This window comes from Zingiber officinale, chromosome 2A, assembly GCF_018446385.1.
Source record: "Zingiber officinale cultivar Zhangliang chromosome 2A, Zo_v1.1, whole genome shotgun sequence".
NCBI classification, from domain to species: Eukaryota; Viridiplantae; Streptophyta; class Magnoliopsida; order Zingiberales; family Zingiberaceae; genus Zingiber; species Zingiber officinale.
Genome location: NC_055988.1, coordinates 32,854,388 through 32,926,476, shown reverse-complemented (window position 1 = coordinate 32,926,476; position 72,089 = coordinate 32,854,388).

Sequence of the window (72,089 nt, the reverse complement as noted above, 5' to 3'; positions counted from 1 at the left end):
CAAGGGATGCAAGAAACAAAGCTTCCTTTCTCTCCTTCTTCTCCAAGCAATATCCGGCCACCTTCCAAGCTCCAAAAGATGAAGAGTTTTGGCCAAGGAGAAGAAAGAAAAAGGAGAAGGGAGAACTAGAAGGGCCGGCCACACCACCAAGCAAAAGAGGAGGAGAATAGAATAGAGTTCTTAGCCATGAATGCACCCCTACCCCCTCTTTTATAATCCTTGGTCTTGACAAATAAGGAAAATTTAAATAAAAAACTTCCTTATTACTTTGCCATGAAAAGGAACATTTAATTAATTAAAACGTATTTCCTTTTCTCAAAACAATATGGTCGGCCACCTCATAATCCCAAACAAGGAAAGTTTTAACAAGAATTAAAACTTCCTAATTTATTTCCGGAAATTTTAAAATAACATTTTCTCTAATAATTTATCCCTTCATGGTTGATTATAAAAGGAAATATATAAATTAAAATTTCTCTATTAAAACATGTGGATGATTTTCAAAAAGGAAAGTTATCTTTAAAATTAAAATCTCCTACCAATCTACAAATAAGGAAAGATAACAAATCTTTTCTTAATCTTTTGTAGAAAGTTATAAAAGGAAATATTTAATTTTAAACTCTCTTTTTAAATCATGAACATGGTTACAAAAAAGAAAAGTTTTATCAAAATTAAAATCTTCCTTTCAATCTACAAATAAGGAAAGATATCAAATCTTTTCTCAATCTTTTGTAGAAAGCTATAAAAGGAAAGATTTAAATTTTAAACTCTCTTTTAAAACCATGGAATCCACATAAGAAAATTTTAAAAATAAAAATCCTTTTAATTTTCTTAGGGCTGGCCACACCATGCTTGGGCTCCAAGCATTGGTCGGCCGTATACTTGGCTTATCCTATTGGTCTTGGCCGGCCCCTAGCTTGGGTTTGAAGCTAGCTTGGCCGACCCCATTAGGATGGGTATAAAGGTGGGTATAATACTTTATAAATAAGAGGTTACGATAGGGACCGAGAGGAGAAATTGGTTTTGGTCTCCCGATGAAATTAAGCTTCCCGTGTTCATTCCGAACACCCAACTTAATTTCATCAACAATAATTCATACCACTAAAGAATTATTATTGAACTACCGCATCAATCCCAAATTACGTTTTGGGCTCCTTTTTATTATGAGTGTGTTAATCTCCCTGTGTTTAAGATGTCAAATGTCCACTAATTAAATGAGTTACTAACAACTCGCTTTAATTAATTTCTTAGTCCAAGAGTAGTACCACTCAACCTTATCGTCGTGTCGGACTAAGTCTACTTGCAGGGTTTAACATGACAATCCTTATGAGCTCCTCTTGGGGACATTATCAACCTAGATTACTAGGACACAGTTTCCTTCTATAATCAACAACACACACTATAAGTAATATCATTTCCCAACTTATCGGGCCTATTGATTATCGAGATAAATCTCGCCCTTTGATAAGTCAAAGAAATAAATACTAAATATATATGCTTGTTATTATATTAGGATTAAGAGAACACACTTCCATAATAACTAAGGTCTTGTTCTTTTATTAAGTCAGTATAAAAAGAACTTATCTTAAAAGTCCTACTCAATACACTTAGAGTGTACTAGTGTAATTTATTAGTCAAGATAAACTAATACCTAATTACACTATGACTATTCCAACGGTTTGTTCCTTTTCATCTTAGTTATGAGCTACTATTTATAATTAATAAAGAACCGATAACATAATCTTTTGTGTGTGACGCCACACACTATGTTATCTACAATATAAATTAATTGAATAACTTTATTTAGAATATAAATGTAGATATTGACCAATATGATTCTTATTTCAAAGTAAATGTTTATACAAAAGCTAGGCTTTTAGTATACATTCCAACAGTTCCAAGATCTCAAAGCTTGCTTCAGTCCAAAAATGGACCGATTGAGCTTACATACAAGATGTTAGTTGCCCTTCGCAATGAATCTCTCTGGTTACTTCATATAGATGTTTTCTTCAAGACTTCCGTTAAGGAAAGCTATCTTGACATCCATTTACCAAACCTCATAATTCATATGAGCAGCAATAGATAAAATAATCTGGAGAGACTTGAGCTTAGCTACCGGAGAAAAAGTTTCCTCATAATCGATTCCCTCTTTCTGAGTATACCCCTTCGCAACAAGCCTCGCATTAAAGGTTTCCACCTTCTCGTCTGTCCCTCTTTTCCTTTTGTAGACCCATTTACATCCAATGGCTTTTACACCATTTGATGGTTCTACAAACTCCCAGACTTGATTAGAATACATAGATTCTATTTCAGAGTTCATTGTACTTTGCCAAGATGCTGTATCTTTATCTTGGAGTGCTTCATCATATGTCCAGGGATCAGGTTTATGTTCACCAGGGATCAAGTCCGAAGACTCTCCCAAAAACATGAATCTATCAGGCTGTCGAACAATACTCCCACTACGACGAGGCACTACCTGTAATTGTGTATCATTTATGACACGTGTTACAGTTTCTTGTGGTATCTCATCTTGTATCATTGGTACTAATTAGACGTGTCCTCTCTTATTTCCTCAAGAATAATTTTACTCATGGGCTTGTGGTTCATTACATAATCATCTTCTAAAAATCGGCCATTGGTGCTAACAATGACCTTCTGATCTTTGGACTATAAAACAAACCACCTTTCGTTCCTTTAGGATAACCCACAAACAAGCAAACTTCTGTACGTGATTCCAACTTATCAGTATCTCCCTTTAGCACATGTGTTGGACTACTCTAAATCTAAATGTATCTTAGTCTACGCTTACACCTATTTCACAATTCTATGGGAGTAGAGGGTACTGACTTAGAAGGTACCAAGTTCAGAATGTACACCGCCGTTTCCAGAGCATATCCCCAAAATGAATTTGGTAATTCTGAATAACTCATCATTGATCTAATCACTTCCATAAGAGTCATATTCCTTCTTTCTACCACACCATTCTGTTGGGGTGTACCAAGTGCAGACAATTGGGATTGGATCTCGACCTTTGATAAGTAACTCCTAAACTCTCCTAAGAGGTACTCTCCACCACGATCAGATCGTAGTGTCTTGTTACTTTTACTATAACGTTTCTCCACATCAGCCTTGTACTCTTTGAACTTATCAAAGCACTCAGACTTGCAGCGCATCAATTAAATGCACCCATATCTCAAATAGTAATCTATAAAAGAGACAAAGTATACAAAACCACCTCTTGCCTGGATAGTCATAGGCCCACACAAATCAGAATGAACCAATTCCAACACTTCTTTGGCTCTATACCCCTTTGCCTTAAAGGCCTCTTGGTCATTTTTCCTTCCAAGCAAGATTCGCAGGTTGGAAAGTTTTCCACCACTAATGAACCCAAAGGTTCATCGGCTATTAACCTTTGAATCCTACTCAAGTTAATATGACCTAGCCTTAGATGCCAAAGATATGTTTGGTTCATTTTCGAAGGCTGCTTTCTCTTATTAGAATTAGAAGATGTGTTATTAATTTCCATTTATTATATCGTGGGAGTTATGGAATTAAGAGTGTACAAATTGTCAACCAACGTACTAGAACATATAACCACTCTATTTTTCTTGACAACCACTTTGTCATCAAAAGAAACAAAATATCCATCTATAAATAATTTAGAAACTGAAATCAAGTTCTTTCTAAAACATGGTACGTAAAGACAATTTCTCAAAATCAAAGTTTTATTCCTATCAAAAGATAAATAAACATCTCCCACTGCAACAGCCGCCACTCTCATAGTATTGCCCATGTAGAAGGTGATTTCCCCTTCATGTAGTCGTCAGGTTTCTTGGAACCCCTACAATGAATTGTAGACATGATTAGTGGCTCCCGTATCTATACACCAGGTACCGGTAGATAACACCACTAAACATTTTTCAACAACTAATAAATAAGATACATCTTTATTGTTCTCCTGCCAGCGAGGACAATCCATCTTATTCAAACAAGCCATCATCTTGAGGATATGATCCCTTAAGGGTGTCCCCTCAGTCATGGTGGTCGTCATTAAGTTTTTCATGGCTTCCTGCCTAGCAGCCTGATTCTGGTGTCCAAAGAGTTCCTTGAGATTGAGCATCATGTCATAGGCAGTGGGTAAGGCCTGATGCTGATGTTGCAGCACATTTAACATAGAAGCCAAAATGTAACACCGTGCAATCTCATCTATCTTGACCCATTTCCTATGTATCTTTATCTTCTCTTCACTAGAATCCTTATCAGGCACGTTAGGACAGACCTCAAGAAGTACAAATTTGTATTCTTCAGCAGTTAAGACAATGTCCAAGTTTCGTTTCCAATCAAATATATTTTGGACCAATAAGTTTATTTTATTTTTTAAATAACAACAAGAGGATTGAAAGCCATTTTAAAATTTTGAGAATCACAAAATAAAATATTTGGTCAAAACTTTAGAATTTAAAATAATATTGATTCCTCAAACAATATAATTTAAATTCACGAACACCTCAAAACACCATGAATTTCGTATGTCATGATAGTGCGGACGTATACTAATTCAAACATTTGTAAGAGGAGCTTTTACCTATTAATTTTATTATTTTGTCAACCTAACTTTATGATAAATAAAATAAATAGTTGTTTCATTTTTGGTCACACAAATAATAGCAGTGACTCCGATGGAGAGGATACTATTAAATGTGCCTAAGTATACATCATTACTTAATACTTAGTCCATTAATTAGGATTGTGCCCCTTCAGATGGAGAAGATCACACAAACCTAAATAATTTACTATAATTATCCATAGAGGAAGTTTGATCTAGTGATCCGTAAACAAACTCATTCGATGTGGAGGAAGGCACTCAAAGCCAACGCACATGTTTGAATGCATCACTTACAAACCAGTAATGGAGACCGAGGAATTTATTTAAATAATCCCTCTCCTACTTAGTTATTTAAATTGATGATTTTAATCATGCACGCACATCATAGCACACACATCACAACACATAAAAACAACATATAAGGTAATAAACATTAAAATAAAATTTCCAACTATTATGTCCTCATCCAACGCTGTCCTCCAAGATGCCACCAACCCTAGCCGCCACCAACCCTAGCCAGGCGAGGAGGAGAAAACCTAGCCGCTGACCCTAGGATTTATGTCGTCACATCTATCTTGCTTCCTTCTTCGCCGCGCCTCCGGTCCTCAAGGTAGCACCACGCATAGCAAGCCGCAACAATAAGAAATAAAGAAATTATATTTATTGATCCTATATTCGATGACGGAATGTACATGTAATATAGATCGAACAAAATGTAAAATAAACTAATATAGCTCCAGTTGTATTTAATAATTATAATCATACACACACAAAATACCCTCGACATGCCCAAGGGTTCAAATCACATACAAACATAATAGGCCATAATAGTTGGAACTAGGATGCCTGCAACCACAGAGTTAATCTATTTTGAATATCCTACTATTATCCTACCTAAATTATATATGAACAATACATAATTTAACCGAAAACCAATCACACAGAACCAGAAAACATGCTTTGATACCACTTGAAGGCACTGAAATTCCATTCTGTTTAAGTTTCCTTGTAGAAAAAATTATACAAGAATAGAACGTTTCCTAGCAACCCGTATGTTCGATCAAACATGTGTTTGATCAATCAAGCAAGTTCTTGAATGATCAAAGCACACTTTGATCGAAGCATAAGATGGCTGACCTCTTGTATTGGTATTCAAAATTGATACGAAGAAAACAAAACTAGTTACGCAGCGGAATTAAAGAACTAGTTGTACCTTTCTTCGTAGCTAAAGACCTCTTGATCTTCTGTCGTATTCCTCTCCTCCTCTTGGACGTCGTGTGGGTGACGATTTACCAAGACAAAACCACCCTCCTTCCCTTCTCATTTTCCAAACCGCCGGCTAAAAAAGGAGGCTCTTAGGATGGGGCACCTTCTAATCTTCTTCTTCCTCTTCTTCCTCTTTTCAACTTCTTCCTCTTCTCCAAGCCACCGGCCACCAAGTGATTTAGCAAGGAGGGGCGGCAACCCTAGTAGGCGGGGTGTCGGCCCTCAAGGATGAGGGGAGGGGCGCCGACCCTAGTAGGAGGGGCGCTGACCCTCAAGGATAAGGGCAGGGGTGCCGACCCTAGCTTGGGAAGATGTGGGTGGCGCCAGCCACCAAGGAGGAAGAGGGGAGATGAGGAGCGCCGACCATAAAGGGAAGGATGTGTGTCGCCAACCCTTGGTGGAGAAGGGGCTTGAGGAAGATTAGGAAGATTAGAAAGTTAGGTTTTAGGGCCACCACCTACTCCTTTTTTATAGGGTTGCCATTGGTTACAATAAAAGAAAAATTAATAGAATTTTATTTAGAATAAATCTCCTTTTTATCTTTTTCTAAAACTTATTCTGTTAAGAAAAAATCTCCCTTTATTTAACCAAGTTAAATCAAACCAATGTAAGTTAAACCAAATCAAGTTAAGTTAAACCAAACCAAGTTAAATTAAACCAAACCAAGTTAAGATGAACCAAACTAAGTAAAACCAAACCGGATGGGTGGATGCGAGGCTTTATATAGAGACTACAACAGGGACCTAGAGGAGAAATTGGTTTAGGCCTCCTGATGGGCTTAGGTTTCCCGTGTTCGCCCTGAATACCCAACACAAGTCTATCAATAATAACTCATACCACTAAAGGGTTATTATTGAACTACCGCACCAATCCTATATTACAATATCGGCTCCTTCTTATCATGAGTGCGTTAAACTCCCTGTGTTTAAGATATTATATGTCCATTAATTAAATAAGTTAGTAATAACTCATTTAATTAACATCTGACTCCAAGAGTAGTACCACTCAACTTTATTATCATGTTGGGCTAAGTCCACCTGCAGTGTTTACATGATAATCCTTATCAGCTCCTCAAGGGGGCATCATCAACCTAAATAAATAGGACATAATTTTCTTCTATAATTAACAACACACCATATAAATAATACTATCTTCCAACCCATCAGGCCTGTTGATTTAACGAATAAATCCCACCCATTGATAAGTTAAAGAAATAAATAATAAGTATACGTGCTTGTTATTATATAAGGATTAAGAGGACGCACATCCGTAATAACAGAGGTTCTGTTCTTTTATATGGACAATATAAATTGAACAACCTCAAACGGCCATACTCAATACACACAAAGTGTACTAGTGTAATTTTATAGTCAAAACAGACTAATACCAAATTACACTACAACCGTTCCAATGGTTTATCCCAATCCATCTTGGTTGTGAGCTACTATTTATAATTTATAAGGAACCGGTAACATGATCTTCTGTGTGGCACCACACACCATGTTATCTACAATATAAATTAAATGGACAACTGCATTGAAATATATATAAATATAAAATGCAAACATTTGACCAAGGTGATTCTCATTTCAAAATATTTCAAAACAGATGTTTATACAAAAGCTAAGCTTATAGTATACATCCCAATAGTTTGGAGACTAACACGACATTGGCTAGCTAGCTTGGGAATTGAACTTCCCTAATATGGTCGACCTCCAACAACTTCTCTATCTCCACTCAGATGATCAAATTTTGCTTTATGCTGAAGTCCCTCTTTCTTTGCTTCACCAGCCGAGAGTCCAGTCGGACATGAAGCTCATGCTGAGCCACACTCGGGGAGATACTGAGAAGCTCATGTGTCGACCAGGCGAACACATCGCAATTTTGTCAAAGGTAGGCGACCAACTCTGCCTTCTTCTCCTCCTCTAGGTCGACGACAATAAAGGTGGTTGCTTTCGCTCGGCTAGGGTGGATTTGAACCTCCTCCTTTTCTTCATACACTAATGTAGGAGGCTTTTTAGTGATTGTGTTCACCTCCAAGCATGGATTCTTCCGAGCGCTTCTTGCTTTGGACTTGACCATCTCAACGTAGCATCGCGAAGTGGTCAGTTGATCGCCTTTAACCTCGCTCACCCGGTCGTTTACCATGAACTTAATCTTTTAGCAGTAGGTAGACGCCACCATCCAGAATTCATTGAGGGTCGATCGGCCCAAGATGATATTGTAGGCGGATGATGCGTCCACCATAATGAGGTTTCTGGTCCTTATTCTCCTCATTGGCTCTTCTCCAATCGAGATGGCCAGTTGGGCCTGTCCGAGTGGTAGCACTTCATTGCCTGTGAAACCGTAGAGAGGGGTCGTCATGGGCAGCAACTCATTCCAATCAATTTGTAATTGATCGAACACCTTCTTGAAGATAATGTTCACCAAATTTTCTGTATCAACAAAAGTTCGGTGAATAGTATAATTAGCGATTGCCTCCCAGATGATCAAAGCGTCATCGTGAGGGATCTCCACTCCCTCCAAGTCGTTGGGGTCGAAGATGATCTCGAGCTTTTCAGCCTTCTCCCTGCTTCATCCCACCGCGTGGATCTCCAACCGCCGAGCATACGACTTCCTGGCTCTAATAGAGTCACCGTCGGTCGACCCTCCGGCGATCATACCTATTTTTCCTCTGGATGTGTTGCTTCTGTTTTCTTCTTCCTGAGCAGAAGGTCTATTTCTCTCCCCCAAGACTCGGGAGGGATCAGTGTCATCCATCTGCTGATGTTGATGGTGCCACTCAGGCGCCCTTCTTTCGTCCTCCCGTCACCTAGTAGATCGATATCTGTCGCCAATCGGGAGAAGGAGATCGGCGGTGGTATTCTCTTAGAGCTAGTCGGCTAATGATTGGTGTTAGACCGCGGTAATCACGCATGTTGTGGGCCGCCGACTGGTGGAAAGAACAGAACATCAAAATCCACAACTTTCCTTTTGCCGCCTTCTGCCGACCTGAAGCCACATGCTGCATGGCATGTGTCCTGATCTCCAGGTACAGCCGTGCTTCTTAGACCCTCAGCCCTTTGGGCGGCTGATAGCTGCTTGTTGGTGGGACTTAGTCGGCGCCGAGGGTTCAGTCGGTGCCTCTTTTCTTCTCGTCACTTGGGCTTCTTCTACATTTATATATTCGTTAGTCTTCTTGAGCATGTGGTCAAAGTCCCTGGGCGGCTTCCTGATGAGCGATCAGAAGAAATCTCCCCCGACGAGCCCCTAAGTGAAGGCATTCATCATCGTCTTGGATGGGACTGAGGGGATGTCCATGGCTACTTGGTTGAAACACTGTATATAGGCTCGGAGCGCTTCTTTCAATCCTTTCTTCAGGGAGAAGAGGGTGACGCTCATCTTTTGATAACGTCGGCTGCTAGAGAAATGATGTAAGAATGTCACTCGGAAGTCCATGAAGCTGCATATAGATCCGCCCGGTAATCTTCTGAACCAGCGCTACACCGATCCAGAGAGGATAGTGAGAAAGACTTGGCACTTCACTCCATCTATATACTGGTGCATCGTGGCTTCATTATCGAACCTATCTTGATGATCATCTAGATCAGTCGATCCATTGTATGTCTCGATCGCCAGCCGGGTATAATGTCTGAGCAGAGGGTCTTGTAAGATCTCCTTGGAGGACTACTGATTGATCTATTTGGGCAACACATTGCTTCGAGGCTCCTTTCCTTTTCGTGTATCCCGAACGAGAGCATCATCCGAAGACGATCTCCATTCTTGATTCACCTGGGCTATTTCTAATGGGGTTTGGAACAAGGCGTGATGAAAGGGGATCGACGCAGGTGGTGCTTCCCCCTATGTGCTGGTTAGCCTTCTATTCTGCCCCCATGCGGAGATTTCCTCTACTCGGTCTTCTTGCCCCGCTCGTCTCCCCACCGCCGATGTAGCAGGCTATGGCGTTTGCCGATCGGCTAATGCCTATTGTTACTATTGCTCGATCATCTTTGCTGCTCGGGCTTTCATGATCATGTTGAGCTCTTCCTGGTGAGCGTCATGGTGGTGAGTCGTCCAGCGTCTTCCATCTTCTCGGCTCAGATGCAGGTGACATTCCCATAGACGGCGCCAAATATGATTCTGTCCGAATGTCGATGAGATGGAAAGCTGGAGATGTGGCACTCCCACTGACCGCCTGTAGACTCCGCTCAGACCTGTAACACAAACTATGTCAGTGCCGAACCAGGGAAGGAGTCCCCGGTGTTGGCCCTCTGCCGACGCTCAAGTTAGTCACCGGTGATGAAGTATAAGGCAGAGCAAATATGAACAGTAGAGAGCATAATGTCTCGCATATTGTGTACCTCCATTTATTCTTGGATCCCCCTTTATATAAAGCTCCTGTAGCGCGTGTGCACGCTCCCCAAAGTTTTCCTTAAAAAACTTGTCAGTAAAGTATCCCTGACACAATACCGCAACAGTCCGAGCATATCTCTGAAGTGATAGTGGAAGCTTCCGCCGTACGATCTTCTGGCTGTCCATGCCCGATGTTAGCAGCAGTAACTCCCAAAAAGATGTTGATAGATAGCAGAGAGAGTATGTAGCTGGGCCGAGTGGGCTGACCGCTCGGTTGGGAATCCACTGTCCTTATATTTAGTCCACTCGATCGGGACTTCGTTGCATGCATCTGCTCGACCGGAACTCCTTTATGCTCTTACTACTTCTGCTCGTCCAAAACAACAGTGTGCCAGTATCACACCCGCTCGACCGTGGCTCCATTGTGGTAATGTCGAATCTTGCTGCTCGTCCGAGCGGAATAGCCGCTCGGATCGACTTCTACACATCGTCTCCATTGAGTGTCGGTCGTTTGACTCACCGTGTCGAAGGTGATGGGGGATCAGGACCTTCTCCCTCCGATCGGGGAATGGTCGCCCGATCGGTCGATGATATATGAGCGTTGTCCACCTTGACTTTGACCTCCACCATGACAGCTATCTTTCGCGGGGTGGGCCCCCTCATTATCACCGCATTATCTGTAATTATGTGTGATGCAAGTGAGAAAATTTTTCTTCTTTGCAAAGGTGCTCATAGGTATGTCTAACTTTTATACAAGGGATTTTTTTATGACTGGAGATGAAATTTGGGTAAATTATGTCTTTAGTCAGATCTGAAATCACATCATATAGATGGTATATATGAATTAAATTATTACTAATATTTGATTTTTTAAAAAAAATATTTTTATTGAGCATCATCATAGTTTGGCTTCTAAAAGGTCTTAAAATTTAATAAGAAAGAATCGATAAAAATCTCAAAGTGTGGGCCTAATATAAATTATATCAGGTCCAACGTAGGCTTGTATGGAATCATATCAAGCCCAATATACGAGGATTTTTATTGATTTTTTTTATTATATTTTAACACTTTTTAGAAGTCAAAATAAATAATAGATAACATATTTGAATTCTTTACAACATCAAAAATCCACATGAACTAAAATGGGCATAATCAGAGCTCTTTAGGTCCATTAGTGGGTTTGACCAAAATCTACTACTGGACCTAAAGATATCCAATGGCATCAATTTTAGTTTCGGTGAATTTTTTATATTGTAATGAGTTCAAATATACTATACATTATTTATTTTGACTTCTAAAGATCTTAAAATATAATAAGAAATAATCAGTAAAAAAAACTTCTACGTTGGACCTTATATGATTCATATCAGGTTCATGCATGGCGATTTAGGTTGTTATATTCTTAAGGGGATTAATGGAATTTTGATATTAAGGGGTTATTTCTGTCACGCCCCGGGGGAGTCCCTGTCCGAAGAAATTTCGACAGCATCTCCCCTGTACAGCTAACAATCTGAAACATCTACAATGCCCTTAGGGCCACATATACATCGTCCAACACGACCGGAACAATAATAATAATAAAACATAACACACATCCAAACATCCACGCAGTTTAATAGTGAACAACTAAAGCAATGATAAGAAGACTCAAAAACAACCCTACTCAACTACGGCCATAAAGCTCAAAACATATTTCCTACTCCACTACACCCATAAAGCACAAATCTGACAGAATAAATCCACTCACCTCTTCTGCCGTCTAGGCAGGCATGCAGTAAAACAAATCTGAATGAAAGTCATCGACAATATCCCTATAGTAAACTGATACAAGTCCAGATGTATCAAAACAGCACAAGTCTAAACATAGTCTAAACAAGAAAAACTAAAAGATCAACACACGTCCTCGTGGACTGCAGGGGACTAGCGACTGGAACTCTCCGGACAGCATCAACCTGAAAATAGCAACGGAGGAGGGTGTGATTCCAACACTCTGCGGGTAACAACTGATATGCATACTAAAGAAAATAACAACCAGCATTAATCATGCGTACAGTCTCCTGATACAAGAAGGATAAATGAAACTGAATAAAGCAGGAGAAAATTGTACTAACCAGGACCAGGGTATAAGTACAACAGGTCGTCAGACCGAGAGTGTCATAAATCCTGTATGCATGTCAATCATATGCATCCATATAAATGTAGCAAGTAAATGCAGCAAACACAAGCAATAAATGCATCAATGCGTATGATGCCAATGCAGGTCCTGGTCACCCCTGATGTCAGTCAGCCATCTCACACACAATGGTGAGACCGAATGGGTAGGGTTATGACAACCGTGCACTCTGCCATCACTACCCTTGATGAGTAACCGAGGGGACGGGATACTATCGGAGTACACCTATCCTCCTATCCCAAATCATAAATGGGGGAGCTCAATGCTCTCATCTCCCGGTACACAATGACGGGGAGGGATCCTTGACGTGCTATCACGCTGCGTCACACTACCCGTGAGCGGACCAATGGAGCACCGAAAGAGCAAAACTGACGTGCTACCACGCTGCGTCATGCTACCCGTGAGCGGAGCAACGGAGCACCAACAGAGATGAAACTAGCGATGTGCTCAACAATAATGGAGCAGACTATCGCGTAACATGCAATCATGCGAATGGTTTATGACACTAAGCATGGCAATATCCTGAACAACATAGCAATATCCATGAATAAATATAAAATGTGTACCATAGAACAATGAGCTAAATCAAAGGTACACTGATCAGATAAGGTATCAAAAACTCTAGGTCCTGAACATAATATATAACATGGTTGTGCTACTACCCCTATAAACATGTATAATCAGATAAATAATAACATGATGTGCATAATAAATAAACAAACAACCATGTAACCGATCGGGTAGTGATCAACCGAAGCAAATAAGAAGCACAATCCTTGCTATTTGTTAAAATCATTAATATGCATATCAAATGACATAAAGTCAAAGTACCCGCCTCCAATAGAAAGGATCGTATCTGGTCCAAATCCGACGTCGAGAAGCTCATCTCGCGTCAAAGTCCTGTGTCACCAATGTATATACTTTTATTTAGCTAACATTCAAAGGAATGGCTAAATAAAATCCTTAAGGCTAAATTAGGGTAAAACCCTAATCAACCTAACCATCGAGATATAATTCATCTGCAACAAAAATGATCATACCTAACTAATATCAAATTCTAAACATGACTATAATTTACCATATATCAAAATGTACCTAAATCACTCCATAACCAATGATGTATGTAACAATTCATACCTAAAACAACATGTATCAAGAATGTGCCAACTCAATCCATACACCAAAACCGTTACCTTACTGCTAGAGGAGGTTGCTGCTGGAAGAAGTAGCTGTTGGACCCAAGTGCAGAGTTGCTGCTGGAAACCAAAAGCAAATGTGATCAGCTAATCCACTAGCACGAAAATTGGGAAAAATAGAACACTACCTACCTTACCCTATTTTTTTTCCTCCTCTCTGACAGTAGACAATAACGAGTCGAAACCAAAAACTGGTGGCTAGCAAATAGGGCACAGGCGACGGTGCTGGGTTGGCGACCTAGAGCACGAAAGGGGGCAGACCAGGAGAGACTAGTGAGGGAGTGCTCTGTCGGGATGTGTCCGTGCGGAGGTGGCCGAGGAAGAGAGGGGAAACGACCGGCACCGTCGAGTGGAGGACGAAGGGATCCGGAGAAGGGCTCGGCCGGTGGTGGCTCGAGCGTTGCAGAGGGCAGAGGGGAGGTGGAACCCGGCGACAAGGTGGCGATCGGCACTGGGGTTCAAGCACAGAGGAGGCGATCTGTGATGGGTCGGCGTTGCTCTGTGCGGCGACAAATCTAGGGCAGAAGCGTCTCAAAGGAAAGAAAGGGAAGGAGATGAAGTGGCCGAGGGATTAAATCGCGAAGGGGAGGAGGAACCGCTGTGTGCGGTTAGGGCAAAGAAGGAGACGACGCTGAGTGAGACGTCGGACACGCGAGGGAAGGAGAAACGGAGGAAAGGAAAGAAAATAAAAGAAAAGAAAAATAAATAGGAAAAAAATTCAACTTTTCCTCGTTAAATTGGGGTAGCCTAAACAGGCTTTCTCGGTGCCCAATTTTATTCCCGTAAACTCGTCCATACGGTCTCCGAAAAATTTTCAAAAAATTTCTAAAAATTTTGGAAAATTCCCTTATCATTATTTGTCATTTTTCGGTATTTTACAATTTCAATTTAATTAATCTAATTAAATAATCTAACTAATCTAATTATTCTAATTAACTAAACTACCCTAATTAATCTAAGTATTTTAATTAATTCAATTAATTGATCTAAATAATCTAGCTAATCTAATTAACTTATTAATTCTATGTAATTAATCTAATTTATTTAATTATCCAAATTAAGCTAACTAATCTAATTAATTCAATTTATTTAATCTAATTAATTGAATTAAACTAACTAATCTAATCCATGCAATTACCTTAACTAACTTAATTAATCTAATTAATTCAATATAATTGTTCTAATTAACCAACTCAACATAACTAATCTAATTAACCTAATCAATCTACTATTTTAATTAATTTAATTCAAATATTTTAATTAACCAAATTAAACTTAGCATTTTAACCTATCTAATTAAACGAATTAACCTAACTAATCTAATTAACTGAATTAAACTAACTAATCTGATTAATTCTATTTAATTAATCTAATTATTATATTAGTTGAATTAAATTAATTAGTTGGCTTAGATTAGTTAAATTGAATTAATTAGATTAGTTAAATTGAACCTTAATATATACTCTATACCCTATATACTTTATTTCATATCATGCCTACGTTGGACCTCATATCATGCTCAATGTAGAGATTTTATCAATTCTTCCTTATTACATTTTAACACCTTTAAGTAGCTAAAATAAACAATAGATGACATATTTGAACTCTTTATAACCTTAGAAATCTATAGAAACTGAAATAAGTACAATCAAAGCTTTCTTTGGTTTAAGTTTTCATCAAAGTTGTAGATCTTGAAGTTATCTACATTTTGAAATAAGATTATCCTAAAACTCTAACCGAGAAAAAGATTATGACCATTTTACTTTGATATATAGTGTAAAAAATGTAAAATTTGACACGGCCATGTGTTAAGGCCGTGTGAATCTTGTAGAGACTTTTAACATATCTAAACGTGATTTTCTCTGGTTTAAGTCTTCAGGAAAGTTTTTGGTTAAAGGGTTACCCTTTGTCACAAAGCCCTCCGAGTATATAATTTTAAAATACACATGTCCCTTCCTAACATTAAGTTGGAAGAAATCCTCTAAACTTTAATTAGATTCCATTACAGGAAATTGGCCTCCGTTTCAAGGATGATATCCTAGAAAGTAAGGGATACCCTCTATCAATGGGTCCATGGTTGAACAAACAAAAGTATCTGTTGGATCAAAAGCGCTAGAGGGGGGGGTGAATATCGCTCGTGGCTTTCACTTTCGTTTCGAAAAACTTTTGAGTAAACACAGCAGAAAAGTAAACAATGCAAATGCAAACACCAAGGATTTTTTACTTGGTTCGGAGCCTGGGGCGACTCCTACTCCAAGGCCCACACTCGTTGAGCGTTTACTTTGGGCAATCACTATAAGTTCGCAAGAGTACAATTTTATAGTATAGCAATTAAGTACAGTAAGAAAATATACCAACAACTTTAAGAATAGGAATTTGAAGCTTCAGGTTGTCGGTGTCTTGCTATAGCTTTATCGGGTGGTTCTTTGAGCAGTGCACGAAAGATGGATCGTATTTTGGTTGTTGTTCGTTGATGCTGCCCAAAGATGCCTTATAAAGCCCGTTGAGGGCACCCCCAACACCATGGAGGGCACCCTCATCCGTTCCGAATCCGTAGCGTGGATGAGCTCTAACCACTTCGTAGCTTATCCGCCTGAGGGCGCCTCCAACCGCATGGAGGGCGCCCTCCACCTGTGTCCAGGGCACCCTCTGTTTAGCGTCCAGGGCACCCTCAAGCTCCATGAGGGCACCCTCTGCACTGCTGCGTGGAAGTCATCAACCAGTGACCTGAGGCACCTCCAAGCTCTATGGAGGACGCCTCAGGACTGTTCATCCGAGGCTTTTGCTGCTTTTTCACCCCCTGCAAGATGAGTTAGTCCAAAATACAAAGCACATCCTGCAAGACAAAGTTTAGTACAACAAAATAAGTTAAACATAATAATTTGATAGTCACCGGACTATCCGGTTCTGACTTCAGATTTCTAACTGAAAACCCTAGGTCGAACCGACGCCTACTATTCCCTCACTGGAGAACGCGCCCTCATCTACTATACTCAGGAGAGTTTACCTATTACCAATTGATCCTCCATACCAACAGGACTTTTGCTTAGTGCCCGAGGCTCCAGGACTTTCCGCTGGACGTCCGCTCCACAATCCGTCCAATCTTTCACCTGGTTCGCAACACCAAGACTTTCCACCTAGAGTCCTTGACTCTAGGACTTTTGCCCTAAGACCTCGACCCGCCAAGACTTCCCACCTAGGGTTATCACCCCTTAGGACCTAGGGTTACCACCCCCTAGGGTTTTCTACCTACCTAACCACAGTTAGGACTTTTGCCTAAGTACACTTAGGACTTTCTTGCAAACTCATTCACACACATTAGATAACAAGATAACCTAACTTTAAACTCTTTGACATAATCAAAACATAGGTTCGATCGTCGGATGCTTCCCGCACCAACAGTATCTACTCTACACGATAAAAAAAACTCTATATCTTACTGTATTGACCTTAAACACATTTTTTCAAACACATACAAGACACAACACATAAGAACATGACATAAACACTTCATTGAACAAGGGAATGACATATACATATTCATATATCAACAATATATTATAAATACTCTCGACATCCTAGAAATTAGAGAATCTACTCCATTGTGAGGGGAGATACAACTGATGCAAAAAGAAATAGGATGAAGAAATAGCATCCTACCACTCAATGCATGAAATAAAGAGAAGATAAATGATTATCCATGAAATTCGATGTTCTTAGAGGTGTTTCCTTACGCCGGAGGTGGATGGATTGTGTGGATCGGTGAAGATGAAGCTCTAGAGTTTTGCTTAGAGGAGAAAACCCTTCTCAAAGGAAGGGACGGAGCCCCAAACAAAGGATAAGTGAAAATGGGAGAAAAATTCCCTTTTATAGCAAGGGGGCATGAACCCCTCGTGTTATCTGCCATACATTCGTTACCCTTGGAGGCACGACCGGGGTGTGTATTGCCACAGGTGAGGTGGCACGACCGTGCCTTTTGGCACGACCAGTCTATGAATTGACACCGAACATAGGGAATGGCCATGCCATTTGGCATGACTGGAACACAATTCAGCTATGGAAGGGGGGGCACAACCATGTGATTTCACATGACCACCTCTCAGTTGGCTACAGGTGGGAGACTCAATCTACCTCTGATTCTTTACTAGTGTTGGGCACACGACTGCCTCCAAGGAGAGATATGGTCGTACCTATGGGCCATGACCTGCCCTTGGGCTGGCACACAACCATGCCTCTAAGATACAGCCAGGTTGCTAATTTCCTCTAAATTTACTCCAATGTGCGTCTTTGCTTTATTTTCACTCTAATTTGCATCCTATCAATCAAAACAAGCAAAGAGTAGATCTTTAAATAAATAAAATGGAAGTATAATATAATAATGAAATAGAGTGCAATAAATATATATTATATACATGAAATACAAGTAGATGTATGTCAAATAATGTTTAAAATTAAAGCATATATAATCTATGCACATCATACTCCTAGACCTAAACCTTTGCTTGTCCTCAAGCAAAAAATGCAATCTAGATTCTTGTGGCTAAATAGTGTATCGTAATCTCTAGCGAATTAGTCTAATCTTATCAAATGATTTTACTAGTGAGCAAGATACAAAAGTTATTTGCGTATGATCTAAGTAATAGTTCTTCGTACTTAGTATAATAATGACCTAAATTTTTCAAGTTTCAATCCCTAAGCATAGTCAAATTATCATAAGATCATGTTCCTTATACTCCTAGTGATAGGTACTTGTCTTCCATTCGCATGGTTCATATCTCTTAAACAACACAGGGTCTCAAAGTTTTACTTGGAATCGAGAGAAACATAATATTTATTTCTCCAGCAACCTAACTTAGTCTCAAAGTGATAAGTTGTTAGTTTCTACTCATGATAATTATTTTCTATCCCTTATCCAAATGATGATATTTTTTGGTTCTTTAAAAGTGTATCACTAACATAAATACAAATGCAAATGCAGGGATTATGATTTTTCCAAGTGAGTTGTCATAATCCGAGGTCATCTTGTAACCAAAATATACTTAAGAGGCCACCTTAAAAACACAAGTATTAGTCTTGCTCTATGAATCATGATTATTTTCACAGTTATCTACCATCAAAATTAGACAAAATGTAAAGAGGTTCTAAAACAAGACCATTACTTAAACTCTTATAGTAAAAACATTGTTTACTTCATGCTATTATAGATATAAAAAGATGGATCACTAAACATAGTAGCATAATAAGTCAACAATAAACCATATGAAATCTAGAACAAGTGTGCTAGTATTTTAACATTAAGGAACAAACAATTTGACATGATATATGATGAAACTAGGCAATTTATTATTTAATAAGAAATATGAAAAAACTAAATTACAACCCAACACATCCCTCCTCCCCCGACTTAAACTTTTCATTATCATAATGAAAACTAGAAATGTAATATGGAGGAGGTTTTGAAATTAGAGAAGTTATCAAGTGATAAACTCTAAATGGTTGAGACATTCATGTGCTAAAAATACTCCTCTATCTGATATTCATATTCCTCAACTTCTAAAGCTAACAAAAGAAATTAGACAAGAAAAATTAAGTAGAGGGATTAGGGTATAAAAAGGAAAGAACCTAGAAAGAAATTAAAAATTTAAATGAAAATAAGAAAAGACTTGGGTTACCTCCCAAGAATCTCTTATTTTAGGTCATTAGTTTTACCCCTTATTTGGTTCACTTAAATCATGATCTTGTCGGAGTGAGATATCTCTGGACTTTCCGGCTATGTCCCAAAATGCGAAGGAAGCTATTATCATGGGAAACATATGTGAGAAATTTCTCTCTCCTTATTCTTCTCCTTGAAGATTCTCTCTCGATGTCAGAGAAGATGCAACTGAAGTATCCAGTCCAAGAGTATGGTTATTATAGTTGATATTTAGGCCTTATTTTGATGAAAGTGAGGTATAGGCAAAAGTAGGAGTGTCCATCCTTAGGATCTTCAGCTATCCACAACTTTCCACTCGGAGGGATGCATACTAATATCAACATCTGCCTCATCTATGATATCATCATCAATCAAGCGTGTATTATCAAGAGTTGTAACAAGAACAACAACAAGGTTGGTTAATATGCATCACAAGTCCTTTCATTATCTAGAGAATCATTGAATATACTATCTTCATGACAAACAATAGAGGAGCCCTGTAGGGTTGTCAAATCATGAACACAATCACCATCATCTTTACAACCCTACCCCTTTAAAACATCATTTAGTTGAGACTCCGAATTTGGACTTGACATATCAACTTGTTGTAGGGATTGGAGAAACAAGATCCCTTGTTGCACTAGGAGCTCTTCTAAATCATGAAATATGGTCTTTATTTGATTGGGAATAGGAGTATCTAAGTCTTGGGAGTCCTCCCAGTCGGTCAGGTCATCAAGTTGCAACTAATGTGGTCTACCTGATAGTGAGTCATTTTAAAATTCTAATGAACTTTGATTTACTTGAGAAGATTACTCAACACTTTGTATCTGGTTATAATTAAAATTTTAATGATCCATACAATCTTGATTATAGTGTTGAGGTGAGTCAGGGATATCCTGATACGGTAGTAGTTGCTCATCCTCCTAAGAATTATGCTGAGGTTGAAAGTTCTGAGTTTGATGATCTCCCCAGTCATAGCTAGAAATACTAGGAATGAAATCATATATGTCTTGATGTTCAAGTTGAAAAAGATTCTGAAGTTCTGTGGGAGAGGTAGCAGCTCTTTGGAAGATGTGTCATAAAGCAACTAGATAGGATGAACTACCACAAACATTGAATATGTCATCAATTGATTCTATGGAAGAGTTAGCATCTTTTTGGAAGAGGCGACATATGGCAGTCGGGTGGGTTAGGCTACCGCATACTCAATAGATGTTCAACATTTTCTCATCATCTAAATTGTAAATTGCATTGAAGCCTTTAAGTTTCTAAGAATACCAATCCATGGCTAAATAAAATTTTTGGTCTCATCTGAAACAATAGTATTAAACTCACAAGACACAAGGAATAGTACTCATGAAATTGCACATGAATATAGAAGATCTAAAGTAATCATGACACTCAACCAATTTTTGTATTGATTACAAAAAATAAACACAGAATTAAAGATAAAATAAAATGCATAATAAAAACAAACCAGTAAATGAAAAATCTATTAACAAGTCTAGAGTAACTCATATACTAATTAACTAATGTTAATCAAAAATAGTTTTCGACAACGATACCAAAAACTTGTTACACTACCACAAGTGTACAATTATCGTCAAGTAATAAAAATATCAATCGCATAGGAACTATTGACTAATCACTAATTGATTTGACACGATAAATTATCTAGATAATTGAAGATTGGTTGGAAGCTTGTAAGCAAGGTTGAGAAGGAGTGAGAGACAATTGAGAGAGCAAGAGAGAGAGAAAGTGATTAGTGAGTAATTCTAGGACACTACAAGAAATTTATGATTCAATCATACTCAATAGACAACGATTTTTTAAAAAACTATTGTCTTTTTCTATTTAACAACGGTTTTATTGAAAACTGTTGTTATTGATATTTTTTTGAAAAAAAAATCATAATTTTTTAAAAAATTATTATCTTATGTATGTTAAAGATAACGATATTTTAAAAATATTATCTATGAGTTTTTTTACTTACAATAATACTTTTAATCGATCGTTATCTGTTATTTATATGATAATGGATAATTATTTTATTAAATTATTGTTGTATTTTTTTTTTCTAATCCGATGAAGAATCACGGCTCTTGAAAGCTTTACCACATATAAATGAAATACTAAGGTGACGTTTGGTTTAGAGGTTTGAGAATGAGGGAATGGATTCATTACAAAACCTTATGTTTAGTTGATGGGAATGGAATCAAGATTTTGGAATGAAATCCAAAAATTTGGGTATGGATGAAACTCACCCACTCCCTTGGGTTTTAATGGAATGGGAATAAGAATTAGGCTTGGACACATGAAAATACCCTTATTATATTTGTTCAATTTTTCTTTCATTTCACTCTCTCTCCTGGTTCTCTCTCATCATACTTTCTCTCTCCTCATTCTATCATCATATTTTCTCTCTCAACATACTTTATCTCTCTTCATTCTCTCTCATCACACATTCTCTATTATTTTCTTTCTATATTCTCTTTCATCACATACACTCTCTCATTATTTTCTCTCTCTTCATTCTCTTCTTATTTTTTCATCATAGTTTCTTTCTCATCATACTTTCTCTCCTCAATCTCTCTTACCATACTCTCTCCATATTTCCTCTCATCACACTTTCTCTCTTTTCATTCTCTTCCATCACACTCTCTTTCCTCATTCTCTCTCATCACAAATTTTCTACCATTTTCTCTTTGTATTCTCTCTCATCATATACTCTCTCATTATTTTCTCTCTCTTCATTCTTTTTATTTTTTCATCATACTTTCTCTCTCCATATTTCCTCTCATCACACTTTCTCTCTCTTCATTATCTTCCATCACACACACTCTCTCTCCTCATTTTCTCTCATCACACTTTCTCTCTCTTCATTTTTTCCCATCATACTTTCTCTCTCATCATTCTCTCTCATCATATGTTTCTCTCACATTAAACTTTCTCTTTCATCTAATTTTTTCTTTTATTTTCCTCTTAGGGTAAAAAAAAGTTTAGGTTCATTCCGATTGAAAATATTCAACTAACCAAATATTATTTTTAAGAATGATACCAAGCTCATACCCATTCCTATTCCACAATACTATGATACTCATTTCCATTCTGATTCCTAGGGGAGAACCAAACGCCGCCTAAATCTTAAATCCTATGGCTGAGATAAAAGTATAAATCAAATATTAAATCTCTAACTCTCTTCTTATGCAGAATCGCTGCCTACCCTATTTTCCCACCGCCTCACCTTCGCCTTCACCTTCGTTGAATTGCCACCCTATTTATATTTTCCCATCCACTTTGCCTTTGTCGAATCGCCGCCTACGTCCCACTCGTAGAGTCGCACCATCGCACACGCCTCAGTGGCCAGCGCCTCGCTGTGGTCGTGAGGCAAAACTGCAGATCAACATTCCGCCTGGCACACGCCTACCTCAGCACCTCCCCATAGCTGCATGAATGACTGCAGAGTGTAGACAAATTGAAAGAAGGCAGTCGACATTTGGCAAGCTTGAATACAATAGTTCAAAAGTCGTTAATCTCCCAACTCGAATCCCACAGGCCACAAGTTTGGTAATCACCAAGGCCTGTTTAAGGTTAGATTTTTTACTTCCTTTCCTAGTTTTCTTCTATTTTCCACTGTTCCCGTAGTCCCTACTCAGTACTCCCTATTTCCCATTGGTAAGTTGTTTCCATGGAATATTTTTCTAGTGACTAGTTCAGGTAGATTTAGATTTTCTATTAGATCTTGATGCTAGTCCAAAATGTAGTTTGCGAAAATCAGATCTTGATGCTAGTCCAAAATGAAGTTTGCAACATGAGAGGAGGATGGTTTTAGGGTCGTGGTACCAGTGACATTAAGTGTTCAAGTCCATCTAAGTCTTAATAGCGTACATTGCTGCCTGTGACTTTAACAAACAATAAAAAAAGAAAATTACAAAGTAGCAGTTGCTAGAGCCTAATCGTGATATAGAATGAGTAGTTGTAGAGTATAGTAGGGAAAAGGTAAATATGCTCATTGTTCCACCAAGCAAATGGCACTCGAAATAATTTTCTTGCTATTAACCCAACTCCTTTTAAGAATTAATTAATAAAAGCAACTTTCTTAGTGAAACCACTTTAATGAATTATCTCACTCTCTTTTTGTTGTTCTGCAGTACTAGTTCTCTCTTTATGCTATTCTCTATTGAAATTTTGTGTGTTTGATTATCAAAAACTAGATTTTTTTTGTAATCTCTTTAAGTCTTAATTAGTTAATGATTATGAATAAAAAGATTGAGATTTGCTATTGTATTCCCATTTATTAAACCGAACTTGTATCATGACTTTGATAGGATGAAGGTTTTAGAAAGCTGGCTCTCTTTGGGCACACAAAAATAATCTGAAGAGTCACTTATTTGAATAGTTTAGCTACTTGATTGTACAAATTGTATGCTAAAAATATGTGACATTTCTTGTTTGTTGTGTTAAGATCTTGTTATTGTTGAGTTTTAATTCACATTATTCCTTATGCTTTTTAGTCCAATATTGCTAAGCCAAGAAGGTTGGAAGACCTTATATATGGAGTCCTTCCATCCATGCATAGTAATGTTAAGGGGACTTACACGCATGCGCGGGCTGAGTCCAAATCAGGTGGTTTCGGGGGGTTCGAGCCGGAAATCCATTAATTGGGCGCGACGCACGCGCTCATCGCGCGCAGGGGGGGGGTTGCAAATCCCCAGCTCGTGGGCCTCGCGCTTGCGGGCGGCCTGGTCTGTTTTTGCCAGTTTGGTGACCTGGTTTATTTTTGTTGGTCCGGTTAGGTTCTGTCCCTCGCACCTGGTGGTTCGGTTTTGCCCGCACGAGGAAGCGAAGCAGCGCGACGAAATCTGTTCGATTCCGCGACGACATATGTTCGATTCTATCCGCGTCGCGTGCCTCTGCACCGTGGGCGGCAATAAATTCTCTAAAGACAGTCGGCTAGCCCGACGCTTCAACCGGAGATATACAAATTCTTAACCTTACTCTTATTACTGTTTATTGCATGCTTGTCATTTATTGGTACAATTATAGATTACTGTGTTAGCGTAGTCATATTACAACAATTTTTAGAGAATTTATTGTAGCATCAATAGACATGATGAATGATAGGGTAACGGGGTCTGATGAGGCTAGCGCCCGACCCGAAAGATTTTTCGGGCAAAACTTCAGACGTTGGCAATAACGGATAAAATTTTGGCTTACTACGCTAGGGCTATTCTCCGTTATAGAAACAGATCCTCCTTCACCTGATGAAGAGGAACCTGCCTATAGTGCTGCCTTACAGAGGTTTAAGCAAAGGGATTATCTCTGCCATAGGAGGATCCTGTCTGCCCTCTCAGACGCACTATTTGATGTGTACTGTTCAACCTCTTCAGCTAAAGAGCTGTGGAAATCTTTGGATAAAAAATACAACTCCGAAGATTCTGGTTTAGAAAAGTACACTGTGGTAAAATTCCTAAACTTCAAAATGGTTGAAGGCAAATCTGTAATTGGGCAGACACATGAATTACAAGTTCAAATTCATGGTCTTGCCGAAGGAGATATGCCTTACCCAAAAAATTTCAGGTCTTATCAATCATCGAAATATTGCCTCCGAGTTGGGAAGATTTTGGCATGACTCTTAAACATCGAAGAGGTAAAATCTCTCTAGAAGATTTGATGATTGCCTTAAATATTGAAGAAGAACATCGGAAACAACATAAAAATGATGATACAAGAATGCCTATGAATTTTATTCCAAAGGCAAATGTAGTAGTCTCATCTGACAAGAAGAAATTCAAAAATCAGAAAATGAAGAACAAGATGAAACCCAAACCAAAGGTTCAAAAGAAAAATGTAACCAAGCCGTGCTGGGCATGTGGACAAATTGGACATTATGTCAAATTCTGCCCTAAGCGAAAAGACAAGGAGAAAAACCAAAGCAATACGTCCAACATCAAAGCACAAGCAAATGCTGTGACTGCTAGTGACGACACCAGCAATAAGTTTGTTATCTTCAAACCCGAACTAAACTTGATCTATCAACCTAATGAATGGTTAGTTGATACAGGTGCAAATGTGCACTGTTGTGTTGATCGCTCTGCCTTCCTTACTTATCAGGTAATTGAAGGCACTTCCGTGACCATGGGGAACCATTCTGCAGCCAGGGTGTTTGGGATAGGACAAGTTGACCTGAGGTTCACCTCTGGAAAAGTCCTGTCACTGCATGAGGTGCATCATGTTCCAGCGGTCCGTCAGAATTTGATTAGCGGGTCAAAGTTAGTCCGTGCTGGTTATGAGTTGAACTTTAAATGTAATAAAGTTGTAATATTACATTTAGGAACCTTTATAGGAAAAGGTTACCTTAATGAAGGTTTATTTAAACTCAATGTAGAAAATGCTACCTTAAATAAATCTACTGATATTGGTTGTTCATATAACATTGAGTCTTATGATATATGGCATGACAAATTAGGACATGTCAATTTTAATACCGTGAAAAGGATGATGAACCTAGACATGATTCCTAAGCATGCTATAAATGATAAGAAAAAATGTGAAGTTTGTGTGCAATATAAACAAATCCGAAAACCCTTCAAATCAATTGAGAGAAATTCTGATATTTTAGAATTGATCCATACTGACTGTTGTGAGTTTAATGATGTAATAACGAGAGATCATAAAAGGTATTTCATCACCTTCATTGATGATCACTCTCGTTATTGTTATGTTATTTGCTGAAAACTAAGGATGAAGCTTTAGATAAATTTATGATTTTTAAATCTGATGCTGAGAATCAAACAAATAAATCTGTTAAGAGGTTAAGGTCCGATAGGGGTGGAGAGTTTACCTCAAACCTGTTTCAAAAATTTTGTCAAGATACAGGTATAATTCATGAGGTAACTGCTCCATATAGTCCTCAATCCAACGGTATAGCAGAATGAAAAAATCGAACCCTTGAAGATATGATTAATTCCATGTTAGGCAATTCTGGGTTACCCAACTTCATGTGGGGGGAAGCTCTATACACTGCATGCCATGTGTTAAATAGAATCCCCATGAGGTCTAGGGATAAAAGCCCATATGAGCTTTGGAAAGGCCGGAGGACAAGTCTGAAATACCTTAAAGTGTGGGGGTGTCGTGCAAAGGTACTAGTACCTGAACACAAAAGGAAAAAACTTTGTCCAAAGACCGTAGATGGTATCTTCTTGGGTTATGCTCAAAATAGTATTGCATATAGATTTCTGATTATTAAATCAGAAATTTCTGGAATAGATGCAAATACTATTGTCGAACTTCACGATGCTACATTTTTTGAGGATATATTTCCTATGAAGACAAGAACACCTCAGTCTATATCTAGTATTCCTACTAGAGATAAGCCTGCTTCCGTAGAGGCCCCATTATCCGTAGAAGGTATACCTTCCTCAAGTCACTCTAGACTAGATGAACCTAGTGAGTGTACAGAACTGAGAAGAAGCAAGAGGCAACGTGTGTCTACGGATTTAGGCCAGGACTTTATCACCTATAATATAGAAGGTGACCCTGTGACATATAGAGATGCTATGGCTTCTCCTGAAGCTATGCACTGGAAAGAGGTCATTAAAAATGAAATGGACTCTATTATCTCTAATGTCACTTGGGAGTTGGTAGATTTACCTCCTGGGTGTAACACTATAGGATGTAAATGGGTGTTTAAAAGAAAACTAAAACCTGATGGGTCAGTAGATAAATTCAAAGCTCGCCTAGTTGCTAATGGATTTAAACAGAAATAAGGGATTGACTATTTTGACACTTATTCTCCTATTACTAGAATTACTACAATACGAGTGTTGATAGCATTGGCATCCATATATCATCTTGAGGTTCATCAAATGGATGTCAAAACGACATTCCTTAATGGAGATCTTGAAGAAGAGATATATATGGATCAGTCTGAGGGACATGTAGTTTCTGGAAATGAGAATAAAGTTTGTAGGTTAGTTAAATCTCTTTATGGTTTGAAGCAAGCCCCAAAGCAGTGGCACGAAAAATTTGATAGTGTTATGCTATCGTTTGGCTTTGAAATGAATGACTCTGATAAATATGTGTATGCTAAAAAGAAAGGTGATAGTTGTATTATCTTATGTTTATATGTAGATGATATTCTACTTTTTGGTTATAACCTTTCTATTATTAATGAGACTAAGGCCCTCTTAAGTGGTAAGTTTGATATGAAGGATATGGGTTGTGCTGACATGATTTTAGGGCTGAAGTTGACTCGATCAACTGATGGAATAGCAATTTCTCAATCACTCTATATTGAGAAAGTATTAGAGAAATATGGCTATAGCCAAGTTAAATCTGTAGTCACACCGTATGATCTTTCAAAAACTCTCCAAAAGAATAAGAGTGGTGTGACAGTGTCTCAATTAAGATACTCACAAATAATAGGTAGTCTAATGTATTTAGCAAATTGTTCTAGACCTGATATTTCTTTTGCTATATCGAAATTGAGCAAGTTTACTAGCTGTCCGGACAAAACGTATTGGGATGCATTAGACAGAGTACTCAGATACCTAAAAGGCACTATATCCTTGGGCTTGTGGTATGGAAGATTCCCTGCAGTCCTGGAGGGATATAGTGATGCTAGTTGGATAGCTGACACTGCTGAGTGTAAAGGCGTTACTGGTTATGTCTTTACACTTGGAGGCGGTGCAGTTGCTTAGAGGTCTGTTAAACAGACAATTATAACCCGTTCTACATCTAAGGAAGAATTGTGTGCTTTGGATACCACAGTAACTGAAGCTGATTGACTTAAGGGTCTTCTTTCTGAAATTCCCTTGATGGTGAAGTCAATACCTTCTATTTCAGTACACTGTTATAATCAAACAACAATAGCTCAGATTAGAAGCTCCAAGTATAACCAGAAATAGAAGAGACATGTACGAATAAGATTAAAGTCTATTCGTGAGCTAGTGTCTCTTGGAGTAGTGTCATTGGACTTTGTAAGTTCAAAAAACAATATTGCTGATCCACTCACTAAAGCTCTTGATTCTGAGAAAATCAAGAGATCCAGTAAGGGAATGGGACTGAGGCCTATCCTGGTTTCATCTATAATGGCATTCCAACCTATCTGATTGGAGATCCCAAGAAGTAGGTTCAATGTGGTATAAACAAGTTATAAGGGTGAAACGTAAGCATCAAATTGATTGAGATGTAATCTCATAGTCTCTTCCCTGGATAGATGCTTGACTGCTAGTAAGGATGAGCTTAGAAGCTCTTAATGAGTTCAAGGTCTTAATGGCAGGATGCTCGCAGTACATCCTTGGAGAACTCACCTATGTAAGTGTAACTGTGTGATCGCAGTGTGGGGGGTCTAGGCAACTCTCCTTAGCACTTATGAAACAAGATTCGGTGGCATGGCCATAATGCACCAACCCAGAATGATTCAACCGTCGCCAGTGATGAGTTGTTACCAATTGATCTTCACATATAAAAGGTTTAAGATCAAGACTCAGTTCTCTTCAAACCTATGTGAATAAGATTGGTGTACTTATGTGAAAATTCAAACCGGAAGGTATTTTCACTAAAAGCTCATTGCAACCAAGCCTCAGAACTTATCTTTGTTTTCATCTAAAATAATTTGAATTAGTGGGGGATTGTTGAGTTTTAATTCACATTATTCCTTATGCTTTTTAGTTCCACATTGCTAAGCCAAGAAGGTTGGAAGGCCTTTTATATGGAGTCCTTCCATCCATGCTTAGCAATATTAAGGGGACTTACACGCATGCGCGGGCTGAGCCCAAATCAGGTGGTTTTAGGGGGTTCGAGCGGAAATCCATAAACCGGGCGCGACGCACGCGATTATCACGCGCCGGGGGGGGGGGGGTGCAAATCCCCAGCTCGTGGGCCTCGCACTTGCGGGCGGCCTGGTCTATTTTTTCCAGTTTGGTGACCTAGTTTATTTTTGTTGGTCTGGTTTGGTTCTGTCCTTCGCACCTGGTGGTTCGGTTCTGTCCGCGCGAGGAAGTGAAGCAGCGCGACGGCATCTGTTTGATTCTGTCCGCGTCGAGTGAGGATGCGAAGCAGCGTACCCGCGTGTGAGATGAGGAAGCAGAAGCAAAGCATGCGTCGCTTCCTCTGCACTGCTTCAAGTGTATAAATACACTTCCTCTGCTCCTTCTCAACTCACTCTGAAAAAAAAGCAAAGCATTCCTCTTCTCTCTGCTTTCTCCTTCTTCTTCTTCTTCTTCTTTCCAAGTTCTGAGGTTTGGTTCTACGATCTGAGGTTGAGTCCGAGTGCGGCGTTCGTTTTGGAGTACACCTACGAACGGCGCGAGCGGTTGTCGGATCTTGGGAGGATTTTGCCGGAGAGCCTCTGCACCGTGGGTGGCAATAAATTCTGTAAAGACAATCAGCTAGCCCGACGCTTCAACCGGAGATACACAAATTCTTAACCTTACTCTTATTACCGTTTATTGCATGCTTGTCATTTATTGGTGCAATTATAGATTACTGTGTTAGCGTAATCATATTACAACAGTTATATGATGTACAATTGTTTTGAAGGTAGGTGTTAGCTTATTTCTAGATGATTAGTACTTGTAATAAGAATGGACAAAGAATGGATAACAAAAGATAGACTGTCATGTGAATATGATATTGAAGTAGAGTCTTACTTGCAATTTTCATTGGAAAATACTAACGATCCTAATGCAATACCTTGCTCATGTGCAAGATGTGGTAATATAAAGAAGAAAAATGTTGAAACTATAAGGGCACATTTGTATTGTAATTGTATAGATTTGATATATAGATTTGCATTTGTATTCTCCATGGTGTTCTATTACCCAAGGATTGTATGCGTGTATCCATCGATGAAGCAATGCAAAAATCAACAAGTTTGTCAGTTCTGATTCCTAATGAATGCGAAACTATTGGTGATGTTGTTGGAAAACATGTGGCATGGCCAAAACACTTGCTAATGCTATGACACGAGGTACATCTAAGCTAATATTTCAAAGTACATATCCATGAAATTATTTAGTATTGCACATATCTAAAAAGTTTACAATTACAATTATTAGAAGCGTCAAATGAAGAAAACTGTCGGTGTAGAAAACAATCAAACTTTGTCATCAATTGTGTCAAGATCATTATGCATGTTGTATTGTTATTGTAAGCGTGCTCTTGTGAATAGAAGGAAATTATCAATTTTTTTTTAGATCATGAGGTATTTCAAGATGATTATGAACTAAACTTGCACCTTGAGGACATTAGTCCTTTGTATCACTTGGAGTAATTTAAGGAAATTGTGTGGTTGTTTATATATGGTAAGTCTTTAAATGTAGGCTCCTAGGCAGCTAGATGCAAAACAATGCTATTATTATATGATGAGAGATGCAAAATAATGCGATTATTATATGATGAGATTTATGAGATGACTTACTGAAGAAGTTGCAATGATCGATGGGGATGCACTGCGATCGATAGTAATATTATCTTGTTATCTCAAATAATTAGAATTTATTTAGTTATCATTTTTCTAATTAATTATGTTTTGTTTTTTAATATCATATAATTTATATGTGTTCATAGTTCATAAAAATAGAGTATTCTCAAGAAGAAATTGATAAAGTACGATCCGAAATAGCTAAATGTATATATGATTATATTTATGAATAGGTATGTATGAATTCATCTTATTGCATCTTAAAGTGATAATATATTGTAAGTTTATAGTTTATTCAACATGCAATTTTTTTCACAGGCTTGAATTCTAGACAGAGTAATAAAATTCAAATAGTTTAATGATTTCATATACATATACTAGTCAAATGCAATTGGGAGCAACCAAACAAAGTTACGTGAGCTTGCATGCATATACTAGTCAAATGCCTCATACTCCTAGCACTAAGGCACAGTAAAACAGTACTGGATTCTACATCTAGGCAATCCAGAAGTCAAAGGTGATTTTGATAGGGTCTCTAACTCAGGCATCAGTCCATCAGGTGCAAATAACCAAAGCACAAAAGTGCTGGATAACTTATGATTTTTGTACTATAGGACACTTCTTGATGCTATGTATATTTTTCCTTGTTTTTATATGTGTGATACACCATGATTTGTTAGTTGGCATGAACTGAACCAAGATTTTTGAGAAATGATTGTTAGCGGCAGGAAATAGATGTGCTTGTTTATTCCTCTATGCTTAGAGCACTCGTTCCTTGAGCCTATTTTTTTTTACCAACGTTAATGTTAGCGGAAGGAAATAAATGAACCAAGCCTATTTCTTTTACCCTCTACTTAGAGCACTTCTTGCGTACATTTAAACTTTAATAGATGTGTTTTTTATTCCCCCTTTTTTTGTGATGCTATTGTTGTTATTGAATTGGATTAAAATCATATGATTTTTATTTTCACAAGCAGGAAATGATATCTTAGAAGATATACAAGTGGGGAAATTTGATCTTGCAGATACTATTTAGTTTTGTATACTTGGCTCAAAAGTTTATGGAATATGACAACATACTTTTTTAGTTTAATTGTTGGTACATTACGACTCTATTGATGGCACATTCATTGTAATTTATGCATGTAGGTTTTTGATCAATGATACTTTGATGATATTTGGATTGATTTTATATAAGGTTTGATTGATATATATTTCAAAGTGTGTTATCCCAATAATTTTTAATTATTTAAATAATTTATCTTTTAAATATAAGACAACAATTTTGTAAATATATTATTTAAATAAAACAACGATTTTAAAATGATGCAAAACACAAATAAAGGTAACAGTTTAAAACAGTTTTCAAATTGAAAACACAACAGTTTAAACATGTTATGAAATTGTTTTCAAAAGCACTTAAAGATAACAGCTTAAAACCATTGTTAAACTATTGTTGATCACACTAAAAAGACAACGGTTAAAAATTATTACCAAATTATTGTTGTTGACTAAATGATAACAATTTTTAACAGTTGTCTTTGAGTAACTCTTTTAATAACACGTCTTTTAACAGTAGTTTTTTAGGCCTATGACAACGGTGGGAAATCATTGTTAATAAGAGTTTTTTTTGTAGTGGGAGTTTGATTTCATTAAGATACTAGTTAATGTCTCTATATATTGTTCATTTTCTTATCTCCATACCTACACTTTTGTAGGGATTCTAACTAAAGTTTCGTTCAACCTTATGAAGATTGCACTAGAGAGTTTACCCAAGTTCTAATGTCATTAAATAAATAAATAATTCTCGAAAGTCTAGTTAAAGGGTTATCCTAGTTATACAATTCTAAAGTTATCTATTGTATTTCCTAATGGTAGATTAATGTAACTAAGTAGAAGAGGTAATCTAGAAAGTATGGTTAAAGCGTTACCCTCTGTCATAGGACCCCCCTCCCATCATATAGTTCACGATTTACCCTGGTGGCCGGTGGGAAACTTCCATGGGGTCGGGCCGGTCACCCCAGGCTCGATGTTACCTAGCCTGGTTAATCAGAGAGATTTCAAGAGTCACTGCTTAACATTAATTTGGGAGAACATCTAAACTCTAATTAGCATCTCTTATAGGGAATTGTCTTTAGTTTCAAGGACGATACCCTAGAGAGCAAGGGATACCTTTTGTCACAGAGTCTCCGATTAAACAAACTAATGTATCTACTCTACACAGTGAACAAAACTCAATATCTTAATGTATTGACCTCACACACATTTTATCGAATACATACAAGACACAACACATAAGAACATGACATAAACACTTCATTGAACAAAGGAATGACATATACATGTTCATACATTAACAACACATCATAAATACTCCTGACATCCTAAGAATTGGATAAACTACTCCATTGTGAAGGAAGACACAACCAATAGACAAAGAAATAACATCCTACAACTCAATACATGAAATAAAGAGAAGAGAAATGCATAACCATGAAATCTGGCAATGTTAGAGGTGTTTCCTTGCTCCAAAGATGGATGGATTGTACGAATCAGTGAAGATGAAGTTCTAGGGTTTCCCCTAAAGGGAAAAACCCTTTCTAAAGAAAGGGGTGGAGCCCAAACCAAGGATAAGTGAAAAGGCGAGAAAAATATACTTTTATAGCAACGGAACACGACCCCCTCGTGTTCTTCGCCACAAGGCCATGCTTGGAGGCACGATCGAGGCGTGTATTGCCATGGGTGAGGGGGCACAGTCGTGCCTTTTGGCATAACCAACCTATGAATCATCATTGGACATAGTGCACGGTCGTACCATTTGGCACGGTTAGACTATGATTCGTCTCTAGAAGGAGGGCACGACCATGTGATTTCATACTACCATGTGATTTCACACAACCTCCCCTTAGTTGGCTACAAGTAAGAGGCATGGCCTACCCCTGCTTCTTTGCTGGTGCTAGACACATGACTGCCTCTAAGAGAGACACGACTGTGCATATGGGTCATGGCCTACCCTTGGGCTGGCACACGGTCGTCCCTCTAAGACACCGCTAGGTTACTAATTTCCTCTAAATTTGCTTCAATGTGCGTTTTGCTCTATTTTCACTCTAATTTATGTCATGTCAATCAAAATAATCATAGAACATATTTTTGAGCAAATAGAATGAAAGTATGATATAATAATAAAATAGGGTGCAATAAATACATATATATGCATGAAACATATATAATTGACGCACATGAAAGCACTAGAATGTATTACCACAAGCCCTATGATAGTGGGTAACCCTTTTAACAGACTTTCTAGAATAATCCTCTTGTAAGGAGATTGATTCACTACAAAGGAGTATCTAATTAGAGTTTAGAGAGATTTTTCTAAATTAATGTCAGGAAGTGACTTATGTAATCTAGAAATATATAATTAGAGAGCTCTATGACAGGGGTTAACCCTTTAACTAGACTTTTTAGATTTTGTCTTCTACTTAGTTGCATTAATCTATTATTAGAAAGTAAATCGAATAACTTTAGAATTGTATACAAGTTTTTGAGGTATGACATCAAGTATTTTCCGTCGTTGCCAGAGATTATTTTGGTTAATATTAGTTGATTAGTATATGAGTTACTCTAGACTTGTTAATAGGTATTTTATTTACTTATTTATTTTTATTTCTACACATTTCTTTCTTGCAATTTAAATTCTATATTTTCTTTCGTATTTTTCATTATGCATTTTATTTCATATCTTTAATTCTATATTGATTAAAGTTGGTTGGGAGCCTTGATTATTCTATATCTTGTATATCCATGTGTACTTTTATGATTATTTCTTATATCTTGTGAGTTTATTGCTATTATTTTAGGTGTTATTAGAAATTTTCTTTAGCTATGGATACACATTCTTGCCAACCTAGAGGCTTCAATACAACTTATAATTTTAATACTAAGCAAATTGTGAATATCTGCAGAGTTTATGATAGCCTAACCCACCTGACTACCCTATATCACCTCTTACAAAAAGAAGCTAGCCCTTCTGTAGAACAAACTAATAACATCTACAGAGTTTGTTATAGCTTATCCTATCTAGCTACTATATGTCACTTCTTCCAAAAAGGTCTGTTAGATCGAATGGGTGCGATAGAGGGGGGGGAATAATATCGCGCCTTTTTAAAACTTCTCTTTTTCTTTGAAAGCAGAGTCGTGCACAGCGAAAAGTAAAAAGAAAGACAAGCTTGTTTACTTCATTCGGAGTCTAGGTCGACTCCTACTCGAAGGCCCACGATCTTTGATCGCACCAATGGCCAATCCACTATAACCCTTCTTTTCTGAAATCCTCGGAAAGAAGCAGAACGTACAAAATGAGCAATATAGTAACAACCTACTATCTTGCTTAAGTTAATTACAATGCAAGCTAATAAAATATACTGACAAGTAATAAAGTTGAAGCTTTGGTCGGCACTATCGGACAGAGTGACTTGCAGAGTTGATGAAGACTTGTAGCCCGAGTAGCTTGTAGAAGAGAACTTCAGTCGATGAGAAAGTGTTGTATCAGCCTCAAACCTCGAGCCTCTTTTTATAGGTATAATGGGTGTTCGGTCGACCGATCTCTCTGTTCGGTCGACCGAACCAGCTCCCTTCCTTCATGGCTAGAGTCTGACGCTGGCTCGATCTCTGGCATTAATTGCTCATTAAGGGTTTGATTGACCGATCCCATTTTTCGATCGACCGAATAGGCTCCTTCCCTGTTCATCGAAAACAGCCGAGATCCACATTTAATGCTCCATTAATGTTGATTTGTTCTGTCGACCAATCCCCGGGTTCGGTCGACCGATCCCCGGGTTCGGTTGACCGATCAGCTCTATTTCCTTTTGCTTCTGATCGATGTTGATGAACTGGCCTGTGTTGAGTCATCAAGGTTCGGTCGACCGATCCTCCAGTTCGGTCGACCGATCCTCCAGTTCGGTCGACCGATCCATCCGGACCTACAAAACAGTGTTAGAAAGAAAAGAATCTTGCAAAATAGTTGTTAGAACAGTAATAATATTATAATGCATGAGTAATATAAAAGATAGTAGAATTGTCTTGATCTCAAATTTGAAGCATTTCCGATTTCTTCAGTTAGATCAGCTACCTAAGGTTGTTCCCTTCAGGAACCTGACCTCACTGTCGCTCCTCCAGTTGTTTACCTCAACCTACTTGCCAAATTTAGATCCTCCAGATCAAGTTTATACTTTTCACGTAGCTTTGATCGGCTCGCCAGGATTTTTTCCTTGATCTTCAGTCCTCCAGACCTCTCGATCGCACCGCCAAGCGTCGGGTCTCCTCGACCCACTTGGACTTGCACCTGGGTTTCACGATCTACTAAGATTTCTCCTGCCTAGCATCCAACTAGGTCTTTCTGATTGAGTAAACAACCTGCACACTCAGTCAACTTGTTAGATCACAACAATACTTAACTTGAACCTTTGACAACATCAAAACTTAGTTTGATTCTGGTGCAACTTGCACCAACAATCTCCCCCTTTTTGATGTTTGGCAATCAAGGTTCAAAGTTAAGTTAAAATATGCAAAAATTAAATAAACAAGCAATTTAACTTTTAATTCTCCCCTTGAGTTAAACAACTCCCCCTGAATTCACTATCTCTTCCCCTTTGACACACATCAAAAATAGGGGAAGACCTCAAAGCTAAGTAAAAACAAATAAGGTCAAAGAAAACCTTTGAGTATAAAAGGTAAAGTTAACAATCCACAAATTTTAGAAATGTGGCTGTTTTGAATATATAAAAAAATTGCAACATAGAAAAATTCTAAAAATGAATTTAAAAACATGTATAAAACTGTTTCAAAGTTGTAATTTTGAAAGAAGAATAGAAATTTTGAACACAAGAAGAATCTTTGAAAAATTAAGGAAGTTGAACAATTTTTTCCAAGGTAAAAATTGAAAAGTTATTATTATTTTCAAAATCATTTGGAAAATTTTAAGATTTCAGAAGGATAAAAGTTTATTTTAGGGTTTGGGGTGTTCACAAATTAAGATGAAAGAAAAAATAATTTGAAGATATAATTTTGAAAAAGTTTAGAAGTGTGAAAATTTTCACTAAGTTGAAACTTTTTGAAATATTTTGAAAAAATTTTCAAAAATGATTTTTAAAATGAATTTTGAAAAACATAGTAAGATATATATTTTTGAGAAGTGTAAAATTATGAAAATTTTGACTAAGTTGATTTTTTTGAAATATTTCGGAAAAGTTTTCAAAAATGGTTTTCAAAATGAATTTAAAAAATTAAAAAAATTTGAAAACTTGTAAAATAGTCTTAAAAAAAATAGCTCAAAGCTCCCCCTAAAATTGATGACAACCTAAAAGTCCAAGCATGGGTAGAAAAAAATAATAAATATCCTTATGATGAAATGTCCAACTGTTGTACAAGGTTAACTACCACAAGATAGTAGCTATTAACTCAGGTTGGTCAATTTGAGTATTTAGTACTAACTAGGTTGTTACTAGCTAGTTGACTCAAATTGATCCATGTATGTTATTTAAAGCCTAGATTTATAGCGATGCACTGACATAAGCATCTGAAATATTAGGCTAGGTCCTAAACATCTCACTCATTCTAAGTTATCAAACAAGGGATCCTACAGTGCTTGTGAAATGCTGGCTCCTAGAACTATAGGATCATGCAATTCTATGGTAGGTCCTAGGCTACTCCAGAAAAATGAAAACATTTTGAAAGAGTTTTGAAAATCAAAATTTGAAAAGGGAATTTTTACAAAAATATTTTTGAAAAATAAACTAAGTAATAATGGTTCAAAAAATAAGAAAACCTATTCTATAAAACACATCCCTAATTGTCTTCTTAAGTTACTGAATTTTGCTTCAGGTAATGGTTTAGTGAATATATCAACCAAGTTAGATTTAGATTCAATATAGTTAATGTCAATATCCCCTTTGGAAACATGATCCCTAATGAAATGATGCTTTACTTCTATATGTTTAGTTCTAGAGTGATGTACTAGATTTTTAGTTAGATTTATAGAGATAATATTATCAATGTAAGTTTTTATATTTTTATAGTTTAGATTAAAGTCTTCTAAGGTATGAGACATCCATAGCAATTGAGCTACGCATTCGCTCATTGCTATGTATTCAGCTTCGGTGGTAGATAATGCAATACATTGTTGCTTATGACTAAACCAACTGACTAAAGATGATCCTAGTAATTGATATTCGCCACTAGTACTCTTTCTATCTAACTTACACTCGACATAATCAGAATCAGAATACCCTACCAAGTCAAATTGTGAAGTTTTAGGGTACCATATTCCTACCTTAATAGTTCCTTTTAAATATTTAATAATTTATTTAACCAAGGATAAATGGGACTCTTTTGCACAAGTTTGGTATCGAGCACAAATACTGACTGCAAATAAAATGTGGGGTCGGCTCGCGGTTAGGTAAAGTAAACTTCCTATCATGCTTCTATAAAACTTTAAGTCAACAAATTTACCATTTTCGTCACTATCAAGATTAATATTACTTGTCATAGGTGTTTTATGTTATTTTGAGTTTTCCATACCAAATTTTTTTAATAATGTAACACCCGCCTTTCTAAAACCCTCTTAGGACACAGATATTACTCTTTTCATACCTTCTAAGGACATTGTTATTTGCACATCGCTTGATTCAGAAATCTAGTCTGAACTTGTTTCGACTGTTAAACCATGGTTTGGAGCGAAACAGAGCTGAGAGGTACTCTATAGTTACGAAGGGGTCTGGACCGTGTGACCCGAACCAGCCCTGTGGCGTTGCCCGTGAAGGGGCATGCTATGGTCGTGTGGTGATGGTTGGCCGTGTGACCTTACCCTACCCAAGTTTGGGCATGGTCGTGTGCGCCACACGGCCATGTAAGGCCTTCCCTACTGGAGTAGGGCACGACCGTGTGGCTTCCACATGACCGTGTCACCTGGCAGTGAGGTAGAGGGGCACAACCGTGTGTCTCACACGGTCGTGTCACCTCGGCTGTGACGAAGGGATGCACGACTGTGTGAAATCACATGGCCGTGTTATCTTACCCGAGAAGAAGAGGTGCACGGTCGTGTGCTTCACACGGCCGTGTCATCTTGACCAAGACCAAAAGTGATGTGCGGCCGTGTGAAGCCACACGACCGTGTCACTACGGCCGACAGGAAGAGGTGTACGACCGTGTGAAACTACACGGTCGTGTCACCCTGGTCGAGAAGGAGCTGGTGATGGCCGTGTGAATCCATTTATACATGAGGCAGAAGTCTCACTTCTCTTCCGTTTTAGTTCCTCTCGGTATACTTTGCAGTTCCTCTTCCAATGTTCGGTCTCACCACAGTGGAAGCAGGTTCCTTCCTTAGCAACCCCACCTTTGGGTTTCAGTGCATGACCCTTGCCCTTGCCTTTGGCTTAGCTCTTACCCTTACCTTTAGGCTTCAACTTGCCTTTGCCCTTAGACACCATTAAAATGGAACTAGGCTCTGCCTTCTTAAGGTTTAGTTCAGTAGTTCTTAACATGCTCAACATCTCAGACAGTGGTTTGTCAATTTCATTCATGTTGTAGTTCATGACAAATTTACTATAGCTATCGGGTAAAGACTGCAAGATAAGATCAGTGGCTAATTCTTGGCCTAATGGAAATCCCAACCGCTATAGGTTTTCTACATATCCAATCATTTTTAGTACATATGGTCCTACGGGACTTCCTTCTTGCATTCTGCATTGAAACAGCATTTTAGAAATCTCAAATCTCTCATGTCTTGCTTGTCCTTGATATAGTTGTCTAAGGCGTTCAACCATATCATAAGCATCCATGTTCTCATGTTGCTTCTGAAGCTCAGAGTTCATGGTGTCAAGCATAAGGCATGACACATCTAATGCATCATTTGATGCTTCTTGTAAGCATCCCTATCAGCTCTAGTGGCAGTAGCGGGGGGTGCCTTGAGAACTATTCTCAAGTTTTTGTACCAATCCAGGAAGTTAGCTCCATTGAACTTGTCCTTATCAAGGACAGATTGCAGAGAGAGTGTTCGACATATTTGATGACATGATTATCTACAACAACATAATGTAGAACTTAGTATTATATATCAATCATTTAATTAGGCCTTTAATTAAATGATTCTCCCACAGAATTATAAAGCTTGGTAGGAGCGAGCCATGGTTGTGGTTTTACCCACACTACTAGCTCCAATTCCAATCGTGATAATATTCATGTGGGACAAGACCCATATTATACCTCATCTTGAGTTAGCTTTGGCTAATCGCCCAAGACTCGTATAATGTAGGTAGGCATCTTATACCAATTGCATCAAATGCAACTCTTGTATAGCTGGATGAACAATACTATTTGTTCATTTGCACATCTTATGAAATTCATATTATAACTCATCTTGAGTTAGCTTTGGCTAATCGCCCAAGACTAGTACAATTTGAATTCCATCTTATGGGATATGCCTCTAAGCTCTCATTCTAAATGAGAAAACTTAGTTAAGTCGCACCCAAGTTTAATAGTGGGACATCACAATTGTCCTATCGCACTCTAGCAAGATAAATTGAGTCACTTTGCTTTGGCAAAACCTGACTACTATTGATCGAGCTAGATGTGAGTATTAAACTTTTGGTAAGCATATTCTAAAAGGACCTAATTATATATATTAAACATGTATCGAATACATCACAAAGCACACATCACACATATATGCATAAACAAAAATGTGACACGGTTATGGCCCCCATAAACTATGATCTTCTCAAGCCAATGAGAAGATCGATGAGTCCACCTAGGTCAATGTAGCTTCTCCAAGCGCTCCCTTTTGTCACCGTGTGTTGTTGTCCTTCCTTCCTTCCTTTTCACCCATCGTCCAGTAGACTAAATTTCTAATTTGTACTTTATAAAATCTAAAGAAACTCGATTTACATTCGAGTGTAGTCTAAAATTACAATTAGAACGAAAGGGATGAAGGCACGACACGCAGGCTGTATTATGAATTACAACAACACACACAAACACATAGGGGGTTCAAGGGACATAACCATGCACCATGTCATATATATTCATAATATACCTATGACATAAATTGACTATGATTGCAACTACAAATTATGAGCCACAACGTCACGGCGGTCCCGCTAGCTGGTTAGCGGGCGGGGTCAAAGGGAAGCGCCCCTTGCGAGGGTTAGGGGCAGCACCCCCGAAACAAAATTAATTTTGCATACTTATTTATGAGTTGCTGCCATGCCCGAGACCCTACGACCCTCAAACCTGACTATGTTTCGTTTCGAACAAAACACCTTTGGTCGAGACCTTGTTGGTCACATACCAACTATGTTTCGTTCTCAACAAAACACTAATTTTTGGTCGAAACTCATAATTTTGCAGATCATAATAAACCTATCATGCTTTTCTATATCGCATATAAAACTCTAAAACTTAGTATATCCCTTTGTAAGTGGCTCTGATACCACTATAAGGAAATAGGTTGCTAAACACGCAAACGCATAGTCGAAAAGCCTAATTCTTCCAGAAGATCCATACGAAGGGAAACAAAATTATATACTAAGTTTATATCTAAGAACATGATAGAGTATACCTTTGTAGCATTGACACGATCTCCCGACAGCTCGGATCTCAGCACGATCAAGCGTTTGTGCCTCTTTCGGTATCCACACGAACAAGTGTTCCTTCGTTTGTCTCACAAACTTACAAAAATGGAGAAGAAAAACACTTATGGTTGTGCTAGCAACCAAGAGTGATTTCGGCCAAGAGAGGAAGAAGAAGAGGAAGGATAATGAAAAGTAAGAAAAATGAGAGTAAAAATGACTTAAATATTTTTCATCCAATGAAAACACTTAATGCCATTAATTCCATTAATGTTCCTTAATGAGTATTCACTCTCCATTAAGGGTCATTTTGAAACTCCTCTCTTTTTTTTCTTTCAATTTCGAAAATTGAATATAATGATTCATTGAATTTCGAAAATTCAATGAATGTCTTCTAATTTATCCTCACTTAAGTCTAACTCAAGTATAACTCAGTTGAGTCTAACTCAAGTCTAATTCAATCGAGTCTTACTCAATTAATTCTCATGCAATTTAAATTCAATGAATCACTATTTGATTAATTTGAATTGACTTCCTCAAGTCTAGTTTAAATTGGGCTTGATCCAATAATTAGATCCAATTGAGTCTAACTCAATAAATCCAATTCGGATTAGACTTAATCCAATGATTCATCATATGAACCCATCTCCAAATTTACTTGTTCTTTGTGTGTAACCCAATAGGTTCTCGTAATGTTGACAATGTACCCAAATCAACATTTAGATATATAAGCAATGAGTGGCATCTAGCAAGGCATCATTGCTACCCAAGTGACGAGAAAGTCGAGATCCGACAAACCTGTCCGTGGCTATTATCTTGTATGACTTGGTCCCTCTGTCCTTGATATATAGATTGATCAATGAGGCATAGAACGTGTCATCCTCTTATCAACCTTTGTGTTTCTTGATCTCTAAGTAGACACACTCAATCAAATAAACTCAATATCCCATATTGACTCATTTGAGCATGGCCATGCTTTCTTTGTGTCCTACTAATCAAGGGGCTCACAGATATCGCTTCCGTCATATGGAAGGGATAGATCCCATCTACATCACTCACATCCCTCCGCATAATTCATTGCATACCCAGTGATCGACTTTATTGTCCACCTTGTTACAAGTGACGTTTGCCGATACCAAAGTACACAACTCCTTATGTAGGGAACCATAGTGACTTCATGTCTAAGGGATATTCATACCAATAGTCACATGAGAATGTTTATGACACTCATAATCCATGAAACATTCTCATGGCGAGTCATTTAGTATATATTCTCTAATATATACCCATGTGTCTACCTGATATCTCATATCCATGACTTGTGAGATCAAGTCATCTGTTAACTTACATGCTAGTCTCAACGCATTAATATTGTCCTGGTATATTAATGCTTGACTAGGAATAGTTAAGAGTAGTGTTCTATACAATATCTCAGTATCAATTCAACCAATTGATATACTGTAGATAAGAACCTACTACCCAAGGACATTATTATACTTATTCAATTTGCACTGAACTGAAATAAATATAATAACCAACTTTGACTTTTATTAATAATAATATATGATACAAAATGAGCCATTTACAATCATTTCATAATTTGAACTAGGGCTAATACTAACACGTCTCTCCGGGAAACATTTTAATATTAAACAAGTTATTTAAAAGTAAATCCCATTTATTTACCTTAGATTCATCGGTCCCTTCATGTAGTTTGACTAGAGAGTCCCACAGTTCTTTAGCATTGTCATAGGGGCTGACTCAGTTCAACTCCTCCATTGTGAGCCCGCACTGGATGGTGTTAATCGCCTTGTAGTTTGGTTGTGCCTTCTTGATCATTGGGGGAGTCCATTCTTCTGGTTCTAATAGTGTTCCGTCTTTTGTCGGAGGAGTGTAGCCTTTCAAGATCATGAACCAAAGCTCGATATCGGACTTCAAGTAACACTCCATCCTATTTTTCCAATAATTGAAATTTTCTCCTTTGAATAGTGGAGGTCGGACAGTACTGTAACCTTCTTGATACGAGTTCGACATCGTTGCAAGAAAGAAATTAAAAAAATGTTTCCAAGACTTTCGTCTTGGGATTAGTAGTGCTTGAAAAATAGAGATAAGAAAAAGTTTTTAAAATTTTTTTTTGAAAAACGGTTAAGTTATTTCAGAGCTTACGAGGCTCTAATATCAATTGTTAGATCAAATGTGTGCGATAGAGGGGGGGGGGGGTGAATATCGCGCCTTTCTAAAACTTCTATTTTTCTTTGAAAGCAGAGTCGTGTACAGCGGAAAATAAAAAGAAAGACAAGCTTGTATAATTCGTTCGGAGTCTAAGTCGACTCTTACTCGAAAGCCCGCGATCCTTGATCGCACCGATGGGCAATCCACTATAACTCTTCTTTTTGAAATCCTTGAAAAGAAGCAGAACGTACAAAATGAGCAAGATAGTAACAACCTACTATCTTGCTTAAGTTAATTATAATGCAAGCTAATAAAATATACCGAAAAGTAATGAAGTTGAAGCTTTGGTCGGCACTATCGGACGGAGTGATTTTGCATAGCTGATGAAGACTTGTAGCATGAGTAGCTTGTAGAAGAGAACTTCAGTCGATCAGAAAGTGTTGTATCAGCTTCAAATCTCGAGCCTCTTTTTATAGGTGTAATGGGTGTTCGGTCGACTGAACCAGCTCCCTTCCTTCCTGGCTGGAGTCTGACACTGGCTCGATCTCTGGCATTAATTGCTCATTAAGGGTTCGGTCGACCGATTCCATTTTTCGATCGACCGAATAGGCTCCTTCTATGTTCATCAAAATCAGCCGAGATCCACATTTAATGCTCCATTAATGTTGATTTTTTCGATTGATCGATCCCCGGGGTCGGTCGACCGATCAACTCTATTTCCTTTTGCTTCTGATCAATGCTGATGAACTAGCCTGTGCTGAGTCATCATGGTTCGGTCGATCGATCCTCTAGTTCGGTGGACCGATCCATCTAGATCTATAAAATAGTGTTAGACAGAAAAGAATCCTGCAAAACAGATGTTAGCACAGTAATAATATTATAATTCATGAGTAATATAAAAGATAGTAGAACTGTCTTGATTTCAACTTTGAAACCTTTCCAGTTTCTTCAGTTGGATCAACGACCTAAGGTTGTTCCTTTCGGGAACCCAACTTCACTGTCACTCCTCCAGTTATTTACCTCAACCTACTTGCCAAACTTAGATCCTCCAGATCTAGTTTGGACTTTTCACTTAGCTCTGATCAGCTCGCCAGGACTTTTTCCTTGATCTTCGGTCCTCCAGAACTCTCGATTGCACCGCCAAGCATCAGGTCCCCTCGACCCACTTCGACTTGCACTTGGGTTCCACAATCTGCTAAGATTTCTCCTGCCTAACCTCCAACTAGGTCTTTCCAATTGAGTAAACAACCTACACACTCAGTCAACTTGTTAGATTACAACAAGACTTAACTTGAACCTTTGACAATATCAAAACTTAGATTTGATTCTGGTGCAACTTGCACCAACAGTTTCTACTTCTAAAATAGAACTTTAAAATCTATTTTGACATGAATATCAAGATATATATGATTCAGTTCCTTCTACTTCTATCTATGACTGGGAGATCTTTAAACTCAGAATTTTCAACCTTAACACACTTTTGAGCAATATGATCAGTTACAACCGCAACAATATATCCCTGACCTACCTCAACACTACAATCAAGATTGGATGAGCCATCCAAATTTTAACTATAATTACATGCAAAGTGTTGTGCATATTTCTCATCAGAGTTCGTCAGAATTTCAAGAGGATTCATCATTTAATGGTCTCATCAATCACAACCAGATAAGCTGACTAATCGGGAGGACTCCCAACACATGGAAATTCTAGTTCTCAGTCAAATAAAGACTACATTTCAAGAATTAGAATAGCTCATGGTGTAATAAAGGATCATATTTCTCTAATCCCTACAATAGGGTGATGTGTCAAGTACAAATTTAGAGTTTCAATTGAATGATATTTTGGAGGGGATGGATTGTAAAGTTGATAGCGATCCTGTTTATGATTCTGCAGCTCTACAGGACTCCTCTACTGATTTACATGATGATTATATATTGGACAATACTCCATACACTGATAGGACTTTTGATGCATGTTCAATCAACCTTTTTGTTGTTCTTATTGCAAATCCTAGTAATACATGCTTGATTGATGAAGGGATTATAGATGGGCCAGATGATGATATTAGTGTGCAATCCTCTGATTGGGAAGTGGTGGATAGCTGAGACCCCAAAGCTGGACACTCCAACTTTTAATGACTACATTTCTACTAAATAATACCTCAACATCAACTGTAATAATTGCACTCTTGGCTTGTATACTTCAACTGCACCTTCTCCATCCTCTAGAGAAAATCTTCAAGGGGAAGAAGAAGGAGAGAGGAATTCCTCACAATATGATTCTCATGATGAAAGCTCGCTCAGCATTTTAGCCATTAGAAGAAAAGCCCGGAGATATCTTACTCTGACAAGAGCGCGATTTAGATGAACTTACTAAGGGGTTGAGCTAATGACCTAAAACAAGTACTTCTTGGGAGTTAACCCAAATTCTTTCTTATTTTCATTTACTTTTTTAGTTTCTTTCTAGTTTCTTTTCTTTCTTCATAATAATTTGAATCTTCTACTTAATTTTTCTTATCTATCTTCTTTTTGTAGGATTTAAAGTTATGGAGGAATGAGATCCCTCGGTAGAGAAGTATTTACAGCACATGAACATCTCAACCATTTAGAGCTCATCACTTGATAACTTCTTTAACTTTAAAACTTCCTTCGCATTACATTTCTAGTTTTCATTGGGACAATGAAAGATTTAAGTCTGGGGATGTATTAGGTTTAGATTAGTTTTGTCATATTTCTTTTTTGCATAATAATTTTTTTTAGTTGCATCATACATCATACCATGATTATTTATTCCTTGATACAAAAATGCTAGTACGCTTATTCTAGATTTCATGTGGTTTATTGGTTACCTATGGTGCTAATATGTTTAGTTATCTATCTTTTTCTATCCATGTTATTATGAAGTGAGCAATATTTTTACTGTACGAATTTGAGTATTAGCCTTGTTTTATTATTATTTTTTTCACTTTGCCTAGTTTTGATGGTAGATAACTCTAAAAATAATCATGATTTATAAAACTTGATTAGTACTAGTGTTTCTGTGGTGATCTCTCAAATATATTTTGGTTACTAAATGAGGCTCTTTTCATATAAATTATTTAGAAAAATTAAAATATCCATGTATTTGGATTTCTATATTTGTATTTGTGTTAGTACTACATTTTTAAAGCACAAAAAAAACATTTGAATAATAAATATCAAAAAATAGTTGTCATGAGTGGAAACAAGCAAGTTGCCGGTTTGAGACTGAGTTACGTGACTGAGAAAATAACTACTATGTTTCTCATGATATTGAGCATGCTTTTAAGACCTTGTGTAGTTTGAGAGATATGAATCAAGCATGTGGCAGGTAAGTGTCTATCGTTGGAAGTGTTGGAGTGTATACTAAAAGTCTAGCTTTTGTATAAACATTTATAAGAATCACATTAGTCAAGTGTCTACATTTATATATACCAAATGTAGATGTTCAATAATTTATATTGTAGATAACATAGTGTGTGGTGTCACACACAGAAGATCATGTTATCGGTTCTTTATAAATTATAAACACTAGATCACGGCCAAGATGGAAAGGAACAAATCATTGGAAGGTCGTAGTGTAATTAGGCATTAGTTTATCTTAACTATATAATTACACTAGTACACTTAGAGTGTATTGAGTAGGACCATTAGAGGTCGTTTCTTTTTATACTAACTTTATAAAGGAACAAAGACCTCAGTTATTATGAAAGTGTGTACTCTTAATCCTAATATAATAACAAGCACATATATTTGATATTTATTTCTTTAAATTATCAATGGGTGAGATTTAGTTCGATAAATCAATAAGCCCGATAAGTTGGGAAATGATATCACTTATAGTGTGTGTTGTTGATTATAGAAGGAAACTTTGTCCTAGTGATCTAGGTTGATAATGTCCCAAAGAGGAGCTTATAAGGATTATCATGTTAAACCCTATAGGTGGATTTAGTCTGACATGACGATAAGGTTGAGTGGTACTACTCTTGCAACTAAGATATTAATTAAGTGAGTTGTCAGTAACTCATTTAATTAGTGGACATTCGACATCTTAAACACAGGGAGATTAACACACTCATAATAAGAAGGAGCCCAAAATGTAATTTGGGATTGGTGCGGTAGTTCAATAATAATTCTTTAGTGGTATAAATTATTATTGATGAAGTTAAGTTGTGTGTTTGGGGCGAACACGGGAAGCTTAATTTCATCGGGAGACCAAAACCAATTCCTCCTCTCGGTCCCTATCGTAGCCTCTTGTATATAGAGATTTATACCCACCACATACCCACTTCTTACCCACCTTTATACCCATCCTATTAGGGCCGACCAAGCAAGCTTGGAACCCAAGCTTGGGCCGACCAAATAAATAGGGTGAGTTGAGTTGGTGTGGCCAGCCCTTGCTTGAACCCAAGCTTGGTGTGGCCGGCCACATCACATAAAAAGGGATTTTTATTAAAATTATTTCTTATGTGGATATCATGGTTTTAAAAGAGAGTTTGAAATTTAAATCTTTCCTTTTATAACTTTCTACAAAAGATTAAGAAAAGATTTGAAATCTTTCCTTATTTGTATATTGAAAGGTGGATTTTAATTTTAAGAAAACTTTTCTTTTTTAACCATGTTCATGATTTAAAAGAGAGTTTAAAAATTAAATATCTCTTTTATAAGTTTCTACAAAAGATTAAGAAAAGATTTGATATCTTTCCTTATTTGTAGATTGAAAGGAGATTTTAATTTTTAAATATAACTTTCCTTTTTGAAAATTATCCACATGTTTAAAAGAATGATTTTAATTTATAAAATTTCCTTTTTTATAATCCACCGTGAAGGGAAAAATTATTGGAGAAATTTTTTATAAATTTCCGGAGACAAATTAGAAAGTTTTAATTAATTAAAACTCTCCTTGTTTATAGCTTTAAAGTGGTCGGCCATGATGTTTAAGAAAAGAAAATTGTTTTTTAATTAATTAATTTTTCTTAATCATGGTAAAAGATTTAAGGAAGTTTTTATTTAAATTTCCTTATTTGCCAAGACCAAGGATTATAAAAGAGGGGGTAGAGGTGCCTTTATGGCTAACGACTCTATTATATTCTTCCTCTCATTTCCTCCTTGGTGGCCGGCCCTAGCTCTTCTCCCTCTTCAATCCTTCTTGTGGCCGGCGGCAACTTCTCTAGGAGCTTGGTTGGTGGCCAGATTTTACTTGAGAAAGAAGAAGAAGAAGAAGGCTTTGTTTCCTAGCATCCCTTGGAGATTGGTTGGTGGTCTAAGTTCTTCATCCCTTGAAGAAAAGAAGGTGGCCGAAACTTAGAAGAAAGGAGAAGGGCCTGGGTGGTTCTCATCTCAGTAGATCATTGCCCACACAACGTCCGGGATAAGAAGAGGAATACGGTAGAAGATCAAGAGGTTATTTGCTTACAAAAAAAGGTATATCTAGTAATTATTTTTCGCATCATACTAGTTTTCTTTGTATAGTTATTTTTGGAAATACCAAACACAAGAGGTATTAGATCTAATTTTTCGAATTAGTTTTTCGAGTTTGTGTTTTCTTCTTTTTCGAATTTGTGATTCGATTGTTCTTTTTGGTTAACCTAGAGTTATTTAAGGAAATTAAATATTAGCTTTCCTTAAAAGGCTTTGTCTAGGCGGTGGTGGTTGCGCCCATATCCAAGAAGGCCATGTGGCTCACCATGCAGTCCTGGAAGCCAATTTTGGAAATTAATATTTAATGAAATTAATAACATAGGTGGATTTGAATCAATAGTGTTAAGTTCCGCTTGCGATTCAAATCTAAATCATTAAGAATAGATAAGTTAAATTTGGAATCAATGATGTTAAGTTCCGTCTGCGATTCCTAATTTAACTTCTAAAGAACACAATAGGTTATTTAAGGAAAGGTTCGACACTTATACAAAAAAATTTTGTACAGTGGAACCGGTACGTTTTCCTAGGACTAACCAACAATTGGTATCAGAGCTAGGGTTTGCCTCTGTGTTTGGTTTTCAAATATCTTATGCACATGTCATACATAATTTAGGCAGGATAATAGTAAGATGTGCTAACTTTGTGGTTGCAGGCTCCAACTATTATGACATTTTTTTATTGTGTGTGATTGGACCCTTGGACATGTCAAGGGCATTATTTTGTGTGCATGATTATATGTATCAAATACAGCAGAAGCTGTGTTATTTTTAGAATTTTATTTTTGTTCGATCTATAATACATGTACATTCCTTTATGGAATATAGGATCGATGTATGTAAAATTCTATATTTGTCGCGGATCGTATCCTTGCGAGGCGTGGTGTTATCGGAGGACTAGAGGCGCAGCGGAATAAGAAGCAAGATAGATGTGACAACTCGACCCGATGGCGGTGGCTAAAGATGGCAGCAGCTAGGGTTGGAGCACACGGAGGACAGTGATGAAAATTCCATAATAGTTGGAAAATTAATTTCTAAATTTATTGCTTTTATTTACTGTGTGTGTGTGCATGTGTTATATGCTAGCATAGGTTAAAATTCCTCATTTTAAATAACTAAGTGGGAGAGGGATTAGTATATAAATCCCACGGTCTCCATTACTGGTTTGTAAGTGATGCAACAAGCTTGCGTGTTGGCTCTAAGTGCCTCCCTCCACAACAGATGAGTTTGTTTGTAGATCACTAGATCAAACTTCCTTAATGGATGGTTATAGGAAATTATTTAGGATGTGTGTGATCTTCTCCAACTGAAGGGGCACAATTCTATCTATGGACTTAGTATCAAAGTAATGGTATACACTTAGATGCATCTAATAGTATCCTCCCCAACGGAGTCACTACTATTACTTGTGTGACCAAAAGGAAACCAACTATTAATTTGTCATAAAACTATGTTAACAAGATAATTAAATTAATGGGTTAAAACCCCTCTTACAAATGATTGATTTTGTATACGTCCACACAAACGTGGCATACAAAATTAACGGTGTTTGAGATAATTTTATTTGTCATAAAGTTATGTTGACAAGATAATTAATGGGTAAAACCCTCCTCTTACAAATGTTGATTTTGTATACGTCCACACTAACGTGGCATGCAAAATTCACGGTGTTTAGAGGTGTTGGTAAATTTAAATAGTATTGTTAGAGGAATCAATATTATTTTAAATTTAGAGTCTTGACCAAATATTTGATTAAAGGCAGACCAACTATTAATTTTATTTATCATAAGTTGACAAGATAATAAAATTAATGGATAAAATTTCCTTTTAGAATTTGTGTACGCCCACACTATCGTGGCATACAAAATTCACGGGGATGTTCAGATGTTGGTCTTGACCAAATATTTTTGTGATTCTTAAGTTTTTCAAATGTTAGTCAATCCCCTAGTTGTTACACTAGAGAAAAGACTTAGTAGTCCCAATTATAATGTTTGGAAATAGGACTTGGACATTAAGGTAGACTGTTTTCTTAGAACTAAGAACAATTTAGGTGTATTTTATTCATTAGTTGTAACATGTTTAGTGGAGTTATCTACCGGTACCTGGCGTGTAGATACAGGAACTACTAATCATGTCTGTAATTTATTGCAGGGTTCCAGGAAACCCGACAACTATATGAAAAGGAAAACACCGCCTACATAGGCACTACTGCAAAAGTAGCAGCTGTTGCAGTGGGAGATATTTATCCTCGGATAGGAATAAAATATGGATTTTCAGAAATTGTCTTTACGTACTAAGTTTAGAAAGAACCTGATTTCGATTTCTAAACTATTAAAGAATAGATATTCTGTCTATTTTGATAACAAACTTGTTATTAAGAAAAATAGGGAAGTTATCTGTTCTGGTACGTCGGTTGACAATTTATAATCCAATAGCTCCCACGATGCAATAAATGAAAATTAATAACACATTTTCTAAATAAGAGAAAGTAACCTTCGAAAATGAACCAATCATATTTTTGGCATCTAAGGCTAGGTTATATTAACTTGAGTAGGATTCAAAGGATAATAACCAATGAACTCTTTGGTTCATTGGTAGTGGAAATATTTTCAACCTGCGAGTCTTACTTGGAAGGAAAAATAACCAAGAAGCTTTTAAGTCTAAGGGGTATGGAGCCAAAGATATGTTGGAATTGGTTCATTCTGATTTGTGTAGAACTTTGACTATCCAGGCAAGAGGTTGTTTCGAATATTTCGTCTCTTTTATAGACAACTATTCAAGATAAGGATACATTTACTTAACACACTACAAGTCTAAGTGCTTTGATTAGTTCAAAGAGTACTAGGCTGATGTGGAGTAACGTCAAAGTAAAAGTATCAAGACACTACAGTGAAATCGTAGTAACGAGTACCTCTTAGGAGAGTTTAGAGGACACTTATCAGAAGACGGGATTTAATCCCAACTAACTGCACCTGGACACCCCAACAGAATGGTGTAGTAGAAATAAGGTATAAGGCTCTTATGGAATAATTAGATCGAAGATGAGTTATTCAGAAAATTACTAAAATCATTTTAAGGATATACACTGGAAACGGAAGTGAACGTAGTACATTCTAAGTCAGAACTTTCTACTCCCATAGAATTGCAGAATGGGCGTAAGCCTAGTCTGAAGCATATTTGGATTTGGGTGGTCTAGCACATGAGAGACACTGATAAGTTGGACATGAGTTCACTTGTTTGTGAGTTATCCTAGAAAAATGAAAAGAGGTTTATAGTCCTTAAAATCGTAAGGTCATTGTTGGCACCAATGCCCGATTTTAGAAAAGGACTATACTATGAACCACTAGCCCATGAGTAAAAATTGTTCTTAAAGGACACGTCTAATCTAGTACTAACTGTACAAAATGAAATATCACAAGAAACTGTAACACGTATCACAAATGATACACAATTGCAGAAAGTTTCTCGTCGTAGTGGGAGGGTTGTTAGGCAACCTAAAAGATTCATGTTTTGGAAGAGTCTTTGGACTTGATCCCTGGTAGACATGAACCTGATCCCCGGACATATAACGAAGCACTCCAAGATAAAGATGGAGCATCTTTGCAAGGAATATAGAATTAGAATATATGTATTCTAATAGAGTATGAGAGCTTATAAAATGACCAAATGGAGTAAAAGCCATTGGGTGAAAATAAGTCTACAATAGTAAAAGAGGGATAGACAGGAAGGTAGAAACTTTCAAAGCAAGGCTTGTTGGAAAAGGAAACTTTTTTACCGGTAGTCATGCTTAAGTCTATCCGGATTCTTTTATCTATGAGATTTAGCAAGTGGATGTCAAGACAGTTTTCCTTAATGGAAGTCTTGAAGAAAACATCCATATAAAGAAACCAGAAGGGTTTATTGCAAAGAGCAAAGAGCATCTTGTGAGTAAGCTCAATCAGTCTATGGACTGAAGTAAAGCTTCAAGGTCTTGGTACATCCGATTTAATAAAGTAATCTAGACCTATGGATTTATTTTATAACCGAATGAGTTTTGTGTATACAAGAAGTGTGATAGAAACGTTGTGGTATTTCTTGTACTATACGTAGATAATATTTTTGGTAGTTGGAAACAATATCAAAGTATTGTCAGAAGTAAGGGTATGGTTGTCCAAACAATTCAATATGAAGGACTTGGGAGAATGCATATATTCTTGGGATCAAAGGGATCGCAAGAAAAGAATATATTTTACTTATTCCAAACTTCATATATCGAAACAATCCTTGCTCATTTTAAGCATGCAAAACTCCAAGAAAGGTTTCTTACCTTTTAGGCATGGAGTAGCTTTATCTAAAGAGATGTCTCTGAAGACATCAAAGGAGATAGTGGACATGAAGGCAGTTCCTTATGCTTCAGCTGTGGGAAGCCTAATGTATGCAATACTGTGTTCGAGACCGGATATCTGGTTTGTCGTGGGCATGGTTAGCAGATATCAAAGTAACCCTGGAAAAGGGCATTGGACTGCGGTAAAGCATATATAAAAGTACCTTAGAGGCACTAGAGATTCTATGCTAACTTACAAGGCAGATAATTTTCTCCCTGTGAGTTGTATGGATTCAGACTTCCAATCAGATAGGGACAATAGTAAGTCAACCTCGGGATTTTGTATTTACTTTAGGAGGTAAAGCCATAACTATGAAGGAGTGTTAAGCATAGATGCTTTTCAGATTCCACTATGAAAGTTAAGTATATGGCAGCCTCAGAGGCAGCCATAGAAGCTGAGTGACTCAGTAACCTCAAGATGGACTTAGATATGATTTTTGGTTTGTCCAAAGATTATTATAATTTATTGTAATAATAATGGTGCAGTAGCAAACTCGAAGAAACCATGAGTCCATAAGGCAAGTGAACACAGTAGAGCGCAAGTACCACCCAATACGAGACATCATATAACGAGGAGAAGTTGTTGCCGCCTATATTGCATCAAGTGATAACTTGTAGATCTTTTCACTAAGGTCCTTAAGGCAAGAGCTTTTGATGGACATGTTGAATGGATGGGAATCAGATGTATGGTAGCATTTATGGTAGCATAGTCTTTTAGTATAAGTGGGAGATTGTTGGAGTGTATACTAAAAGCCTAGCTTTTGTATAAACATTTATAAGAATCACATTAGTCAAGTGTCTACATTTATATATACCAAATGTAGATGTCCAATTAATTTATATTGTAGATAACATAGTGTGTGGTGTCACACACAGAAGATCGTGTTATCGGTTCTTTATAAATTATAAACAGTAGCTCACGACCAAGATGGAAAGGAACAAACCATTGGAAGGTCATAGTGTAATTAGGTATTAGTTTATCTTAACTATATAATTACACTAGTACACTTAGAGTGTATTGAGTAGAACCATTAGAGGTCGTTTCTTTTTATACTAACTTTATAAAGGAACAAAGACCTCAGTTATTATGAAAGTGTGTGCTCTTAATCCTAATATAATAACAAGCACATATATTTGATATTAATTTCTTTAAATTATCAATGGGTGAGATTTAGTTCAATAAATCATTAAGTCTGATAAGTTGGGAAATGATATCACTTATAATGTGTGTTGTTGATTATAGAAGCAAACTATGTCCTAGTGATCTAGGTTGCTAATGTCCCCAAGAGGAGCTCATAAGGATTGTCATGTTAAACCCTGCAGGTGGATTTAGTCCGACATGACGATAAGGTTGAGTGGTACTACTCTTGGAACTAAGATATTAATTAAGTGAGTTGTTAGTAACTCATTTAATTAGTGGACATTCGACATCTTAAACACAGGGAGATTAACACACTCATAATAAGAAGGAGCCCAAAATATAATTTGGGATTGGTGCGGTAGTTCAATAATAATTCTTTAGTGGTATGAATTATTATTGATGAAGTTAAGTTGTGTGTTCGAGGTGAACACGGGAAGCTTAATTTCATTGGGAGACCAAAACAAATTCCTCCTCTCGGTCCCTATCGTAGCCTCTTGTATATAGAGATTTATACCCACTTCTTACCCACCTTTATACCCATCCTATTAGGGTCGGCCAAGCAAGCTTGGAACCCAAGCTTGGGTCGGCCAAATAAATAGGGTGAGTTGAGTTGGTGTGGCCAGCCCTTGCTTGAACCCAAGCTTGGTGTGGCCGGCCACATCACATAAAAAGGGATTTTTATTAAAATTATTTCTTATGTGGATATCATGGTTTTAAAAGAGAGTTTGAAATTTAAATCTTTCCTTTTATAACTTTCTACAAAAGATTAAGAAAAGATTTGAAATCTTTCCTTATTTGTAGATTGAAAGGTGGATTTTAATTTTAAAAAAACTTTCCTTTTTTAACCATGTTCATGATTTAAAAGAGAGTTTAAAAATTAAATATCTCTTTTATAAGTTTCTACAAAAGATTAAGAAAAGATTTGATATCTTTCCTTATTTGTAGATTGAAAGGAGATTTTAATTTTTAAAGATAACTTTCCTTTTTGGAAATTATCCACATGTTTAAAAGAATGATTTTAATTTATAAAATTTCCTTTTTTATAATCCACCGTAAAGGGAAAAATTATTGGAGAAATTTTTTATAAATTTCCGGAGACAAATTAGGAAGTTTTAATTAATTAAAACTCTCCTTGTTTATAGCTTTAAAGTGGTCGTGCAAGATGTTTAAGAAAAGAAAATTGTTTTTTAATTAATTAATTTTTCTTAATCATGGCAAAAGATTTAAGGAAGTTTTTATTTAAATTTCCTTATTTGCCAAGATCAAGGATTATAAAAGAGGGGTAGAGGTGCCTTCATGGCTAACGACTCTATTCTATTCTTCCTCTCTTTTCCTCCTTGGTGGCCGGCCCTAGCTTCTCCCTCTTCTCTTCTTCTTGTGGCCGGCGGCAACTTCTCTAGGAGCTTGGTTGGTGACCCGATTTTACTTGAGGAAGAAGAAGAAGAAGAAGGCTTTGTTTCCTAGCATCTCTTGGAGATTGGTTGGTGGTCTAAGTTCTTCATCCCTTGAAGAAAAGAAGGTGGCCGAAACTTGGAATAAAGGAGAAGGGCTTGGGTGATTCTCATCTCGTTAGATCGTTGCATACACAACGTCCGGAATAAGAAAAGGAATACGTTAGAAGATCAAGAGGTTATTTGCTTACAAAGAAAGGTATATCTAGTAATTATTTTTCACATCATACTAGTTTTCTTTGTATAGTTATTTTTGGAAATACCAAACACAAGAGGCATTAGATCAAGTTTTTCAAATTAGTTTTTCGAGTTTGTGTTTTCTTCTTTTTCAAATTTGTGATTCGATTGTTCTTTTTGGTTAACCTAGAGTTATTTAAGGAAATTAAATATTAGCTTTCTTTAAAAGGCTTTGTCTAGGCGGTGGTGGTTGCTCCCATATCCAAGAAGGCCTTGTGGCTCGCCATGAAGTCCTGGAAGCCAATTTTGGAAATTAATATTTAATGAAATTAATAACATAGGTGGATTTGAATCAATAGTGTTATGTTCTGCTTGCGATTCAAATCTAAATCATTAAGAACAGATAAGTTAAATTTGGAATCAATGATGTTAAGTTTCGTCTGCGATTCCTAATTTAACTTCTAAAGAACACAATAGGTTATTTAAGGAAAGGTTCGACACTTGTACAAAAAAATTTTGTACAGTGGAACCGATACATTTTCCTAGGACTAACCAACAAGAAGCATAAGGAACATAGTCTTTTGATGACTTGACTAGACTTAGGAATTGAAACTTGAGAAATTTAGGCCACTTATTACACTGAGCATGGAGAACTATTTCTTAGGTCATACTCAAATAATTTTTTTATCTTGCTCTCCAATGAAATCATTTGATAGGATTAGATTGATTCACCAGGAACTATGATGAACTATTTTGCTACTAGAATCTATATTATAGTTTTTGTTTGAGAACAATTAAAGTTTAAGTCTGGGTTATGATGTGCATAGGTTATATATATATATATTTTAGGCATATTTTGATGCACATTTACTCGTAATTCATGATTATAATTTATGTTTATCGTACCCTGTTCTATTATTACGTCATAATTCCATCCTATTTATTTAGAGATATGCTCTTTGCTTGTTATAATTAATAGGACATAATTTGAAGAGAAAATAGAGTAAAAAAACAGAGTGAGTAGGGTGTTAGAGCAAATCTATAACTGGGGTCATGCTTGACTCTTAGGTGTCCACACGGTCGATCGTGCCTTTCCTCCTAAAAGAACACACTACTCAACTGTGCCATCCCTCTCAGCCAGGCACATGACGGGATTGTGCCAAATCGTACAGTCATGCCTCTCCCGATCAGTGGAGTACATGGCCTGATCATGCCTATCAGGCATGGTCGTGGCCTCTCTTACACCATTTGCATATCCCGACCATGCCAAAAGGTATGATCGTATGCCTCTATGGATAGGGGCACACAACCCCACCCCTATATAAGGGAAATTTCTCCTCTTAGGTCATATCTTTAGTTTGGGGCTCCGCCCCCTTTCTTTGGGAAGGGGGTTTCCCTCTATGGGAAACCCTAGAGCCTCTATCTTTGCCAATCCACACCATTCGTCCTCCTCCAGAGTAAGGGAGCACCCCCAACAACACTGGACTTCATGGATAAGCATTTCCCTTCTCTTTATTTCATGTATTGAGTTGTAGGATGCTATTTCTTTGTGTATTGGTTGTGTCCCCCTTCACAATGGAGTATATTGTTCAATTTTTAGAATGTAGGAAGTAGTTATAATGTGTTATTGATGTATAAACTATGTATATGCCATTTTCTTATTCAATAAAGCGTTTATGCTATGCTCTATGTGTGTTGTGTCTTGTACATGTTTGACAAAATATGTGTAAGATATGGAAAATTAAATAATAAGTGTTACTGGTGAAATAATCTTATGAAATTTTCTAGAAATTTATAGGAATTTTTTAGGATTTAAATGGTGTCCATATGACACGTTTTAAGGGAATGAATCTATTGGGTTTAGAGAAAACCTATTTAGAATATCTCTTAAGTGGGAGTTGATTAATTTAATTAATATAATATTTAATTAAATAACATTAAGTATATAAAGAAACCTAGGTTTTTATTTTCCCAAAATCCTTCTCCCGATCTCTCTTCCATTTCCTCATTCGTCGCTCACCCCCTCTCCTAAACCCCCTTCTCGTCAGTCGATGATGCCCTCGCGACCCTGAAGCTGCAATGTCTCCTCCCTTCATCCACGTGACATCGATCGTCAAGCTCTCTCCCGATCTCACCGACATTGGTGATCTCCGCTCAATTGTCGTACCGCCTACTTTGCCTCAGCTCGGCAGCACAACAGTCACCGCTAATCTTTCTTCTCATTCTCTCGATTTCCTCCTACCCAATGCCCTAGTGTCATTGCCACCCTCTCTCCCCTGGTTCACCACCACAGCAGTATTTGGATTTCAACAGAGAAGAAGTTGCGGATCTGATTTAGGGTAAGACATGTTTGGTATCAGATTAGTAGGGATCTGATTGTTTTTTTATGTATTGAGATATTATGCTCAATTGGTTGGTCGATCACTATAGATTCGGTAATAGTTTTCCAGCAGCAGCTTCTCCTATCTCCAGCGACTATTTTCCAACAACGAGTTTTCTCCGGCCATGAGTCAATAGTTGGGTAATCAGATTTGGATAAGTCATGGAGGTAATTTCATGTATAAATTGGATTTGATTTTAGTTGTGGAATGATTATGGTTGATGTTGGGTTGAACCTAATCTAATCATTTGGATGGATTAGATTAGGGTTAATGAGGGGATAAATCATATCTAATTAAGGAAATTGTGAGTAGCTACATGTTTCGGAATAAGATTTAACTATTTTGTAACATATGTAATTAGATAAATTACACATGTGATGCAGGACTCTATTCGAGATAAGCACTTCAACGTGGGGATAGTTTATCTCGATCTACAATAAAAGCGGGTACTTCTTCCTTGGCCTCCTTAGTTCATTGAACTTAGTGCATGATTATTTTTGATTGATGGATTAGGTTACTTTACCTTAAATCTGTTTGTTGTTATCCTACTTGATATTTATCTATTTGACTTTAGAGATGATCTAGTTAATGCCTATACAGTCTTTACTTTGGATATCTATATTTTATAGAGTTTACACATGTATAGTATGCACTATAGGAGATACCATGTTGATTGATTGTATGCATGTAGCATGTACACGTGTATGGTGTACACTATATGAGTTAATCTGATTGATTTCCTATATGGGGCTCTGTAACCACTTAGGTGAGTTATATGATAGGTGTCACTTTGTACCTCATGTGTTGTTGGTAGATACTTGTTGGATCTATGCATACATATAGATACATGTAGTTGATGGATCGTGTTTCGGTTTATATCTATGTTATTTGTGCACATGTGTCTGGGGTGTTTAGTAGAAGAATCTGGATGATTAAATCTATGTTATGTGTGCTCACGTGTCTGATGTGTCTATTGAAATTAAATCTATATTGGGTGCATACACGGATTTGGTGTGTACTTTTGGGGTATCAGGTTGATTGAACCTATGTTGCCGTGTAACCATTTTGTGTGGGATGTATGTTAGGTGTTACTTGGTACCTCATGTGTTGATTAGTATGCACTTGTTGGATCTATTCGAACCTATAGACTTAGGTGATTGGTAGATCATAGATTGAGTGTTCTTACGATGATTGGGTTGTTGTATTGATGATGGTTGTGTTGGTATCATGATTATTTACATTATGTTCATTATTGTATTATATGCATGTTGACGACCATTGCTCCCTTGTGGTATGAGCAAGTCGACATTCATATATATGCATGCTGACGACTATTACTCTCTTGCGGTATGAGCTTGTCTTCAGTCATGTTAGCTACCCATTTGACCACTGATGGAGAATGGTAGCTTGGAGTGGAGATTGCCCTATCGTGCTCACTCAGTTGCTCAGTTATATACACTGTTCGCCTCAGCCACTTAGGAGTAGTGGTATTTGGAGGGTGGTACAGTTGTCAGGGGGCTAGAGATGTGAGTAGCCAGGGACCCCATTACTATGTAGTTAAATAACTACTTAGTGAACTATCCACCTTGACTGCTCTATAGTGATATTTGGAGAGTAGTACAGTTATCACGGATCTTGCCTCTCGCCCACAGAGAGCTTGTGGTGTCTTGAGAGGTGGTCGAGAGTGACCATGTTGCATGCACATGCATATGCATATGATGTGTGGTACATCTTTCAGAGATATATCTGCATTTGCTTGTGATTATTACATTTACTTGAGATATGATTGTTGTATATGGTTATCGTGTTTGATAATGTTCATTTATCATATATGTATATGCTATCAGTTATGTTGCTCAGGTGTTACGAGCAGATCTATTATTAATTCCTAATGAGTTTACTGATCACTCTATCGTGTGTATTAGATCCAAATTAGGTATGTGCCTTTATTGTGTCAGTTATGACTATGTGCATTTATTATGTCAGTTATAATTATGTACATTTATTATGACAGATATAGTAATATGCATTGATTATGTCAGTTATAGTTAAGTGTATTGATTATGTCATATATGATCATGTTCTTATTTCCCTACTGAGACTGTATACTTTGATCTCAATATTTTAGATTGATCATGCACTGTCTATGTTTATTACCCGCTAAGTGACCTAAACTCACCACCCCTCGTACTGATTTCCTTTCACCAGGGAGCATGTAGAGGATTTATGGAGTCGTCTGGAGATCCTATCCGCCAGTTTCATGTCACATCGAGAGTCTTCTTATGTTATTACTTTCACTCACTTTATTGGTTTTGGACTTGTACATATAATATGTATCTTCTATGTGGATTTTTGAAATTGTGGCATCCTTTTGTTTTGGTTATATAGAAGTTGTGTTTAAGTCGTACTGACACGCAGTTTGTCATTTTAGAATGTGTGACTTTCCTATATCTTTCGCCGTGTTCTTGTTACAGTCATGTGGGTTGTTTATTATTTTATTTTCTATACTAAGCATGTGGGCTACGTATACAACTACATGGTTGTTGATCCAGTCATGTAGGCTGCATATTAAATTGTATAGTTGTGTTTTATTTTTAGTCGTGTAGGTTGTAAATTATTAAACTTGTACAGTCATATGGCTATGTATCTAGGTTTCATTTGTCACTGTTACAGGGGAGATGCTGTCCTTTTTTTGAGCAGAGACTCTTTTGGAGCGTGACAATGTGTGTATGGTGTATGCATGTGGATTATTGTGGATTGGCTATCTTGTAGAGGAGAAGCACTAAAATTTATGACCGTGGAGCCCTGTGATAAGGGTAAGCCTTTAAGCAGACTTTCTAGAATGATTCTCTTGCAAGGAGACCGATTCACTAAAATGGATTATCTAATTAGAGTTTAGAGATATTTTTCTAAAATAATGTTTGAAAGAGACTTGTGTAATCTTGAACTGTATAACCATAGAGCCTTGGGATAGAGAGTCACTCTTTAACCTGACTTTTTATGTAAAAAACGACACCTAAATATAACCTTAAGGGAATTTTCAGGAATTTTAGAAACTTTTTGAGAATTTTTCGAATCTCGTATGACGAGTTTAAGGGGGGCAATTATTGGGCCATGGGAAATCCTGTTTAAGCTATCACATTTAAATGAGGAAATGTTTGATTTTTCTTATTATTTCTTTCCTTTTTCTCTCTTTTCCTTCGTTTCTTATTCTTACCCGTGCCCTAAGCGTCACCCGATCCCTCTCCTCCTCCCCTCTCGTGTGACGTCGGTTCTTCTTCCTCTTACCCAAACCGACGACGCCAAACCGACGTGACTCCTCTTCTTCTCCCACGCGTACAAAGCCTTTTCCCTATGCCGATCCCCTCTGCCCGATTTCCCTCGCTCCTTCTCCATCATGAGCGCCAGCGCCTTCCCTGATGTATCGCCAGCGTCAAACGATGGCTGGCCTCATGCCCAATTCATCCCTCTTCACCATCGGCTCCTGTTGGTCGACGCGAGAGCTTAGGCGTCGACGTTTACCCTCAGTTGGTTATGCCCTAACTTCGATCCACCGCACATCACCACTGGATCGAGCCGGTGCCATCCGAACGTCGACGTGAGAGGGTGTTCAGGACTCCGAGGGTAAGTTAACTTCGACCTGTTCTTCTTCTTTTCATTCTTCCCGACTCACGTTGTTGCTGATTTTTACTCTTCCTCTCAGTTTCCTGAGTCGATGCCCAGTGCCATCGTCGAAGGGGAATTTTGGTTATCGACTCTAGATTCTTGGTCGTCGCCTACCTATTCTTGGCCGTGCACACCAAGTGCTCACTGGGAGCACTTTATCCCATCCCGGTGCTTGCTGATCTGACGTTGGCATTCATTTGCGCAGCTGCCACAGAAGCCACAATTTCTAGCAGCAAGATCTCTGGCAGTGAATTGATAGAACGAAACTCAAATTTGGGTAAGCTGAGGTTTGATTCATGAATAAACTTAAAACCAGTTGGGTTGGTGACATAGCTGGAATTTGATAATCTGAATTGAGTAAGGATTTAATTGGTAGTTGGCTACTGATTAGTGTGATGATCAAATGTGTATGATGGATCCAATTTGGGTTAGCTAATTTGGGTTGGTTGTTTAGGACAATCCAAATTGAGGTTCCTAATGAAATTAGGATTTAGTTTAGCTAGTTACATTTGAAATTAGCTAAAATTATATGTTTGATGTTGTAGGACTTTGATTCGAGACGAGAGTCTCGACGTGGGATCTTTCAGATACGATCTCCATTTTTGAGGCGGGTACCTTGACTTATCTTTTAGATATTATCATTTGATATGCATAGTAGATTTTAATTAGTAGTAATAATTATGTTATATCTGCATTGGTATGTCATTGCTTGATTCCTTCAGCATGCTTATTTATTACCTATTTTACATCCATTACCCTCTTGATTATTTATTCTCATAGAGGTAGTGACATACCATGCCTTATGATATATCGGACTAGAGATTTACCATATATGATATGTATACCTAGATCTTCTTATTTGAGTTATTTAATATTGGTACATGTTTTATGGAGATAGATATGGTCAGGATTTTCATGCTTAGTGTCATGCACCATCTCACATGATTGCATGCTGAGCGATTGGCAGCTCCATTATTGATGAGCACATCGCCAGTTACATGGAACTGGACACAGAACCACTCATGGGTTAGTGGTTTTTATTCAAGCAGGGTGTGTTGCAGCAGGTTGCTCTGTTAGTGCTCCGCTGGTCCATTTATGGGTAGCGTGACGCAGCGTGGTCGCAGGACAGGGATCCCTCCTTTGGACTGGATCAGGGAGATGAGAGCATTGAGCTCCCCCACTTATGATTTAGGATAGGAGGATGGGTGTACTCCGACAGTATTCTGTCCACTCGATCACTTAGGAACAATGATGGCAGAGTGTACAGTTGTCACAACCCTACTCACTCAGTCTCACCATTGTGTGTGAGATGGCTGACTGGCGTCAAGGGTGACCAAGACATGTCATTTGCATCATATGCATGATTGCATTTATTGCTTGTGTTTGTTGCATATTTGGTGGATGCAAATGATTGACATGCATACAGGAGATATGAAATTTCGGTCTGACGATCTTATTATTTTGATAGGAGGTCCTGGTGAGTACAACTTCTCCCATTTCCTTCAGTTTTGTATTTTCCATTATTATTCCAGGAGACTGTACGCATAATTGTTACTATTGGTTATTTCCTACTATGCATGTCAGCTTGGTATCCGTTGAGTGTTGGACTGACCCCCGTTGATATATTTTCTATTTCAGGTTGAAGCTGTTAGGAGGCTCCAGTCGCTAGTGCCCACTAGGTGTCGAGATGATTTTATATTATCGGATTTGTGTTTCTTTGTTAGTGAACTACATACTTGTGATGTATGTGTTTTGCATTTTGGATTTTATATCGCGCTTCGGGTATGATGCCCATATTTCCATTGCGAAGGTTTTCCGTTGTGTTGTGTTTTCCTCGTTGTAGTGGAGTAGGTTTTTACCATTATAACTGCGTGGTTGTGTCAGCTGGAGGCTGAATTATATATACTGCATGGAATTCTTATCTTATTTCATTATATATGTTCCGACCATGTTGGCCAAGGTTTGTGAGCTCTGAGGGCTTTGTAGTGTGTTTCAGATTGTCACTCGTATAGGGGAGATGCTACTGAAATTTCCTTTGGCAGGGACTCCCCCGGGGCGTGACAATTTATTTGGTATCGAAGTAGGTTTACGATGTTTGTTTTCCGTGTTCTGGATTTTTGAGTTAACCTGATACCAATTTATTTGGTATCAGAGAAGGTTTACGATGCTTGTTTTTTGTGTTATGGATTTTTTAGTTAACCGGAGACCAATTTATTTGGTATCAGAGCGAGGTTTGATATGCCTGTTTTTCATGTTCTAGATTTTCGAGTTAATCTGATACCAATTTATTTGGTTTCAGAGCCCAAGTTTTTGTGAGTCAATCTAGGTAATTTTTGGATTTATACGGATTTTCGTCGATATTTATGTTCAGAAGTTCGAGGTATTTTTAGAAAAGGTTATAATTGGGGACTTAGTAGCGACGAAACATCTCAAGATGACAAATAGGTATGATGATTACTTTTGGTACTTGTAGTAATATTTGGATAATAATTTAACAGATATGATGAGATCTACACATGTTCTCGCTCCGAGACGTGGTGCAGGACGTCCATGCAAGAGGACATTGGAATCCCTGGTGATGGAGTCGCCAGAGATGTCTGCTTGGGTCGAGCCTGTTAGTCAGGGACAGACTCCACATGGTACTACGGGCGCGTCGGGCTCTCAACTCCGATGGTTTTAGAGGTACCTACCCCGATCGTACCCGTCGTACCCACTCCTATAGTATTCACAATGCCACCAGCGATGCCACCAGCGATGCCACCTGTGGCATATCCGGCACCTCCTCCAGCAGTACCTGCTGCTGCGTACCTAGCACATGCACCAGCAGCACCAGTTACACCTACCACACCTCCAGTCGCTCCTGCCTATATTAACCCTGTAGTGCCACCTATGGTACCAGCCTCGACTTATGCAGCAGCGCCAGGGGTACTTACCCCAGCCTATCCAGCGACACCACTTGTAGTCCCGGCTCTAGTGGTTCCGCTAGTTCTTGCGGCGAGCTCTACTCACCCTACTGACATTATTACGGCATGAGCCCGGATTCCAGCCTTGGCAGAGTCAGTGAAAAGTCGATTCACACTATTGCACGGAGAGACCAATCCGAGCGTGGCTCAGTCTTGGATAGAGACACTAGAGCGGACTTTCTTCTAAATGGCTTTCTCTGAGTGGGAGAAGGCAGAGCTGACTGCTTTCCACATACGGGGCGAGGCCGATATCTAGTAGGATATGCATCGCTCGATCATAGGTGAGTAGTACATCACCTGGGAGCGATTGAGAGAGGCTTTTGAGAGCCGATACTTTCCACGGTCATATCAGATGATACGTCGTTAGGATTTTCTGAGTCTTCCGCAGAACAATTGCACAGTGACAGAGTATAATGTTGAATTCAATCGGTTGGCCAGATTTTGTCCATAATTAGTTGCTGAGGACATATCTCGTATGCTTTAGTTTGTCTAGGGACTGGATGGACATCTACAAGTAAATATTGCTAGTTTTGGGAATTCATCTTACATAGAGGCATTCGACAGAGTCCTAATAATCGAGTCAGCTCACCAGAGAGTGTATCCAGACAAGAAGAGGAAGAAGACAGATCAGACATCAAGATAGATTCATCCGCCACAGGCTACCGGACAGCAGCAGAGTGGTCGCAATCGGCCAAGTCAAGAAACTTTTGGGGCATCTGGTCAGCCTCAGAAGATAGAGCGATCTTCATCGGGACGTTTCCGGTCTTCTCAACAGAACCGGAAACAATCCGCCAGCGACATTCACTGCACCAGATGTGGGTCCAGAGACCACATCACCTCAGCATGCTCCCTGGGACAGTCAGTTTGCTATTATTCCAAACTACCTGGGCATCTGAGCCGAGATTGTTCGCTGAAGGCTTAGCATATTGCTTCTGGGGTTTCTGTTCATGGAGGACAACCCAATCAGTCAGGGACTCAGTGAGGAGGGCGGAGAGCCCAATCTTCGCATAGCCAACAAAGGACAGCTCCCCCTGTAATAGCTGCATATGACATGCACGGACAGGAGCACTCCAGCGCCCTTATAGTATCCTAGAGTTCTGCTCTGGGACCTCAGTATCTAATGCAAGGGAGTATCAATTGCAGCCTCAGCCACTAGTGTAGTATCAACTGCAACCCTAGCCACTGGTTCAGTACCAGTCACAGCCTCAACCCCTAGTACAGTATCAGCCGCAGCCTCAGCCACTGGTTCAGTACCAGTCGCAGTCCCAGCCACCTATCTTGTATCAGTCGCAGCGCTCATATCCATCTCTGGCACAGTATCCGGCACCGACTCAGTGGCAGGCTCAGACTCAGGCGCAGCAGCATTTGGCAGCACTACCACCTCCACCACCGTCAGAGACTAGACGTATTCATGTGGTTACTAGAGAGGATGCGGAGCTGGCCGACGGATCCATTTTTCGCGTTATGGTTTTACTTTATGAATTATCCGCTGATATGGTGATAGATACTGGTAGCTCGCATTTCTTTATTTCCCGTACCTTTATGAGGGACATAGGTAGACTACCTACCCTTAGGCCACATCGACTGACCGCCTCCCTACCATCCAGTGATACATTGGATGTCACTCAGGAGGTCAGAGGTTGCCCGTTAGACTTTGGTAATATTATACTCATGGTTAATTTATTAGTACTGGAAATGGTCGAGTTCGACATTATCCTTGGCATGGATTGACTGTTTGCATATCATGCCACGGTTGATTGCCAGATGAGGGTGGTTACATTTCAACCTCCGAACCAACCCTCGTGGGATTTCACTAGCATCAGGGATGATGACATATCGATCATTTCTGCGATTCGGACCCTGAAGCTGCTGTCACTTGGCTATCAGGGATTTCTTTTGTTGTTAATTAATGTTGACGACAGCTGTAGTTCGCAGCTCTCAGACATTCCAGTGGTCCAAGAGTATCCGGATGTATTTCCAGATGAGCTACCAGGTTTGTCTCCCCAAAGGCAAGTGGAGTTTGCTATTGAGTTGATTCCGGGGACCGCACCAACATCCAAAGCTCCTTACCATATGGCACTGAAAGAGTTGGACGAGCTAAAGGTCCAACTCCAAGAGTTATTGGACAGGGGATTTATTCTCCCTAGTGTCTCTCCATGGGGTTCTCTAGTATTGTTTGTTAAGAAAAAAAAATGGTACTCTAAGGTTGTACATCGATTACAAACAACTGAATGTAGTGACCGTCAGAAATAAGTACCCCTTACCACGAATTGAGGATTTGTTTAATCATCTCAAAGGTACATCTGTGTATTCTAGGATTGATCTGCGATCCGGATATCATCAGCTGAGAGTCAAGGATTTTGATGTTCAGAAGACAAAATTCCGCGCCAGATACGGACATTATGAATTTTTGGTAATGTCATTTGGACTTACCAATGCTCCAGCGGTATTTATGGATTTGATGAACACATCTTTCCAGAGTATTTAGATCAGTTTGTTATCGTCTTTATTGACAACATTTTGATCTACTCGTAATCTGAGGAGGAACATGCACAGCATCTTCGCATAGTCTTGGAGACTCTTCAACGAGATTGTCTATATGCGAATTTCAACAAGTGTGCTTTTTGGCTATCCTCAATCGATTTTCTGGGACACGTGGTGTCTAGCCGAGGTATTTTCATAGACCCTCAGAAGATCAAGGCTGTCACCAGTTGGGAGCAGCCGAAATCAATTCAGGAGATTCGCAGTTTCTTGGGACTGGTCGGATATTACAGACGGTTCGTCAAGGATTTTTCTCTCATATTGCTATGCCACTGACATGCCCGACCAGAAAAGGCGTGAAGTCCACGTGGCCAGAAGCCTGCGAGACCAGCTTCCAGGAGCTTAAGCGAAGATTAGTGTCGGCACTAGTTCTGGTTTTGCCTTCTGGAGAGGACGGATTCGTACTCTACACCGACGCTTCTCTATAAAGTTTGGGCGTTGTTTTGATGCATCACGGTAGGATAGTCTTCTATGCTTCTCATCAGTTGAAGGAGCATGAGAGGAATTACCCAGTACATGATTTGGAGCTAGCCGCTATTATCTTTGCTTTGAAGATTTGGTAGCATCATCTATATGGTATTACATTTGAGATTCTCACTAATCATAAGAGTCTCAAATATCTTTTCACTTAGAAGGAACTCAATCTCCGATAGAAGAGATGAATGGAGTTCTTGAAGGATTATGATTGTACCATTAGCTACGATGCAGGGAAAGCTAATGTGGTTGTCGATGCACTTAGCTGGAAGTCTAGAGGGACTTTAACATGTGACCGAGTTTTGGTCACGGACTTGATTCAGGGTTTTTCCGAGTTGGGCCTTGAGGAGTAGGGATAGATAGAGCAGGGTATTCTAGTTACCATGGTTGCTCACTCGTCGATCAGGGCGAGGATCCGAGTGGCCTAGGCTAGCGACTAGTGCTTACAGTTCATTGGCAGCCAGATAGCTTCCGGGCAGCAGACCGAGTTCACCCGAGATGATGAGGGTATTATTTATTTCTGAGGTAAGTTATGCGTACCTCAATCTCACCCGGTCTTGGAGGAGCTACTTCAGGAGGCTCATTGCTCTCAATTTACGATCCACCCAGGCGGAACACGCATGTATCGAGATTTGAAGCATTCCTATTTGTGGAATGGCATGAAGAAAGACATCGCGGAGTTTGTAACTAGATGTCTAGTCTGTCAGCAGGTGAAGGTTGAACACCAGAGACTTGCCAGATTACTTCAGAGGATTCTGATTCCAGAGTGGAAATGGGAGCACATCACTATAGATTTTATGGTGGGATTGCCTAGGACACGACGAGGCCATGACGCGATTTGGGTGATCGTTGACCGATTAACCAAATCTGCACACTTCTTAGCGATCCGGAAGACTGATTCGTTAGATCAATTGGCAGAGCTGTATTACCGGGAGATCATCAGATTGCATGGTGTTCCATTGACTATTATATCGGATAGAGACCCACGGTTCACGTCCCGATTCTGGCAGAGTCTGCAACAGGCCTTGGTCACACAGCTCTGATTCAGTACAACCTTCCATTCATAGATAGATGGATAGTCAGAGTAGACCATCCAGACTTTAGAGGACTTGCTGAGGTCTTGCGTTATGGATTTCGGAGGTAGCTGGGAGGACCACTTGCCATTAGTGGAGTTTGCCTATAACAACATCTATCATTTGACTATCCAGATAGAACCATTTGAAGCGTTGTATGGTAGACCTTGTCGGACACCCATCCCCTGGGAGGAGGTTGGGGAGGCCCAGCTCTTAGGACCTCAGAGAGCTCAGCAGGAGGCAGAGTTGGTCCGAACTATGAGACGGATGATGTCAGAGGCACAGAACTGCCAGAAGAGTTATGTTGATCGGAGACAGACAACCCTGGAGTTCTCTACAGGTGACCATGTATTTTTGAGAGTCTCACCCATGAAAAGGGTGAAGAGATTTGGCCTCCAAGATAAGCTACCTCCATGAGACATTGGGTCTTTCCAGATCTTAGAGAGGATTGGAGCGGTAGCTTACCGTCTGGCGCTACCATTGTCTCTGGCAGACATTCACGATATATTTCATGTGTCTATTCTGAGGAGATACGTACCCAACCCAACATATGTTCTGTCAGATATATCAGTTCACATTCAGCCTAACGTTACCAACGAGGAGGTTCCGGTACAAATTCTGGACCACAAAGAGAGTTAGCTGCGGAACAAGACAATTTGGCTGGTTAAAGTCGGATGACAGTATCATTCTGACGAAGAGGCTACTTGCGAGCTCGAGGAACAATCCGAGGTCGATACCCCCATCTTTTCACTTAAGGTATGTGGGTTAATTTCCGTTCAGTATTTATATTATCTATTTATTGTTAGTACTTGTTGATCGTAATAATGAAAATTTAGGGAGCAAATTTTTATTAGTGGGTGAGAATGTAAAATACAGCACCTAAATATAACCTTAAGGGAATTTTTAGAAATTTTCTGGAAATTTTTCGGAGCTCGTATGACGAGTTTAAGGGGGGCAATTATTGAGCCACGGGAAAGTCTGTTTAAGCTACCCCATTTAAATGAGGAAATATTTGATTTTTCTTATTATTTCTTTTCTTTTTCTCTCTTTTCCTTCATTTCTTATTCTTACCCGTGCCCTAAGCCTCACCCGATCCCTCTCCTCCTCCCCTCTTGCGCGACGCCGATTCTTCTTCCTCTTCCCCAAACCGACGGCGCTAACCCGACGCGACTCCTCTTCTTCTCCCACACGTACAAAGCCTTTTCCCTATGTTGATCCCCTCTGCCCGATTTCCCTCACTCCTTCACCATCGCGAGCACCAGCTCCTTCCCTGATGCGTCGCTGGTGTCAAATGACGGCTGGCCTCGTGCCCTAGCCTTTCCTCTTCACCATCGGCTGCTATTGGCCAACACGGAAGCTTAGGCGTCGTTGTTTACCCTCGGTTGGCCATGCCCTAACATCGATCCACCGCACGTCGCCACTGGATCGAGTCGGTGCCACCCGATCACCGACGTGAGAGGGTGTTCAGGACCCCGAGGGTAAGTTAACTTCGACCTGTTCTTCTTCTTTTGATTCTCTCCGACGCACGTTGTTGCTGATTTTTACTCTTCCTCTCAGTTTCCTCAGCCGATGCCCTAGTTCCATCATCGGAGGAGAATTTTGGTTATCGGCTCTAGATTCTTGGTCATCGCCTACCTATTCTTGGTCGTGCACACCAAGTGCTCACTGGGAGCACTTGATTCCATCCTGGTGCTTGCTGATCTGACATTGGCAGTCATTTGCACTGCTGCCACAGAAGCCACAATTTCCAGCAACAAGATCTCTGGCAGTGAATTGATAGAATGCAACGCCCACCCTTCTTACCCAACCAAAGGTGGCGCTACGTTCTTATACTACTTACGTACATGTTTTACTATAACAGCGGAAGAATAAAAACTTTAAAGAATTTAATTTATTAAGCATAATATCACATATTCTGATTTGTTCAAATGTGCATATATTGAACTTATAACTAAAAATATTAATTTGTCCGAATCGACCTAGCCGAGCCACCACCACACACATCACTATCTGCTCCTCCTGCTGCTCCGTTGTACATCCAACTTTCTCTTTTATCTGCGGTACAAGGAAAGTAAGCTATGAGCACTCATGGCTCAGTAAGTTCCTTTCCTACTCACTAAAACCGAGAATCATCGTATATCAAGAATGGATCAACATATCATCGTCTCAACTAATCATAACATAACATATCATTCTATTCAAACATATCATGCATATTTCTTATTCACATATCATTTCATAGAAGCATGAATATCATATCATAAATCAAATAAATCACAAGCATGAGACATACAAGGGCATCATATTCATATCATAATATCACATGACATTATATCATATCATCATATAATTCAAGCACATATGAATGTAGGCAATGCATCGTGAATTTGAAAACTTATACTTAATAATACTTGAAATTAATATCATCATCATTTGGGATCCCGATTTGTACCACATACTTAATGCGTAGGTCCAAGGTAGCAAGTCTTGAGCCCTACCATGCATACATACTAGGCCCGAGTCTTACTCCATCGACCTAGGGCACTCAAAGGCCCATTACTGATGAGGCCCGAGTCTTACTCCATCGACCCCGGGGCGTTTACGGAGCCCACCCTTGGTATAAACCATAAAAATAACTTATCATGCATAACTATCATATCATGTCCTTAACAATCTTTCATGCATTTATTCTTTTCATTTCTTTTCATTATGTATAGTACTTGAAATTAATATCATCATCATTTGGGATCCCGGTTTGTACCACATACTTAATGCGTAGGTCCAAGGTAGCAAGTCTTGAGCCCTACCATGCATACATACTAGGCCCGAGTCTTACTCCATCGACCTGGGGCACTCAAAGGCCCATTACTGACGAGGCCCGAGTCTTACTCCATCGACCCCGGGGCGTTTACGGAGCCCACCCTTGGTACAAACC